We start from the raw sequence: 50985 nt of genomic DNA, 5'->3' as shown, positions 1-50985 counted from the left end.
AGAGATTAATTTTATTAGATTATATTTAGCAATTATTTTTAAAATAGTATTTAATATTTTAATTCAATTAAAACACTATTATTTTATGATCCGGAGAGTTGTAACCTTTGATTAAATATTATTACTGCAACAATTAACTGTTATTATCATTGTTAATATAGTTTTAATAAATATTAAACATAATAATACATGATGTTATGAAAATCAGAAAATAAGATTTTGTGTAAACTTGGTTAGGAAAGATCACCTCCCTTCCATTTTATCTCTTTTCATTTTATTTCTTTTCCTTTTATCTGTTAGTAACATATATCTGTTATCCTTCTATAATACCACTTGTTTCTATTACTCAGATCTATACGTAGACTACTCCATCCATGTTAGACGACCATTTAATTCTTCTCGGTGCACATGTTGACAGGGTTGCGAGGTAACTGGACTCACTTCTCTTACCTTCTGTCACGTCACCGGGCTAAGCGTTCTTTAGGTAGGCCCGTGTGTGTGTTTAATCCAGTCCACTTCACGTCACAGGTTTGGGTCGCGCGATGTTGGGCCGCCTTACTTGTGTGTGGTCTGATAGGTTTTGGACCCATATCCTTCTCTAAGACTCGGCTGTAATACCCGGCTAGATTCCAGCATCGGAATCCCTACCTTCCGGCGGAATCTCCGTTGGAATCTGAAATTCTGACGATGCCAGAGGCTTCTAGAGGGATAAAATGTGTTTTCAGAAATGTTTTCTCATGATGTTATGATTTTAAATGAAAAGAAATGGAGTTTTGAAAAGAGTAGGCCAAGGAGGCATTTGCCAGGTTCGGCCGCCGAAAATGAAGTTCGGCCGCCGAAAATGAAGTTCGGCCGCCGAACATGGAGCTATTTCGGGAGTGCCTTAGGCTTCCGAAAGTGTTGAGGGCAGAAACCAGGTTTGGCCGCCGAACCTCAAGTTCGGCCACCGAACATGCATGAGATTAGGAGGCACGTTAGGCTGCCGAAGGTGGTCGGGCAGACCGCCTATAAAAGGCCCTCAGACCGAAAATGGGCGAGTTTTCTCCCCATTCTCGAGCTCAGGTGTTTTCATGTCCTCCTTTGGTTCATTTTAAGTGATTTCTTCAAATCTTTCAAGGTTTAACAAGTTTTAGTTTGGGTTTTGAAGTTTTGAGCTTAAAGTTCAAGTTTTGGAGCTTGGAGGCTTTTGGAGCTCGGATTCTCCACACCTCCGAGTTAGAGATCATGCAACCCTCGATCTTCAAAAGGTAAGTGTAGATCTTGGCTTTCCTTTATGATTTAATGAGTTTTAAGTAAGTTTTATAAAGTTTTAATGTTGGAGAATGGGTAGATATGCATGTTAAGGTTTGTGTGGGTTTATGCCCAATGTTTGTTTATGTGATGTTGTGTTGGAAGGTTTAAGCTAGTTTCTTTGCTCTCTATGCCTGTGGGAGTGTGTATGCATGCTTGGGAGAGAGTATGTGAGGTTTGGGGTTTGTTTTGGGAGGTTGGGAGGCTGATGTGCACGAGAGGCTGAGTTCTGATGAACTCAGGTTCGGCCGCCGAAGGTAGTTTCGGCCCCCGAACCTACCTATGGATGCATGGTTTGGCCGCCTAACCTTGCCCCCGAAAGTTGTGTTCCGGGTCTGTAGCAGACTTTCGGCTGCCGAAGGTAATGTTCGGCCGCCGAAAGTGCCTAACTTTCGGATCTGGAGTAAGGGTTCGGCCGCCGAAAGTGCCCCCGAACCTACATGGCTTTCGGCTCTGGAAGGGACCTTCGGCCGCCGAATGTGCCGCCGAAAGTGTCCTGTCCAGCCCTTTCAGGGGTATGTTCTATGCATGTTTTGAGGATGTTTTAAGGGTTTTTTTGGGGAGATGTTTTATAGCTATGCTAAAGTTGTTTGGCACCTCATGTGAGTCCACCTGTGTAGGATCGGACCTGAGGCGAGGTGTTTAGCGCCAGTGTTAGTCGAGCAATTGCTTCAGGTGAGTAGAACTAACTATGCATGTTTTAAAGTTAATGTTTAAAGGAAATGACAGTATGAGCATGAGACATGCATCATGAATGCCATGTGATACTAGGTTGCATCGCATTAGAGATCACGAATATGTTGCATTGCATTACTTATTGTTGATGTGGATTGGACCAAGGCGACTTCAGTAGCCCGCGACCTGTTATGCCTAGATAAGACCTGTGTGAGCTCCATAGAAGGGGGCCGGGCACTAGAGCATGTAGTGACCTGTGAGAGCTCCTTTAGGGGCCGGGCACCGACAGAGGGAGTCCTAGGGTCATGTCTAATCTGAGATGTGAAATGTTTGTGCTGTGACTCATATCATTTAAGCATGAAATGAATGAATGAATTGTTTTGTTTTCATGGTTTCTACTCACTGGGCTCTAGTAGCTCACCCCATTCCCTTAACCCCAGTTTTGCAGGGCTAGAGTTCAGTCAGAGTGAGCTATGGGGAAAGCAGAGTTCAAGCATGGGTTGCCATGTTTGGTTGTAATAGCATAGCTTAGTTTTGTTATAGTGGTATGGTTATGTATAAGAGATGCTTGAATAGTATAGTAATGGACATGATGTATATAAAGGATATGAATGGAAAGAATAATGTTATTAAGAGATAGAGTAAAGTTAAGAAAATTAAAGTATGTGAGATAAGGTATAGAGTTATGCTTTGCCTAGTGTTGGTTAATCCCTTTTTGTTGTACATGATCATGAGTTTTTAAGATAAACGTTTTCATATTGTATGAAATGTTTTCAAGATGTTTTCATGTTGGCCAAGCTTAATGTTTCTCCATTGGAGCAGCCTTTATGGGCTCCAGAGTGGGGATAAGTTATGAGGAAGTGCATGCACGAGTTAAGCTTGGTAGAGAGAAAAGAAAAGTTTTCAGTTTCAGACCATACTCAGGGTAAACTTGGGATATGGAAATGTTAAGGTTTTCAAGAAAAGGTTGATCATGTATGGGGTTAGACCATGAGGGAGGATGTCTGTTTGGCTTACTACAGGTCCCGGCGGCCTTAAGCCGATCTGGATCCTAGTGCCGGTGGCGGTTCGGATTTCCGGGCTGTTACAGTTGGTATCAGAGCATAGGGCCTCGAGAGTACGGTGTGTTGAGCGAGGACGCTCAGGGATGGAGGTATCCCACATCGGAAAGAGGTTGTGGTAGACGTTTTAGTAGGGCAAGCACACTAAGAAAGATCAAGATCATGTCCACTAGGATAGGATGAGGAGTCCTATCTTGCTTGATGATGTGTAATGCCATGTGTGATGCATGTGCATTTATGTTTGTATTATGGATGTTGATAGTCCCTTAGCTGCAAGATGGCATGATATGTACTGATATGAGATGAGCTGAGCGACCAGGAATGGCCCTTGGCATAATTGGTCATGGCATGTTCTGCTATATTGTAGGCTGTAGGTGACAGGTTCATTCATGATATATCTTGCATGTGGGTTCACGTGTTTGTCACATGACCTATATGATAAGATGTTATGTGTGTTGTGGGTTCATGTATTTCTACATGGACCACCTGATGTGATGTGATGCTGATGTTTGCTTGTGTGCGCTTGTTGTGTTTTCAGAAGAGTGAAGATGCAAGGTGCTAGTCGATCTGTGGAATCAGATCCGTCTGAGTGGGAAGGTACGAATACCTTTCCCCCTGATCTGCCAGGGGTGCAGTCGGGTAGAGTTGGCAGTGGAGAATCCTAAAGGAACCCTGGAAGGTTTGTGGAGGTCGGCAGAGAAGGAATGGTGCAGAGGAGGGATGTAGGTCTGCAAGTGAGTATGGATGAAGAAAGTATGGAAAAGTCTAAGGATTCTAAGAGTTCAAGTTCAGGAGAAGTTGATCCCTCCATTCTGAGTACAACTACCAAGAGAGGTAGAAGGTGGAGAAGAACCCCTAGGCAATGGGGTAGGACTAGGAAGGGTAGGTTGTGGAAGAGGTTTAGGCTAGATGTTGAAGGTGGCTCGAGTTCTGGCCGAGGCACTACAAGATGTTTGAGGTGTGGGAGGCCACACAAAGGAGTCTGTCTGGCGGGGACTACGGCATGTTTCAGGTGCGGACAGGAAGGACACATAGCACGTGAGTGTCCTACTGCGCCCAGGATGGTATGGTCCCAGCGGTTAGCTCCACGTAATGTGGCTCAGGCCGGTGATCAAGGAAGGGGAGCAGACACATCGAACACAATGATGCCAAGTACGCTCACTTTTGCATGTCCTGATGTGTTGTTGTTGTGAACCTTGGTGTGTTTCTTCTTCTATTGTTGCTCTAAGAGCCTTTGAAAGGTTGAGTTGATAGCTTCTGGGTGTAGAGAGTTCTCTTGAATCTAAGTGTGATCCATCTATGGCGGAGTCAGTCTGCCGGTTCAGTCCAGTATCAGACGAGGGTAGATGCCTTCCACCAGATTTTGAGGTCCGAGACTTGTTTGTCTAGATGTCATTTGGGGGATGGATTGGTTTTTCTACTTGTGGTGCTGGTGCTACCTGAGTCTGCAGTGCAAGGTAGCCAGAATCGGAGTGCAGAATGGTCATAGTTAGTTTTTGGAGAGGACCGAGTAGGATGCCTAGAAGTTGGATATCAGCCCGTTAGGCTCGTAGGGTGTATAGGAGTGGTTGTCAGAGGGTTCTTGTTCAGGTTGAAAGATTAGCAGGCAGGTCTGGGAACCAGCCCTAGTGCCATAGATAGAGCGAGTGTTTAGAGGTTCCAGGCTAGTGTCAGGTTGGTCAACGGTCAGGGAGGTAGAGATTGGTTTAGAGGTGGTACTTGGTACCAGAACCATTTCTCTCTTTCCTTACGGGATGGCACCTGCAGAGTTGTGAGAGTTATAGGAGGAGTGTAGGAGTAGTGGAGTGCTTGGTAGACAAGGGTTTTATCTGACCCAGTACCTCACCCTGGGACGCTCCAGTATTGTGCGGGAAAGGAAGGATGGATCCTTGAGCCTTTGTAGCGACTGTAAGCAGTTGTGCAGGGTTACTACCAGGAGCAGGTAACCCCTACCTTGGATTGATGATCTATGGGAGCAGCTAGCAGAAGTCTGTTGTTTTCCTAAATCTGAAATTCGAGTTCAGGTTGTGAAGCTTAGAGAGGAAGAGTAGAGGGTAAAAGTATAGAAGAGAAGAGTAAGAGTAGAGAAGGAGGAAGAAGAGAAGAATCAGAGTAGCGCAGCAGAAGCTTGTGGCGTTCAGGCGCAAGTTTGAGGTTTTGTTTGTTTGTTTGTGTGTTTGTTTGAACATTCAGGGACGAATGTTCTGTAAGGGGGGAAGAATGTAATACCCGGCTAGATTCCGGCATCAGAATCCCTACCTTCCGGCGGAATCTCCGTTGGAATCTGGAATTCTGACGATGCCAGAGGCTTCTAGAGGGATAAAATGTGTTTTCAGAAATGTTTTCTCATGATGTTATGATTTTAAATGAAAAGAAATGGAGTTTTGAAAAGAGTAGGCCAAGGAGGCATTTGCCAGGTTCGGCCGCCGAAAATGAAGTTCGGCCACCGAACATGGAGCTGTTTCGGGAGTGCCTTAGGCTTCCGAAAGTGTTGAGGGCAGAAACCAGGTTCGGCCGCCGAACATGCATGAGTTTAGGAGGCATGTTAGGCTGCCGAAGGTGGTCGGGCAGGCCGCCTATAAAAGGCCCTCAGACCAAAAATGGGCGAGTTTTCTCCCCATTCTCGAGCTCAGGTGTGTTCATGTCCTCCTTTGGTTCATTTTAAGTGATTTCTTCAAATCTTTCAAGGTTTAACAAGTTTTAGTTTGGGTTTTGAAGTTTTGAGCTTAAAGTTCAAGTTTTGGAGCTTAGAGGCTTTTGGAGCTCGGATTCTCCACACCTCTGAGTTAGAGATCACGCAACCCTCGATCTTCAAGAGGTAAGTGTAGATCTTGGCTTTCCTTTATGATTTAATGAGTTTTAAGTAAGTTTTATAAAGTTTTAATGTTGGAGAATGGGTAGATATGCATGTTAAGGTTTGTGTGGGTTTATGCCCTTTATTTATGTGATGTTGTGTTGGAAGGTTTAAGCTAGTTTCTTTGCTCTCTATGCTTGTGAGAGTGTGTATGCATGCTTGGGAGAGAGTATGTGAGGTTTGGGGTTTGTTTTGGGAGGTTGGGAGGCTGATGTGCACGAGAGGCTGAGTTCTGATGAACTCAGGTTCGGCCGCTGAAGGTAGTTTCGGCCCCCGAACCTACCTATGGATGCATGGTTTGGCCGCCTAACCTTGCCCCCGAAAGTTGTGTTCCGGGTCTGTAGCAGACTTTCGGCCGCCGAAGGTAATGTTCGGCCGCCGAAAGTGCCTGACTTTCGGATCTGGAGTAAGGGTTCGGCAGCCGAAAGTGCCCCCGAACCTACATGGCTTTCGGCTCTGGAAGGGACCTTCGGCCGCCGAATGTGCCGCCGAAAGTGCCCTGTCCAGCCCTTTCAGGGGTATGTTCTATGCATGTTTTGAGGATGTTTTAGGAGTTTCTTTGCGGAGATGTTTTATAGCTATGCTAGAGTTGTTTGGCACCTCATGTGAGTCCACCTGTGTAGGATCGGACCTGAGGCGAGGTGTTTAGCGCCAATGTTAGTCGGCCCAGTGTTAGTCGAGCAGTTGCTTCAGGTGAGTAGAACTAACTATGCATGTTTTAAAGTTAATGTTTAAAGGAAATGACAGTATGAGCATGAGACACGCATCATGAATGCCATGTGATACTAAGTTGCATCGCATTAGAGATCACGAATATGTTGCATTGCATTACTTATTGTTGATGTGGATTGGACCAAGGCGACTTCAGTAGCCCGCGACCTGTTATGCCTAGATAAGACCTGTGTGAGCTTCATAGAAGGGGGCCGGGCACTAGAGCATGTAGTGACCTGTGAGAGCTCCTTTAGGGGCCGGGCACCGACAAAGGGAGTCCTGGGGTCATGTCTAATCCGAGATGTGAAATGTTTGTGCTGTGACTCATATCATGAAAGCATGAAATGAATGAATGAATTGTTTTGTTTTCATGGTTTCTACTCACTGGGCTCTAGTAGCTCACCCCATTCCCTTAACCCCAGTTTTGCAGGGCCAGAGTTCAGTCAAAGTGAGCTATGGGGAAAGCAGAGTTCAAGCATGGGTTGCCATGTTTGGTTGTAATAGCATAGCTTAGTTTTGTTATAGTGGTATGGTTATGTATAAGAGATGCTTGAATAGTATAGTAATGGACATGATGTATATAAAGGATATGAATGGAAAGAATAATGTTATTAAGAGATAGAGTAAAGTTAAGAAAAGTAAAGTATGTGAGATAAGGTATAGAGTTGTGCTTTGCCTAGTGTTGGTTAATCCCTTTTTGTTGTACATGATCATGAGTTTTTAAGATAAACGTTTTCATATTGTATGAAATGTTTTCAAGATATTTTCATGTTGGCCAAGCTTAATGTTTCTCCATTGGAGCAGCCTTTATGGGCTCCAGAATGGGGATAAGTTATGAGGAAGTGCATGCACGAGTTAAGCTTGGTAGAGAGAAAAGAAAAGTTTTTAGTTTCAGACCATATTCAGGGTAAGCCTGGGATATGGAAATGTTAAGGTTTTCAAGAAAAGGTTGATCATGTATGGGGTTAGACCATGAGGGAGGATGTCTGTTTGGCTTACTACGGGTCCCAGCGGCCTTAAGCAGATCTGGATCCTAGTGTCGGTAGCGGTTCGGATTTCCGGGCTGTTACATCGGCCTTGTCTCATGGTAAGAGAAACCCAGCGATTATCAATACGATACAATATATTTTTTTAATTAGATATTTGTAATTGAAGAAGTTTAATTTAATTTTTAAAAAGGTATTGGTGGAGGGAATAGTTGCGGAATTTATAAGTGGATTAATTTTTTTTGGTATATGGTAAAAGCCAAAGTGTACGTTTTATTTGGGAAACATTTTTTTTTGTAGGTAACTTATCTTATCTTAATCGGTTAAAATGTTGCTATGAAAATGAGTTGTTGAATTTTCATCTTACTAGATAAAACCCATTACTAAGATTAGGTAGCATAGTATTTATAAACTTTTTTTATTAAATAATTATTTTGATTTATATATTTTAATTTAATAAAAAATAAATTATTTGCATCAAAATTACAAAATTTAAACTAGTTTTTTTTATACGTTCACCACGCAAATTATATATATATATATATATATATATATAATTTTAATAAATAACTTTATATTACTTTTTATCTATTTTTTTTAAAATCATATTTAAAATTAAGAATAAATTCTTAATTGATTATAATTTTATTTCAAATTTTAATAAATAATATTTTTAATACTCAAAATTTAAAGATTTAAATAAACTTCATCAAAATATTTTTGATATTTTATAGAAAAAATTATTTAGTGTTTTTCAAATTTATATACATCCGAGTATTTTTGAGAGAAATTAAATATTATTTTTTATATTTTAAAATATATATTACATCATTTATTTTAATGGTTTTTTTTTTTTTCCAAAGGTTTTGGTATGTGTTGGATAGATCATAGATGGGTTATGGTGGTGAGAATATAATGGAGCAATTATCATGGAAAAGGAAATAGGCTTTTCAAACTTTTTTAAGAAAAAGAATGTCAATTCTATTTTATTGTCTTATGAAAAAAGCCATATGCCAATTGTTAATGTCAAAGTCATTTTAGAGGATTGTGAAAACCAGCTTCTCAATTATATATATATGGAAATTTACTACTTCAAAGAAGTTAGTATCTCTATTTTGAAAGTTTTTTTTTTAAAAAAAACAACTATTTTGAAAGTTTATAATGAATATTTTTAAAAATTTATTAATTAAATTTTCTATTAATTTAATAGTTAAGTATTATAAAAAAAATTAAAATATTTTTTTAAAAAAAAAGTAATTAATAAATTTTTTAGAAATTCAAAATGAGAGAAAGTCCCATTCAATTTAAATTTAAAAAATTGACTAAATTAAATTAATTCAGATTAATTTTTACTCATTTAGATTTGATTTTTAATTTTAAAAATTTTAATTATTTCAGTTGAATTTAATTTTAATAAAAAAATAAAAAAAACGAACCCAACTGAACTGAAATGATTAATAATAATAATGTATTATTTTTAATAATATAGAGATTATACCATAATTAAGGTTGAAATATTTTAATTAAATTTTAAAATATTTAAAAATAAAAAATATTAAAAAAGACAAACCGATCGATCAAATCAAATTGAATTAAATCAATATGATTCGATTTGATTTCTATCCAAAATAAATTCGATTTGATTTTCATAAATACTAAAATTTTATTTTTATTTTTTTTGATTTCAAACTGAACCGAATATAACCCCTATCAAAACAATTAATAATTTTTTAAAATTATAAAAATTAAATAACTAAATATTTAATTCTTAAAATTAAGAGATAAACTAATTAATAAATTTTTTAAAATATTAAAAATATTTTAATATATTTTTTAAATTTAAAAAATTAATTAATAAAATTTTTCATATCATAATTTTAAAAAAATAATTTTTTCAATACTTCACAGAATTTTATACTTAAGAGTGAGTGGATAATATTAGCTCTTTTTTAGATAATTTCTCTTTTCAAACAATTTTGACACTTCATTGAAAAAAATCATTAAATTAAAAATATATCTAGCATGAAACATTCTGTTGAGAATTTTTTTTTTTCCAAATTATTGCTTGCCAGGTGGCATGAAATGGAATCTATCTATTTATAATATTATATATTAATATAAAATAAGTCCATTATGTATTTTTTTTAGATAAAAAACATACCATTCTTTTCTAAATTGGAAAACATATTACATTTTAATAGCTTGACTTATTATTTTAAAAAAGAAAAAGCTTGACTTATTACTTTTATCTTTTATCTGCCATTAAGTGACTCGGTTGTCATGTTCAACGATGATGATTCGGTCAATTTTTGTTTAAAATTAAATTTAATAAAATAAATTAAAAATTAAAATTTTAATATTTATATAAATCGAATCGAATTAAATTTGAATAGAAATTGATTTGAATTAAACTAATCTGATTCGATTTGATTTAATTTAATATGGCTTTTTAATAAATTATTTCCTTATTTTTAAGGTTCTTAAAATTAATTAAAATATTTTAATTTTAATAATAGTCTAATCTGCCTATATTATAAAAAATAATACATTATTATTCACTATTTAATTTGATTTGATTTTTATCGATTTTTTATTAATTAAAATTTTAATAAAAATTGAATCTAATTAAAATTTTAAAAAATAAAAATAAACCGAACCAAAAAAATAAAAAAAAATTAAATTGAATTTCTAAATTAATTAAATTTAATCGGTCTTTCAATTTAAACCAAATACTACTCGGCCATAGTCTTGTCTTTCTGAATATTTTTAGAGAAGAGATTATTTTATTCATTATAAGTAAAATACAATAATAAAAAATAGATCGATATATTATATTTTGTATCAAATGACATTAGTTATACATATAAAAAAAATATTAATATAAATTTATAGTTTCATTCAAATTATATAACATATAATATGCAAAAAAAAAAATTTGTATTTACTAAACAAACACTTTTCCAAAATGATGTTTTAAATTTTTTTTATATATCTTTAAGGGTGGTAATTCGAAAAGATGAATTACGTATGACGTGAATATGTAATCAGATAATATAGTAGCTTGTTTAAAGAGTAATATAGTTGAGATTAATTCGGTTCCAAAATGATGTTATAAAATTTTTTTTATATATCTTTAAGGGTGGTAATTCGAAAAGATGAATTACGTATGATATAGATATGTAATCAGATAATATGGTAGCTCATTTAAAGAGTAATATAGTTGAGATTGATACGGAATATATCCACTGTGGCTTGGAGGAGAATGATGTCCATGTTTTTGCTCAGTGCTCATATGCATGCGATTTTTGGACTAAGTTAAGCCTTTTTGTTGGAGATGGTACTTTCTTGAATTGTGCTGATTTCTTCTACTCTTTGTGGCATAATGCTGTTTGTCGTCTGACGAAGCAAGTCTATGCAGTAGCTTGGAATGTATGGACAAGAAAGAATCGATTCCTTTAGCATCATAATCAATATAGGTTAGCAAAAATGGTTGCCTCGAGTCTTAAAGTTCTCAGCGGATAGAAGAATGTTCATCTTGTGCCTAGGAGGCTGCCTAATCAGAATAGAAATGAAAATACCAGTTGGATGCCACCAGGAGTAGGTGGGCTCAAATGCAATGTAGATCCAAGTATCCATTAATAAAGAAATATGACATCTTTTGCTACAGTGTTGTGATTAGTTCTTCTGAGTTGGGATTAATGGGTTTCTATGAAAAAGTTCTCTTATTCAACACATTAAAATATAAGAAATTAATAAAATTTTATATTCATCGAATTTTCGTCTCGAATTTTATGATAAACTTTTAATTCTTATCACACTTTGAAAAGTCGTACGTTTTAAAATTCTCTTCTCAAAAAGTTATTATGAATTTCCATCGAATAACGATAGTAAAAATTAAATTTAAATTCAAATCTATTATAAAATTTAAAATTAATTGCTCAAAGTCTCGATATACAATCTATTAATTACTACCATTATACTTTTGGTTCATTTGAATATAAATAAATAAAAGATAAAAGAGCATAAATCAATTAATAATTCAGTAAATGTTAGCAAATTAGGATATTTCCTGGGCCTCTTAACCATCCCCATGTACACCAATCATAATAGACAGTAAAATTAAACACAGTCCAATATATTGGTTTTCAACCCAAAATATCATAAGCAGTTTCCCAACAGTGATTCCAAATAATTATTACTTCAAAATTTCTCTTACATTATTTTTCAAATCAAAATTCAATTTTGATTAATATGTCATTTTTAAATTGGGGGAATTTACATACTTGAATATGTATAAGAATTACTCATTTTATAATAAAAAAAAATGTAAATTCAACCTATTTTTATCATAATACTAAAAAAAGGTTGTTTCCTATACATTCTCTCTCCCCGGATGAAATCAACCCCTTCATAAGAAGGCCAATATTTTTTTATTTATATAGATTATGTCAAAATAATTAATTGTGTTATAAAAAATAAATAAATAAATGTAAGTTGATTTAAATAGAAATAAATAAAATATCAACGTAAACTTATATTTAAAAAAATTAGAAAAGAAACCATAATATGAATTTATATTTTTTCTCAACTCACTCTTTCCTTTATAAGCAGATAAATTTTATATTTTGTATGAATTTTATCGAGTCTGAAATATGTAATTTTTATTTAATTTAATTTTAAATCGAATTGACTGAATTTTGTTACATTTTCCGAGCAATAATAAAGGGGAAGACCCAAAATTGGAGAACTACTGAAGACACTGAAAATTGAAGAAAAGCCTCCTCATATGTGAATCCTGTAGAAAGAGGAAAGAGGAGTTGGCCATGTTTTCAACAGAGTGCAGATATTAGATGCTTGAAATTGCTTGATGCTTAAGCTGTGAGTGATGGTTTCAAATTGCCTATCTTGCACTTCACTTCAGATTTTTCACCCTGGAGAAACCTCTGAACTAACATCTCAGAGCAGCGGTAAAGAGTATGCTTAGTCTGCAAAGTCATTGTTCATATTCAAGTGCCTATATATTCCTCATCATTACCCTAATGTTTACCAAATTTTAAACACCCTCTCTTAGGGTTTAGCTAAAGTTGGTAAGTTGGTCTAATCTTGTTGCTCAATTTTAATATTCACTCCAACCTAGTATTGGCCTAGCTGTGGCTTAAGCACATAGGACATTATCTTTATTGTATGATCCTACACGCTGGCCCTCACATTTTCCAGTATGGGATCCAAAGTATCATCATCCAAAAATTATGTAATAAACAGACTGCTGGAGGGTTCATACTGTATAAATTCCCTAAAACGACTGAACGTTTTGACTTCATTCCGCGCCCGGATATCCTAAAACCCTACTGAAGTCCACTGAAGTTCTGAACAACGCTAGTCAGAAATGTGTTACGTATCAGCAATGCCCAAATCCGCCTTTGAATATAGTATCCTCAGACTCCTTCCAATACGAGCTCCAATGTGATACTCCTAAAACAAGTAATCTTCCTTCTTTCTTTTAAAGGCCTCATTCATCTCCGCATGTTTTGAATTTAATTTTTCTTTTTCCTTAATCTGTGGTGGATGAGAACAATTGGAAAGAATGAGATCGAGAGCTGAATTTTTAAAATCCAAATTTTTTTAGATGGGTTTTCATTGAATTCTAAGTCTGCTTCTGGGTTTGCATTATTTAAGAATCACAATGTTGGTTGGAATCAGAAGCAAACTACAAATGCTGTATAGTGAAAAATTGCGTAGGAAGAGCTCTCTGGTAAAGGCTTAATAGGATTGTTAGACCATTTTATTTCAGTAGTATTAATGTTAACTGGGAGCCGTCCCTCTATTTTGCTTTGGGTTTGCTGGGTTATGTTGGTCATCTTCTGATGTTTCTGCTGGTCTCCAGGTCTTTTCATGTAACATACATTGTGCTAGGTTGTGTGTCTGGAGACGTTTGAATGCCGGGTTTAGGTGGACTCTATATGTTAAGTTTTTCTTGGATTTCTATTAATAAAATTTTTTATGCTTATAAAAAATGTCCCTCTATTTTGTTCCTGGGATTGTGATTATAAAAGCACTTAAATTGGATAAAAAAATTAATTGCTGTTGAAATCAAGATTCCTTGACTCGTGATGGAATTAAATGGCATTGCTGATTTGAGCTGAAATTTCCAATCTTGATATTATTTTCCAGCCTTTTTCTTTCCCAGCTATTATAGCTTGTTTGTTTGAGAGAATGCATTTTCAAATGTTTAAAAGGGCCAATTGGTTAAGTTGACTAATGATTCTGGCATAATGCATGTCACATTCAATGATTTGAACTTGCTACCAAGATCAATGACCAGCCGGGGAATTAATGAATTTTGTTAAAAAAGAAATTTGCAAGGAATGAGAAGATTAAGGTAGAAGCAACATTGTTTGATGGAAGAATTCCAAGTCCAATATCTAGTGATACAGTAATGTCAATATGCAGTTTCACATTACTTTCATTGTTAGTATCTCTAAGGGTAATGACGGTTCCTTAGAGATCATGTACTAAACTTGGTCAAATTCCATTGAAATTGCAAAGCTTTTGACAGGCACAAGCGAGAACGAGAAGATGTCCTGACTTCAAGTATGATAATTTACTGATTTATTTTAGATGTGCCATTTAATTTACTGGGAAAACTGAAATAAAAGGAGAAATGCTTGAGATGTTATTTGCATGAAAAAAATGGAAACTCTGCTAAATGAATCTAACCTTTTTTTTCCCTAGCCAGAGAGCAGCATTTCGGATTTTTAAGTTTTGGTTATATTTTATGAGCATCCAAATGGCTGCATATGGTTTTTTTTTTTGATAATATGTTGCTTTCTTCTGTCGTTTTGTTTTTGTGCCTGCTACCTTTCTGATTTTTAATTGTTTACAGTGTATTGAATGATGAACTGCAAGCTTCATTATAAGAAAATTCTATCAATTCTTGGATACAAGGGGTATAAACGATGAAAGGCCAGCTCTCTTGCATGAAAATACGAAGAACAAAGGAAGAACTAATTAGAAATAAGTGGATGGATACCATCAAATCTTACATTGATGAGAGTAGAGATTGTTTGCTTCTTGTGATTCATCAACTCCCGAGTATTGGTTACTGAAACTTTAAACGAAGATGTCAATTAGTCTACCTATAAAAAATTTGACTACATTTGGAGAGGAGATCCATATTCCATGCCGAGACTAATTGAAGGGCCTCTGAGTTGAAAAAGTTGTTTGGATCATCCAGATTCATGCCATTGTTTACTCATCTGGGTTCAAACAACGACTGAATTTTCTTGTATGCATTTGGTCATTCAATCTAAAATTTGGATATAATTAAAAATTATAGTTGATTTATAAAAAAAATAGTAGGATTTATAGCAAGAGAGAGATGATGATGGTCTTCTAGTAGCTCTTTGGTGTCCATTCCTTTTCCCTTCACTATCCTCCATAAAGAAAAGGAAAGAAAAACAACAATTATAATAATCCAAAAATAGTAGAACACAAATATTTCATATATGTTTGCTTTGGTATTATAAAATATTTCAAAGATCAATCTCTGGTCCCAGAAAGATAAAAATTCAATTTTTTTTGAAAAAGAAATCTTTACTATTAATTTTTCAAATAAAATAAAGATGATCAATCTCCTTTTAATTATCATAAGATCTTAGGAGTGAAGACCATTTCCTGCTTTAATGTCTCACCTACCCCCAAGTCCTCAATACTATGATAGCTACATATTTCTTGTGTATTATGGAAGATGGATTTGGATTTTACTTAATGAAAGATGGCACATAATTACTATAATATGATCAAATAATTACTCTAATATTATTTTTAATGTTTTGAAATTTAAGAGAAGTAGGGTTTTAGAAAAGTTTAGTGTGGAGGGTCACACTCTTCTTTTTTATTTATTTTTCCCTTATTCTCTAGTAATGCATAACTGCTTGTATTACAGTGCTACTGTCTTTGTCATGTAGAACCGTATGTACGAATGTATATACATGTACATCATCGTCAGACGGTCATTTAATTTGCTATCAGCGCTCGTGCTGATAGAGTTGCAATGTAGCTGGGCTTACTCTTATACTTTCCGTCACATCAATAAACCAATCTCACTTCTAATAGGTTCAGACCTTCGATTAATCTGACCTGCTTTAGTCGCGGGTTGAATGGTGTGTTGATAATCGGCCAATTTGATAGACTCTAATAGTTTTAGATCTGTCTCTTTGTCTCTTTCTTTGAGATTCGAACTCAATTTGGGTGTAAGTCTAGTGTTAATCAATCTTAAAAGAATTATAAAAATTATTATTTATAAATTTAAATATGCAAAAGTAATTATAATACCTAAGAGAATTAGGTATAAATTAAAATAAAAATAAATTTCATATTTAATCACATGAATCGGTGTGTGTCGAAGTGGAAAGACTAATTCTTGCTTAAATTTTTTTCACCTAAACTGAACACAGCATAATCATAACCATACATTTTTCATGCATCACTTTCTAACTTTTTCTTGAAAATGTTTCTTAAATGAGAGGCAAAATCATAGGGTTGCCAATTTTTAAAATGCCAAAAATATACAAGAGGGATAAAGCCAGTCTAACACAAGAAATTGACAGCCGAACTGAATTTCAACACGTGGCAAAACCCCACCAAATGTCCTATTCCAATTGTCAAAACTTGTGTGATACTCCTGTCACCCTATCACTTGCTTTGTTAATTGGAGGGTTTCTATATGGATTAACTGTCATAATAATCAAGGTTTTCCGTTAATGTCTTAATTCTAGGAAAGATTAAGTTTGTAATATGATGTTTAACATGATCTTAGCTGTATACATCAATTTGATTTGGACCCACTATGGACCTCATTTATGAGATCTCTTAGGTAAGATATCAAGATTTAACTACAGTATAATATTAAAATATATATATATATATATTAAATAGTTTGCTATTTTTTTAAAATGAGGTTGAATATTAATTATTATAAATAAAATAAATATTTATCTAAAATTTTAATTAATCCATAAATTTTATAAAAAATATAATTTAATATGAATCAGTGATTTCTGTAATTGTATGTAAAATCAATGATGTGGATTGCATAGCTGAGGCGTGAGGGGCCATGATGTGGACTAATTTTCACATGGCTAGATATACCAACCTCTTTCAATTCTTCTTCTTACCACACCTTCCAAATAGAGATGGTCTATTTTTTCAACTGCTAGTGGGTCAAAGATAAGAGCCATTAAGATGATCACAGCCGTCCATTTTGAATAACATTTAGTGGACCATCTCTAGTATCTATCCCAAACTTTTATACATGGAGTGGACCATTTTGTACGTAATATAAAACTACAAAGAAAAAATAGAATTGAAATGACACCCACTAGCATCCAAATTATCCTACACACAGAGAACCCCACCAATGAAAGATCCCCAAGGTTGATTTCTGGGTGCACTATGCACAAAAGCATCAGCATATCAAATAACCAAAAAAAAAAAAAAAAATCATCCATAGCTCTTTCTCTATAATATTTAAAATATCTATTTTGATTTTATGATCCAAATTTGAATTCTGAAATGATTTTCCATGAATGTGAAGCCAACTTTTACTTGCTAAATCCATAGAGTCATGGTGTTCTGTAGCCAAAAGAACAAGATTTACAGCAGATCCAGCTACAAAATATATATGAAAAATTCTATAGTAGCCAAGAACAAAACAAAGTCAAAGAAGAAGAAGAGAAGATAGAGATTGAACTGTAAAATAGAAAGAAGAGGAGGTACTTATATTAGAGCTTGAGTGAAAGGTCAAGCTTTTGCAAATCATCTTGCTTAGTCTTCAAATGGTTAACACCAGAATCACACCAGTATCCACCCATTCTTTCCCCAGCTGGGGAAAATTTTCCTGCACTTTCAAATCTTGCAACCCCATTAGATGATCCGATTCTTGTTCCCATATGAAAGCTTTCCGATGGCAGCCTCCCAACTGCCGGTTGCTGACCAATAGGTTGCCTAGACCATCCATTTTTCCCATGAACATTTGAAGAACTAAGAGTGGAAGATGGTACAAAACTCGGCTTGTGGATCATGGAGTGCACCTGAATTCCAAGTGATCTATTTAATAAGCCATGCAGAGGGAGAGAGGCCATGCTAGTGTATCGATTTATTTGCGAGTTATGGTGATGACCAAGAGAAAAAGAGCCTCCTCCATTGATTCTTTGTCCTCGTTTAGCTAGTGTTCTTTCTCGTTTATGTGCGTTTTGGTGACCCCCAAGTGCCTGTGAGCTATAGAATTTTCTTTGACAATAGTTGCATGAGAATACTCGAGGCTCGATTTCATTACCTTGAGGAGTATCCAAGGATGACTTCTGCGATGATTCCATGTCAAAAGAATCGATGAGATTGATCAGTTCTGGCTTGGAATCTTTGCCGGAAAGGAGGCTTAGATCCAATACAAGATCACGATCACTGGTGTCTTCGTTCTTGTTTTCTCTTTCCTCTTCTTCTTCTTCTTCTTCTTCTTGTAATTGTTTTCTCCCTTTTGGGTTGTCCATTGAGACATTCAGAGAGAATTTTGAAGGAGCATTTGAAACTGAGACGATGCTTGAAGAAGTTTCAGAGAGGCATACCTCTGAGCTTAGAGGCTCCATGCGGGGAATTATATGAAGTGAGAATTTCCTCTTTATGAAGAAAGGAGGAGGTTGGGTTTTTAATAGGAAGAGGAAGGTGAAATGTTAATTGATGTGGTAATAAATGCTGTGCTCCATCTGTGCAGGATTATATACTACTATTTTACGAAAAATTATCTGAAACACCCGAATTTATTATTAGTGGTATATTCAACCAATTAAAAATTAAAATAACATGTTAATACGTACGTGGGTGTATTGGATAAGATTTCTTAATATATAAATAATAGGACATGGGACTGGGACTTTTCAGACACAAAGAGAGAGAGAGAGTTTTACTGTGTGACGAGGCTTTTGATTATAACTCATGAGGACCTTCTGTTTCCTTACATGTATACCCATTTGATGTTTTTCTATTCTGGTTTTTCTTTGTCGTCACATTGTTGTCTCTTTATATTTCTTGGTTGTGTTCTCTTTTTTTCAGATGGATATATTAGTCTTTGTTTTCCTGAATTATATACGTAATGGTAGAAATGGAGACATCCTGGAATGGCCATGTAAAGTTTACAAAGTTACCATCTCATATTGCTTGTCCGTATTGCCTCTAGATTTTCCAGACCAGAAATGTGAATTAATTTCCATCCTTGTCCATTTCTTTAATTGCAGGCATTTAGCTCATTTTTCATTCATTCTGAGCTCGATTTTGTTTTCATTTACATACAAGATTACATTATGGGTAGAGTGTACTTTGTTTTGAGTAAACTATAATTTGATACGTGCAATCTAGTAAAACATATATTTTAGTCTCTAACATTTTGAGATCCAGAAAATATGGTTTACAATGGTGGTGTTGTAATACCCGGTTAGAATCCGGCATCGGAATTCCTGTCGTCCGGTGGAATCCGGGGTGTCGGAATTCTATAGGAGGGTAGGAGTTATGTTTTCCTACGTGTTGTGATGTGTGTGTTATGTTAAAGGCAAATGGAATTAAGTTTTGAGCTGAAAGGACCCAAGGCAGCTGAGCCAAGTTCGGCCGCCGAAGGTAAGTTCGGCCGCCGAAAGTGCTCAAGGTTCGGCTACCGAAGTGCAAGTTCGGCCCCCGAATGTTGCATGGTTTTGCATGCGATTCGGCAGCCGAAGCTGAGTTGCTCAGCCAGCTCTTGTGCGATCCTTAGTCAGCATTGTGGACAGGTGTTATCACCAGATCATGTCCAGAAGTTGGTCACGTCTCCCATGCTTTATTTGCTCAGTTTGAGCAGCTCATGCACGAGTTAGCTTGTGTTCAACAAAGTTTGAAAGTTTGAAGCAAAAAGCTAAGTTTATGAGAGTTTGAGAGTTTGAGGAGAGTTGGTCCGTTTTCCTTAGTTCAGAGTGTTCATCTTCTTGTTACAGAAGGTAAGTAATACTCTTGAACCTGTTTATGTGTTTTCTGAAGGTTTTATGGTAGTTAAGGGAGAGCGATGCATGTGTAAGTGAGAAGTAGTGGTTTCGTTGATTTATGCATGTATATATGTTTATGTGTTATGTTTGCTTTGTTGTTTGGGGGTATTAGATAGTTTTGGACCCCTGTGAACATATACTTATGTATATGTGTGTGGAATCGTTGACGTATGCATGTTTGGAGATGTTGAAGGGAAGGAGGAGCTTGGTTTGCCGTCGGGCTGAGTTCTGGATGAACTCAGGTTCGGCAGCCGAAGGTTCATTCGGCCGCCGAACCTCTTGCATGGTGGCTTAGGCTGCCACAGCTTGCCCCCGCGAGTTTTGCCTGATCGGCTCTGTTTGGAGACTTCGGCCGCCGAAGGTGCTTGAGTTTCGTCTCTGGAGAAGACATTCGGCTGCCGAACCTGCCGCCGAAAGTGTCCTGTCCAGCTTTTCTTTTGCATGTTTTGCTTGCGTTGTAGAGTGAGTTTAAAGAGATTCTTGGGGAGTTTATAGAGTTATGCTTATGATAGTTTGGTCCCTCATATTGAGTCTTTATGTGCTTATACAGACCAGAGGAACCAGAGAGAGCAGCAGTGAGTACTGCTCCAGAGTGTACAGAACCTGTAGAGTCAGTCCAAAGCCAGAGGTGAGTGGAACTAAACAAATACTTGTTTTAATTGAGACATTAACTGCTTTTAGCATATGTCATGCATCATATTTATGCCATAGGGTGATTGCATTAGAATGCACAAAGATGTTGCATTGCATAGCTTCATTGTTGGTGTGGGTAAATGCTGAATGATCCAGTAGTTCCAGACAGGAAGACCAGGACCCCATTCTACGGCCTGGCAGGTAAAGGAAGACCAGGACCCCATTCTACGGCCTGGCGGGTATAGGCATATGGCCTATACTGGCAAAGGGTAAGTACAGGTGTTATATACACATATACATATATGGTACAGGAAGTTCAGGACCCCAGTCTACGGCCTGGCACGGTTTACTGGGACTATGTGGTGACAGGTTTACTCTTGATATGGACTGTCTGTGTTATGATGCATTCCATCAGATCATATTTTATTGATATGTTTTCGTATTCTACTCACTGGGCTATAGAGCTCATCCCACTCCCTTAACCCCAGTTTTGCAGGTTCAGTGGGCAGTGTACAGGGACAGTTCAGCAGAGTACAGAAAGAGTAAAAGAGCTTGTAATAGTATAGCGTGGACATGTAACTTTTAAAGAGATGTTATAGTTGTGTATAACGTTAGAGTTGTGCTTGCCTTAGTTGTGTTGTGTTGTAAAGCTTTTGTTACATACATGATCTGTATATGTATATATATTTTATCACCAGGCTTAACAGGTATGAATTAACCCATCTAGAGCAAGCTCTAGTCAGGGGTACAGAGTACAGAGTACAGAGTACAGAGTACAGAGTACAGAGTACAGAGTACAGAGATAGTGCATGCACAGGTTAAGCCTTGGTTCAGCAAAGAGTTTTATTTTCACAGAAAATGTATCATGTATGAGTTTTACAGGTGCACAGAGAGTATTGCAGGCTTGCTACGGGTTCTGGCGGCCTTAAGCCGACCTGAATCCTAGCGCCGGTGACGGTCCATTTTGGGGTCGTTACAGATTGGTATCAGAGCCTTAGGTTCACATGATCGGACCTATAGAGACAGTGTCGGGCTCATAGAGGTTAAAAGTGGTCAAGCACAATAGGAAATCATGTCCACTAGGATAGGGTGTAGTGTCCTATCTGTGATATGCCATGAGTTATGCATGTGCCTTATTGTTATGGGTTGTTTATGTGCTAAAGTGCTATGTTATGTGTTGTTTTCCAGAGAGTAAAGATGCGAGGAACTCGTCGATCAGCTCGATTGACTGGAGTCCCATCAGATAGTGAGGGATTAGCTGCTCGTCCTCCTGCATTGCCGAGGGCAAGGTCTCAGAGATCTAGCAGGGAAGGCATGTCAATAGACCCTAGAAGGTCTGTAGACGAGAGCAGAAGAGGGATAGTTAGAGGAGGTAGATCAGAGGAAGAGAGGGAGGCCATGGAGACTGATCCGTCTATGGATGAAGGTATGGGAGAATCTCTGGGAGGTGTTCAGGCCTCAGGTTTTGCTTATCCAGCTGTTTCCCAGGATCCAGAGTATCCGATGGAAGGTATGTCGGAGTACTCTCGATTTGACCCATATCCTATATCTATGCCATATATGCCTTATCCTCCGTACTATCCACCATATCCTATGTATCCATCTTCCCCTACCCATCCAAGTGCAGCACACACAGAGTCAAATGAACCAGTACCACCACCAGAACCAGTAGCCCCTGTTGGTGACAGACATCAACCTAGCTCATCTGGAGGTAAAGTGCAAATGACGGAGTACTTGAAATTGGATGCTCCTAAATATAACACGGGAGATGATCCATTTGATTACCTCAGAGCAGTTAGGATGATAACTAGTGAATTGGGAGCAGACGATAGGAGAGCCATTGAGATGGCAGGTTTCACATTAAAATGCAAGAAAGCCAGAGAATGGTTTAAGAACTATGTGGAACCCAGAATGGACAGCATGTCATGGGGAGAGTTCGCCAATGCGTTTGCAGGGTGGGCTTTTCCTGACAGTTCCAGAGAGATGAAAGTCATAGAGTTCGAACAGTTGAGACAGACAGACGAAATGAGTGTTGATGAATTTACAGATAAGTTCCTGGATTTGCTTCAGTATGTGGGTCAAGCCTATGATACTGATCAGAAGAAGGCAAGGAGATATACTATGAGATTGCATCCCAGGTATGCTTCCTTGATTCTTCCAGCAGAAAAGGAGAGTTTCCACACCATAGTGGACGCAGCCAGGAAAATGGAAGCTAGTGCCAATATTCAGAAACAGTCAAAGGCACAGGCTTCGGGTTCTAAGGCCCCCAGTTCAGGCACCTCAGGTAGCAAAAGATGGGATAAGGCAAAAGGAACAAAAAATAGGTTCTGGAGTAAAGTCAAGTCTGGTTTGGGAATGGGTAGTGGCTCAAGCTCTGGCGCAACTATTCCAGCATGTAGGAGATGTGGAAGACCACACAAAGGAGCTTGTCAGTTGGGATCTTCAGCCTGTTTTAGATGTGGACAGGTGGGGCATTTTGCTCGAGAGTGTCCTCAGGTGACTTTTGTGGCACCCTCCCAGCAGATGAGTTCAGGCAGTGTAGCACAGCCAGTAGGGCAACCAGTGGCTCCAGCCATGCCTCAGAGTAGTGGCAGAGGTAGAGGGAGAGGGGCAGCCTCTACTTCAGCAGCAGGTTCCCGAGGTGGAAATCCTGTAGCCCCAGCACGGATTTTCACTATGACTCAGGAGGAGGCTAATACATCGAACACAGTGGTGTCAGGTAATCTCATCATTGGGTGTTCAGATGTGTATGCTTTGATGGACCCCGGTGCTTCTCATTCCTTTATTGCTTCGAGAGCCATAGAGAGATTGGGTTTGATCAGTTCTGAGTTAGAGTATCCTCTCTGGGTCAGTGGACCCAAGTGTGACCCATCAGTGGCAGTGTCAGTCTGTCGTTTCAGTCCAGTGTTTATAGAGGGTAGATACCTTCCAGCTGACCTTGTGGTTCTAGACTTGACAGATTTTGACGTCATTCTAGGGATGGATTGGTTATCTACATATGGTGCTACGTTGGACTGTAGAGACAAGGTAGTTAGTCTCAGAGACCAGGATGGGTCAGAGTGTGTCTTCAGAGGAGATAGGAGAGGTACACCCAGAGGTCTGATTTCAGCCCTTCAGGCTCGTCGTTTGCTTAGGAGGGGTTGTCAGGGGTTTCTAGCTCATGTGAGAGAGCTAGACAGTCAGGTTAGGGAACCAGCTTCGCTACCAGTAGTTCGAGAGTTTCCCGATGTGTTCCCAGACGACTTGGCAGGACTACCGCCTGGTAGGGACATAGAGTTTGAAATTGAATTGTTGTCTGGTATCAGACCTATCTCTATTCCTCCCTACAGGATGGCGCCAGCGGAGTTAAAAGAGTTGAAAGAACAGTTGCAGGACTTGGTAGTGAAGGGTTTCATCCGCCCTAGTACCTCACCTTGGGGTGCTCCAGTGCTCTTTGTCAGAAAGAAGGATGGATCCCTCAGACTTTGTATCGACTACAGACAGTTGAACAAGGTCACTATCAAGAATAGATATCCGCTACCTCGGATTGATGATCTCTTTGACCAGCTAGCTGGAGCAGGTTGCTTTTCGAAAATAGATCTGAGATCCGGATACCATCAGTTGAGAGTCAGAGAGGCAGATGTGCCTAAAACAGCTTTCAGAACCAGATATGGGCATTATGAGTTCTTAGTAATGCCGTTCGGGTTAACTAACGCCCCTGCAGCATTCATGGATCTCATGAACAGAGTTTTCAGCGAGTATCTGGATCACTTTGTGATTGTCTTTATTGATGACATCTTAGTGTATTCCAGAGATGCAGAGGAGCATGCCCAGCATCTGAGGATAGTTCTGCAGACACTGAGAGAGCATGGGTTGTATGCCAAGTTCTCAAAGTGTGAGTTTTGGTTGAGGAGCATTTCCTTCTTGGGACATGTCGTATCAGCAGATGGGATTGAGGTAGACCCCAAGAAGATAGAGGCTGTAGCTAACTGGCCCAGACCCACTACAGTGACTGAAATTAAAAGTTTTCTGGGACTGGCAGGTTACTACAGGAGGTTCGTACAGAACTTCTCAAAGATAGCAGCTCCTATGACCAAATTGACTCAGAAGAACCAGAAGTTTGTCTGGTCAGACCAATGTGAAGAGAGCTTTGAAGAGCTCAAAAAGAGATTGACAACAGCACCAGTATTAGCTCTGCCTGTCAGTAATGAGGATTTCACAGTATTCTGTGATGCATCTCGAGTGGGATTGGGTTGTGTATTGATGCAGAGCGAGAGGGTGATAGCTTATGCTTCTAGACAGTTGAAGAAGCACGAGTTGAATTACCCCACCCATGACCTAGAGATGGCAGCAGTTATCTTTGCACTTAAGATGTGGCGGCATTACCTCTACGGGGTGAAATGCGAGATCTTCACTGATCACAAGAGTTTACAGTACATCTTGAGTCAGCGAGAGCTGAATTTGAGGCAGAGGAGATGGGTAGAATTGCTCAGTGATTATGATTGTAAGATCCAGTATCATCCGGGTAAGGCGAATGTTGTGGCAGACGCCCTAAGCCGGAAGTCACTAGGCAGTTTATCCCATATAGCAGCAGAGCGGAGACCAGTTGTGATGGAGCTTTATAAGCTCTTAGACGACGGATTACAGTTAGAGTTGTCTGGTACAGGTGCGTTGATAGCACAAATGAGAGTGACACCTGTGTTTCTGGAGCAGATAGCTCAGAGACAGCATGAGGACCCTGAGTTGATGAAAATTGCCAGGACTGTTCAGTCAGGCAACAGTGCAGAGTTCAGATTTGACAGCAAAGGGATCCTTCGTTATGGGAGGCGACTTTGTGTGCCAGATAGGGGCAGTGTGAAGGAAGACATTATGAGGGAAGCTCATAATGCGAGGTATAGTGTTCACCCAGGAGCCACCAAGATGTATCAAGATCTGAAAAGGATCTATTGGTGGCCAGCCATGAAGAAAGAGGTAGCGCAATTTGTGACAGCCTGTGAGGTTTGCCAGAGGGTGAAACTAGAGCATCAGAAACCAGCAGGAATGCTTAACCCATTGCCGATTCCAGAATGGAAATGGGAGAACATAGCCATGGATTTTGTAGTGGGTTTACCAACAGCGTCCAACAGAATAGACTCTATATGGGTGATTGTGGACAGACTCACGAAATCTGCTCATTTTCTTCCAGTTCGGAGTAACGATTCTGTGGATAAGTTGGCACAGGTCTATCTGAATGAAATAGTAAGATTACATGGTGTTCCAGTGTCGATAGTGTCAGATAGAGGACCTCAGTTTACCTCTAGATTTTGGCGAAGTCTGCAGAGTGCGATGGGCACGAGATTAGAGTTTAGCACTGCTTTCCACCCACAGACTGATGGACAGTCAGAGAGGACCATCCAGACCATAGAGGATATGCTTCGACTGTGTGTGTTAGACTTTGGCGGTTCTTGGAGGCAGCATCTACCTTTGGTGGAGTTTGCCTACAATAACAGCCATCATGCTAGCATTGGGATGGCTCCTTATGAAGCTTTGTATGGGAGGAAGTGCAGATCCCCTGTTTGTTGGGAAGAGATAGGAGAGAAGGCTCTTGCAGGGCCAGAGTTAGTAGAGATTACTAGTCGAGTAGTGCCCGTGATCAGAGATAGAATCAGGACAGCGCAGAGTAGACAGAAAAGTTATGCAGACGTTCGCAGAAAGCAGTTAGAGTTTCAGGAGGGTAATATGGTATTGCTGAAAGTGTCTCCAATGAAAGGAGTGGTTCGTTTTGGGAAGAAGGGTAAATTAGCTCCACGGTACATTGGACCCTTTGAGATTTTGCAGAGGATCGGAAATGTGTCATATAAGCTAGATTTGCCTGCTTCTATGGAGAGGATTCACCCGGTATTTCATGTTTCTATGCTACGGCAGTTTGTGTCAGATCCGAATCAGGTTCTGAGTGAGCCTGAGGTGGAGATTCATACAGATCTCACCTATATAGAGCAGCCAGTGCGGATTCTGGACACACAGATCAGACAGCTAAGAAACAAGGGGATTCCGATGGTGAAAGTTCTATGGAACCACCATAACCTAGAAGAGTGCACCTGGGAGACGCGAGAGTCGATGCTTCAGCAGTATCCATATTTGTTTTGAGGTTAGTTTCCTCCGTTTCATGTGTTATTTGTTTTCGATTCATTCGAGGACGAATGGTTTTAAGGGGGGGAGAATGTAATACCCGGCTAGAATCCGGCATCGAAATTCCTGTCGTCCGGTGGAATCCGGGGTGTCGGAATTCTATAGGAGGGTAGGAGTTATGTTTTCCTACGTGTTGTGATGTGTGTGTTATGTTAAAGGCAAATGGAATTAAGTTTTGAGCTGAAAGGACCCAAGGCAGCTGAGCCAAGTTCGGCCGCCGAAGGTAAGTTCGGCCGCCGAAAGTGCTCAAGGTTCGGCTACCGAAGTGCAAGTTCGGCCCCCGAATGTTGCATGGTTTTGCATGCGATTCGGCAGCCGAAGCTGAGTTGCTCAGCCAGCTCTTGTGCGATCCTTAGTCAGCATTGTGGACAGGTGTTATCACCAGATCATGTCCAGAAGTTGGTCACGTCTCCCATGCTTTATTTGCTCAGTTTGAGCAGCTCATGCACGAGTTAGCTTGTGTTCAACAAAGTTTGAAAGTTTGAAGCAAAAAGCTAAGTTTATGAGAGTTTGAGAGTTTGAGGAGAGTTGGTCCGTTTTCCTTAGTTCAAAGTGTTCATCTTCTTGTTACAGAAGGTAAGTAATACTCTTGAACCTGTTTATGTGTTTTCTGAAGGTTTTATGGTAGTTAAGGGAGAGCGATGCATGTGTAAGTGAGAAGTAGTGGTTTCGTTGATTTATGCATGTATATATGTTTATGTGTTATGTTTGCTTTGTTGTTTGGGGGTATTAGATAGTTTTGGACCCCTGTGAACATATACTTGTGTATATGTGTGTGGAATCGTTGACGTATGCATGTTTGGAGATGTTGAAGGGAAGGAGGAGCTTGGTTTGCCGTCGGGCTGAGTTCTGGATGAACTCAGGTTCGGCAGCCGAAGGTTCATTCGGCCGCCGAACCTCTTGCATGGTGGCTTAGGCTGCCACAGCTTGCCCCCGCGAGTTTTGCCTGATCGGCTCTGTTTGGAGACTTCGGCCGCCGAAGGTGCTTGAGTTTCGTCTCTGGAGAAGACATTCGGCCGCCGAACCTGCCGCCGAAAGTGTCCTGTCCAGCTTTTCTTTTGCATGTTTTGCTTGCGTTGTAGAGTGAGTTTAAAGAGATTCTTGGGGAGTTTATAGAGTTATGCTTATGATAGTTTGGTCCCTCATATTGAGTCTTTATGTGCTTATACAGACCAGAGGAACCAGAGAGAGCAGCAGTGAGTACTGCTCCAGAGTGTACAGAACCTGTAGAGTCAGTCCAAAGCCAGAGGTGAGTGGAACTAAACAAATACTTGTTTTAATTGAGACATTAACTGCTTTTAGCATATGTCATGCATCATATTTATGCCATAGGGTGATTGCATTAGAATGCACAAAGATGTTGCATTGCATAGCTTCATTGTTGGTGTGGGTAAATGCTGAATGATCCAGTAGTTCCAGACAGGAAGACCAGGACCCCATTCTACGGCCTGGCAGGTAAAGGAAGACCAGGACCCCATTCTACGGCCTGGCGGGTATAGGCATATGGCCTATACTGGCAAAGGGTAAGTACAGGTGTTATATACACATATACATATATGGTACAGGAAGTCCAGGACCCCAGTCTACGGCCTGGCACGGTTTACTGGGACTATGTGGTGACAGGTTTACTCTTGATATGGACTGTCTGTGTTATGATGCATTCCATCAGATCATATTTTATTGACATGTTTTCGTATTCTACTCACTGGGCTATAGAGCTCATCCCACTCCCTTAACCCCAGTTTTGCAGGTTCAGTGGGCAGTGTACAGGGACAGTTCAGCAGAGTACAGAAAGAGTAAAAGAGCTTGTAATAGTATAGCGTGGACATGTAACTTTTAAAGAGATGTTATAGTTGTGTATAACGTTAGAGTTGTGCTTGCCTTAGTTGTGTTGTGTTGTAAAGCTTTTGTTACATACATGATCTGTATATGTATATATATTTTATCACCAGGCTTAACAGGTATGAATTATCCCATCTAGAGCAAGCTCTAGTCAGGGGTACAGAGTACAGAGTACAGAGTACAGAGTACAGAGTACAGAGATAGTGCATGCACAGGTTAAGCCTTGGTTCAGCAAAGAGTTTTATTTTCACAGAAAATGTATCATGTATGAGTTTTACAGGTGCACAGAGAGTATTGCAGGCTTGCTACGGGTTCTGGCGGCCTTAAGCCGACCTGAATCCTAGCGCCGGTGACGGTCCATTTTGGGGTCGTTACAGGTGTAAGTTTGGAGGTTGAAGAAAACGTTTATCTCATTTATCCATTTTTCTTTTGTTTGCTAGTGACGTCTAACCGCTCCTCTGCTACAGTACCACTTGTTTTTGTCACTCAAATATGTACTTACAGGTGTGTCAAAATTCTTCTCCACGTCAGGCGGCCATTTAATTCCACGATGCACATGCGAACAGAGCTGCGAGGTGACTTGATCTGCTCTCTTTCCTCATGTCATGTTATTGGATTAGGCATCCTTCGGGTGGGCCTGCGTGTGAGGTATCTCGACCTGACTCTCCTGACTGGACTAAGACGCTCATCATGGGCTGAGGAAGATCTGATGAGTTTTGGATCTATATTCTTCATTCAGCCTCGACCTCATCTCCAGGTAAAGAAAACCCGGTAATCATCAGTTTTTATATTTTTAAAAATTAACTATTTAGTCCTTGTAATTTTAAAAGTTTATAAAGTTGTCCTTCCTGTGAAAAATATTGTTAAATCACCACCATTGTATTATTTTTTAGGCACTAATTAGAGACTAAATTATTGGAATATATAAAGTGTGAGGACTAGATTGTAAAATAAAACAAGATGTTTGTATATATATATATACACATAGATTAAGAATTGTAATTAAAGGAAAATCCAGAAAGAAAATTAATGGTAAGAGGATGTTGATAGAAATGTTATGATGATGATTAAGAGAATGGAGATATCAAGGGAGATTGTTGACAATCTTTATTTAGGTATAATAATGAATTAGGTTGACTAGTGGATTTACAAATCAAAGAATAGTTATTTAGTCAAATAGTTATTTACATTCATGCATGCAATGTCATCCCCATTTCTTCTTTCTTAATTAATTTTCAAGGACCTATTAATATATTTTTTAAAATTGAAGGATCAATTTATAAATTTTTTATATCATAAAAATAAAATAATAATTTTTCTATTTTTAATATTCACATCAAATGCAACTTGTAATATTTTGATGCATATTTTTTAAAGATAATTTTAAAAACTAATAGAGATAATTTTATAAATGTATGATATCTATTAAGATATAATTTGATTTTATTAAAATATTATTATATAAAATTAAATATATTATCTTAGAAACATTCTGTTAACAACTTAAAAGGACGAAATTATAATGATATAAAATATTAATTAAAAAAATAACAATATACTTTTTCTTAAATTAAAATTCTAATTAATAGAGTATAAAGTTTTTTTTTTGTGGGGACTAGACAAGACATGCTTAATTATTGTCGGGAATTTCATCTATTATATATTTTTCCAAATCCCATCAAATATTTATTGATATACTAACTAATATTTTCTTTTCTTTAAAAACAATTTGAAAATTTTCCAGAAAAGGAAGTATTCATAACCATTTAAGTTGCATAAAACACCAACTCTGTTATTTCTATTTAAATCACCAAATTGTCCTAAACTGAAATTGACATGTTAACTCTTACCAGGTTTATGTATATATATATATTCATACATATATTGTGTATTAATCTCATTAAACATGTCAATTAAGAAATAAAGTATTTTCTTTTAAATTTTAAAAATATTTTATATTCAGAATTTAAATATAAAATTTTTAAGAAAACTCGTGTAAAATATATATTAGTTAGTCATTTTTTTAAATAATTAAATATGTGATCAAAGTTTAATAATGTGTTTATAATAGAAAACACATTATTAATTTTAAGTTTTACAATATAAAATATTTGAATTTGTTTTGACTCGCTTATTGATAAATTACCTTTTTTTTTTCTTTTGAAATAGGGATGGGAGTAAAATTTAAGATCTATCAAATTTACTCAAATAAACTTATTATTTTATACAATTAATTTGACTTCAAACTAAGAGTTTACCGTTTTGAAAGTGAGTTCCATATCATTAAGTTAAAATTTTATTAATAATTAATCTATTATTTTAATGCAAAAAAGAATAAAATCAAATAATAAGAGAATTAAATTCTTTACCATCCATATTACAATGAATGCTAAACAATCAAAATTATGATCAAAGTGAAGTTTGGTAAGATTTCCATCATATACTACAAACATCACAATAGTCTCCCAAGATGGGACTAATAGCAATATTAAATGGTTAGAATATAGTTGATTTAGGTGACATATAGTTAAATACAAGTCATTGTAAATGTTAGGTAAGCTTCCACACTTCATCAAAAAAATTAGAAAAAAGATCGTGAAATATTTACGAGAGATCCAATACAAAACTCTAATACTACATTAAATTTAAATTAAATCTAATTCGTTCTAAAAGTTAGTTAAAAAAAAAGAGTGTCTATAATTTTTATAAAATGTGTATTATCTCTATTTCAAATCGACAATAAATTCAACACAATGAATGAATTTTTTTTCTAATGGAATTCACTATGGCAAACTTAATTTAATTAGCTTAGGAATCTGTTAAAAGAGACTATAAGTCTACATTTTTAATCATCTAAAAAACTAGCTGAAATGATAGTTTTCCATAGCTTTTAGCTATAGGGATGTTTGCATCTCCACCCTTTTCTTTCTTTTTTTTTTTTAAAAAAAAAAAAAAATCAGATTTCCTTAGGAAACAATTCTTTGATATTTGATGTCTACGTGAGAACTATCTTAAAGGAGATTAATGTACCTATATATATATATATTTCGCCGTGCTGCTTTTTCCTTTATTTATCACAAAGTTACTTAATTGGTTAGTCAAGTCTAACCTATGTCGGCAAATATTTATATATTTTTTCCTAATATTTATTGAAAATTTTTTATATATTTTTTTATCAGGCTGAAAGTTTCAATTTAGCCTAAAAATTAAGAAATTAAGATTCTTGATTTAGAGCTTTTTCATTTTTTACTAAATTAAGAATAAAAAATTAACCCAAAAATAAAGAAATTGCACTTCTTTTTTTTTATTTAAATTTTAAGTTTTATGCTAAATACAACTTAAATTGAAACTTTTGAATTTGTTTCAACAAAATTTTGAAAATGGACTAAATTGAAAACCCTAATAAATATAGAGGTGAATATTGTTATTCTGTAATAAAGATTTGATAAGAATGAAAAAATAAATTGCACTAATTTTATAGTTTTTGGGTCTAAAATCAGCAGCAAATTTGGGAAGAATGGGGTTTGAAGTGATTACCGTTGTGAGAAAAAAATTTAAATGGTAAGTATGGATTTTAAAGAGATTACTAACATTAGTAAAGAGATGATGAGTTGAGTGATGAATCTTTAAAGAGATGGTTTCATTTTAACCGAAGACAGAAAATAATATCTCCCCTTAATCTTATATTGCCTGTTGAACAATAAAAAATTTAATCAATGGTTGAATCTGAAGCAGATTGAATTTATTATTTTTTTTTTCTACTCCATAAAGACAAGAAATTAATAGAAATAACTTTTTATTTTTTTTATAATATTTCACTTGATTAAATTAAATCCGTACATGAAGATTGCCCTACTAATTAATTAACTATGTTTTTTAAGATGTACCTTGTGATGCCATTATTTTATTTTGATTAAAATAAATTAACACTGTTTTCAGATATTAAATTAATTAATTTTAATTAGAAGAATACAAGGAAACATAGAAAATCTCTTAATCCAAACAAAACCTAAAGATTATGAAGATCTGTTAACTAGCTATCTAACTAATAGGGTTTATCTTCAATTGATGTTGCCTACTTGCTTTAATATTGCAATTAGCTTTACATTTATTATAAATTAATGCTAATAATAATATGCTGAGATGTTTATTTAGAGAAATTTACTAGTTATTCCATTAATTTTAAAAAATGTATTAAATTATTTTTAAAATTTTAAAAAGTCTACGTATAAATTTTTTATTAATTTTAACTGTTAAATATTGTAAAAAAAACTAAAATATCGGGAATTAATTAATAAATATTTTAAAAATTTAAGATAGCAACTGATAAAATTTTTAAAATTATAGGGAATAAATAGTAAAATATTTAATGAAAAAAATTAACGAAATGATTAATTAGTAAAATTTTTAAAACATCGAAAATATTTTTGTAGTGAATTTTTAAAAATTGAGAAATTAATTAGTGAGTTTTTTTGTATTATAAGGATTAAGTAGTAATTTTTTTTAATTATTAAAAAAATTAAAGGACCATTGTGTGGATTTTATTGTGATGAAAGGCATAATGAAAATTCCCAACATGAATTATTATGATTGTGATAATGGCCACTTCACTTACAAATATTTCATATCATCCTTAGGGGAGAAACACTCAATCTCTCCTTTAAACCAATCACTTATTCTTGGATCAAAAGTTTTGTCATAATTTTAAATATTCAACGGCTGAGATGGAATAATATGTATTTTTTTTAATTGGTAATTTTGAATCTAGAAGCTTTTTACATTAGAGAATTTTTGCAATTAACTTTTTACAAAATGTTTAATAAACATATAATTTAAAATAAAAGCATACAATATAATAAATATGCTAACAGATTAAATATATGATGAAAATGAAAAAATTCTAAACCTTAAAAATACTATAATGTTATAATCAATACTAAAATTATTTTAATTGGTCATTTTCATTACCATATGAATGAATGAATGTAGTAGCTACCAATTTTACCCAAATGGGATGATGACTTGGATCCTTGTAATCGTCAAAAAAAGTATTTGGTCAAAGACAAATATGGTATTAAGTTTAAAAAAAAATTATTATTTAATTTTTATAATATAGAAAAATTTACTAATTAATCTTTTAATTTTAAAAAATATATTAAAATATTTCTGGTATTTTAAAAAATATACTTTTCAGTTCTTCCATTAATTTTGTAATTAAATATTTTATAATTTAATCTTTATATTTTTTTAAAAAAATTATTAATTAATTCTTTAAATTTTTAAAAAATTTATTAATTAATTATTCTCTATTATTAGAGACATTTTAGACTTTTTTATAATATTTAACGGTTAAAACTAATGGAGAGACTAATTATAAACTTTTTAAAATGTCAAGAACGTTTTTATACCTTTTCAAAACTAAATAATTAATTAGTGAGTATTTTCGTAACATAGAAACTAAGTAGTAACTTTTTTTTCTTAATTTTATTGTATTTGTTGTCAATATTATCACTGTATTGCAATTTCATGAGGCAAGATGAGATTGTACTGAGTCATTTTTTTAATTAATAATTTTAAGTTTTGAATTTAAATTAATTATATCAATAATTTTTAAATATTAAATAATTTAGAAAAAAAATTAACATGTAAAATATTTTTTAAATTTTATGTATAAAAGACTGAATTGAAATGTGATAGTGATGAGTTGAAGATAACATATAATAATTATGAATATTTGCTCAATCTTGAAATATTTTTTATTTGAATATTAAGCAACATTAATTTGGTTGGCTTGGCTAATTATAATATAGACAGTCATTATAACATATGAAGCAACTTTCCCTACTTTCTTTTTTTTTTTTTTTTTTAAAAAGTCTCTTTATAGAATTTTATGTAAATCAAAAGTGCATAATCATGACCTCTTCTCTTCCAATCCATCACTTCCTTTTTGTTTTGAGCCTACAATTTTTGAATGGAATTTAATTAATTACCAATATTGAACTTTGATGTCTATGGCTTTAAGTTTCAAAGTAGATAATAGGGAAAAACAAAGTATATATTAAATATTGAATTAATAATCAATGTAAGAAATTAAAATTAAAAATCTCTTTTTTTTTTTGGGCATGATTTCATTTGTTGGACTGAAAAACATTTAACAAACGAACATGGAAAACAATGGAACACTCACCAACCATTGTCTAGTTTTGAGCCCACAAATTAACCCATCACACGCACAACATAGAAATAAACAAAAACCTTTTCCTTTTATTTACTATGATTAAAAAGAAAAAAAAAATTAATGCAATTTTTCAAAATTTTAAGCCAACATTGGTTGGGACATTCTGAAGAGGAAAATAAGTCCAAACAGAAACTCCCATGTGCACGAAATTAGACCTAAACAATAAAAACCCAAATGGGACATTCCCACGTGTGACAAGAGATGTAGTTTTGTCGTTTTGATGCATGGGGACTATGAGCATGTGGCAAGTGGCCGACAAGTTTTGATGTAAAAGGATTCCTATTAAGGTTCTAACATGATCCATCCTCTTATATCTTTTATATATATCATTTCACACAGATTTATTCAGAAATAAAACGATTTAAAAGTCAAACTCATAAAGGTATAATAAAGAAGAGGGAAGCAAATGGGTATGAGTGGATCTTGTTGCTTTTGAATTTGATTTAACATAGAAAAAACAAGAATGATTACATTACGTTGTTGGGTTTGGTTGCTTTGTGTAATCAAATTGGACCCATAAATCTGTATCTAGATTTCTGTCTCTCTAATTTGTAGTTGTTAATGCTGCTTTGGAAGCAGTTTTGAAGAGAAAGTCATCAACTTTTTGCAATTAAAATCTGACCCACTTTCAAATATGAATTGCTACTTGAAGATCACAAACTTCTCTCCACTTCTATATGTCAATTTCATTGTCTCCCTTTTTCTGTGTTTGGTGGTAGAATAATCATAACTCTCAATAAATAAATAAATTTTGTTGACATCTGGAGTTGCTCAAAGGCCAATAATCTGGCTTTTTTTTTTTTATTTAGGTTTTTTATGGGAATTTTGATAATTCTTTTTCAAATTTAACTAAACCTTTAAAATTCTAAAAGCAAGTTTCATGAGATATCAAATGAAATTGAGAAAATATATATTGGATGATGCTTCCAGACAAAGGATGATCTTAAACCAATCTCACGTCCCTGCTAAGCAGGCTTATAATTCTTCCATATGCATTGATAACAATAGGCATCATCTGATCATTATAGTCATTTTGCAATCATCCGGTGAATCTATTATTTGATGAAAGGATCATTATTTGATCCTTCTCCGCACAACATCAAGAATGAACTCCAAGATTATGGGGTATTTACGCTTTAAAAATAAGGGAAGCTATTTGAGAAAGTTCAGACAAACTATGAATAATAGCAGATTGATGCACCCACAACTTCAAATGCAAACAACTGAATTGTGTTGCATGATAACCAGCTAATTGTTCATCTTTTCATAAATCACATCCCTTGATCTATCAAATCTGATTCCCTATTCTTGTCCAAAATCCAAATGTTCTATACAAATTTGAACCATATGCACCTTTCATGAAAGATGCCAGAAATTACAGCAGTAATCCCCTCAATATCTCAGTTTCAGCCTCCTATTAACCATCTTGTCCAAACGAATTTGGAATCAACCTTTACAAGGCATATCATTACAGTTACGAAGATGAAAATACAATGTATTATCCGCCAATGATATCATCATATAGACATGACAAAACTCATAACCCTCTTTAATCAAGAAATAATATCAAAAAGTCGAGGATGGGGTTGTTTCAGAAAAAGATCTATGAACACGTGGGATTCTTACTTGGTCAACCAATAAATAAAGATGAGAAAAGTGCACATTGATGCAACCAGGGAAAGTATTGTGGCATCCATTGACTTCTTCCTCTTTATTGCATTGACAATGTGATTTACCTGCAGCGTCGTATCAAAGTAGCACATCAAAACTTGCATAAACAACATCTCATTACCATCTGATTCTTAAAGTTCCTATTTTCTTAAAGTCATTCATTATAATATATGGTGGTGGCACCCTAAGTAGCACGAGAACAGAAATGATAATACGCAGAAATGCAGAAATCGACATGGGGAATGGCATTTCTGAAAAATATAGGAAACAGAAACCTGAAAAAAGTCTAAATATCAAAAATATACAAGGATACATCTATAAATATTTTTTATGACAGAATATTAAAAAACGTAGTCAAGTATATTTTATCACCAGTTTTGCAGATATCATTAAATCAATTAATCAGAATTCTTCAATTGAAACTGATTATAAAAAACTAACAGCAATAATCCTTAAAAAAGAGGGGAATATGAACAAGAACCTGGTCAAAAGTAGAAAGAAGGAATAGGGAAATAAAAAGAAAAGAACAAAAATTGGTTAAAAAGCAACAACAAAAACTCATTGCAGCCAAAAGGGATGAGGTTTGGGATAGGTCAAAGGATGTCGACAAGGACAAGTTAAATCACTGACATTTCTGATGACAGGTGAGAGACTAAGGGCCTGAGGAGAATTGCAACTAGTGAAAAAGGAACGAATTTTTTCTCATGTGACAGCATGTTGGGATTGCACAGGTAAGAGAAGGGCCCAGGAAGCGCAGCGGTAGCAAAAAGCCAGAAAGGAATGAATTTTTTTCTTCCAGCATGACAGAAAGAAGTGTTCTTTTTTTCTCTTCACCAACAGAGACCTGCAGGTCTCCAATTTTTCACAAATTGCAAAAATGGTCCGCGATGCAGAGCTTCCATTACAGAACATTGAGATGCTGCATCAGATGTGTTTCTGTGCTTCACAGGTGTCGCCAATAATTAATCAACTGAGGTTCAAACATTTAAATTCAGTTTAAATGGTTCACGTGCAACAGATAATAGAAAGGAACAATTCCTTCTTGGTGGACACATAAATCAGATCTAAGACAACAACCAGTAATAGAGAAATATTTATAACATTGTTAACTATAAAGGCAAAGTTTCTATACCGTTGGAAGCCGGCTGCTAACATTGCTGAGCTTTGAATTGATTCCCCCAAAAGTTGAACGTTGAAGAACAAGTGCACCAAGAGTTTCTTGAGCTTGTGAAACCACATTATCCATCTTCAGCCCAGAAGACAAGCAAAGGACATCAATATAAAGTGCAATTTACAACTCACAGCAATTCTTAAATTGTATGCTTCTTATCAACTAAATTTATCTGATATACCATGTGTAATAGACATAAGTCACATAACACACCTTGTGAATCATTATAGCTCAGACTAGAAAGAATGGTCAATAAGTATCACAGGTGATTGCCAAAAGAAAAATGAAAGTCAATAACCACTTGCAGGATGCACATGATACATGCATTGCAGAGACATAAAAACTGTATGCTGTAAAAGGAGAATAATGAAATTCCATCATCACACTTGTCCACATCAAAATGAGCTACACTATCACATCGTAATGTGGTGCAGAGATGGCACTATGGCTGTATACAGAATGCTGTAATAGTATTAACACTAAGGAATCTACCCAGGAACTCTTTGCCCCAGAGCACTAACATGTGAAACTCTTCTTGTCCAACATGTCAACATGCATTAGAATGAAAAACTTTGACCCTCCTAAATCATAGAGGTACTCTCAAAGGGACTACTTTTTCAGTTTTCTTATATGACCAAGGTGCCTGAAAGTCTATATGAGTCAAGTAACACACACCTATGCAAACTTGTATTTCGCCTGGATCCATACACATCGAAGAAATTCCTTTGCATGCCCTCCTCAGAGCCTCTTCACCCTCTCTATTCATAGTACATGCATATGCACATTCACATAGAGGACATAAATGAGAAACGACGAAATTACCAAACTAAAATCATTGGGCTGCAATTAAGTTTTAAGCAAACATTTGTAATCACCAAAAATTCATGATATGCAAGTAATAATTTTACATTTCTCAGTTGGGATTTATTATAGCATTTGATGGAGTTGGAGGGAGGGGATGGACAGCGAGAGAGTAAAGATATCAAAGTGCCTGACATGCGCACACATGCTCTAAACACAGACATAATACACCAGCAACCGGAGACATTTTTGGTACATCATACCTGTCCTGTACTTCGGCTAATGGATGCCTGCTCTCTAAGAAAAGCTTGCTCTGCAGAACCTACACCATCTTCCAACTCTAGTCTAGCTCGATCAAACTCCCTAAAATCCTCAAGGAGTGAAGCATGTTGTTGCTTAGCTCTGAGGCTGGAACGAAGACGATGAAACTCCTGCACTTCAATTGTGTGGAATGCCAAAATTAGTGATCTTTAGGGTAATATGATCTATTGAATTCCTATAGAACTCTTTACTTTGTTGATAACTGGAAACCAAGCCCACCAAATTCACAACAAAAATAAAGACAATCTTCTCTATTTTGTTTGCACAAGAGAGGCTCAGGCCTTAGAGGGTAAAGACAATATCATAAGAAAAATCCAGAGACATGTCATACACGTGTAAGGCATAATAAAGCAGATAATCTTTATATGCTTCTGTGAACTAATGCATGAGTGAGATGAATGAGAAAAGGGGAGAGAAGCGAACTGAAGAGAATAGAAAATTCAGCATAACAGACTAAATTCACATATCCCCTATGCTCGATTTAACATCAACTCAGGATACAGCAAGCATACTTGAAGCATCTCTGTTAACAAATAGAGATTTTTTTTTAAAAAAATCACTTTGCAAAGTTTAGGATAGGAGCAGGTAATTTTGTTTCCAGAGGAGAAGATAAGTACAAACCTTTATTCTTTTCACTAACTCAAATAAAAAGAGGGGAAAATCCAATTAACTGAAAAAATAAAGAAAATATATTGCACTAATGAAATTTGTTGGTATGACGTCTTCTCAGTAGGCAAGATTTTAAAGAATACAAGCCAAAAAAAGAAAAAAGAAAGACGACCGGTTTACTCTTCAGTAGATGCATAATTCATGCATCAAGAGGACCACATATAAATGCTTTACACCCAAGGTCACATATACAATAAAGTGTAAAGGAAACTTCCAAAAGATTAACCAATAGCAGTACCTGAGTAAGATCTTGAAGAATTTCTTGATGCCTGGTCAAGGTATGAGAAACCATTTCTGATCCTCCAGATGACACCCAAGCTTGCATCTGTGAATTCACTTGTTGGAGCTGCTTTAGCAGTTGGTCTAACCCAGATTCAAGATCATTTACTGCAGTAGCTACTTTAGTAGAAGCCTTTGCAGAAACTAGTTTACGGTATGAATTCATCTGCTCATCCAACTGAGCTTCGAGTTTCCTTGCCTGCAAGAATATGTTAGCAATCAATTAGTAGATATGTAACTAGGCAAGTACTAGTATTTAGCAAAAAGAGGGCAGAAAAGGCAGAAGTCTAAGAGCAAAAGTTCTAATTATCTTAAAAAACTGATCTTCCAATCTGGAAACAATTTGAAACCACACCAACACAATGTTTCAAGACATGAAAGAAATTAATCAGTTCAAAGGTTGGTAAAGAAATGTGATTTTGCAACATGTGGAAATAAGCATATGCACTTCTGCTACTTAGAAATGAACAGAGCATAATTAGGAAATGAAAAACCAGTTGGAACAATCTGGGACAAATAATTCAAAAGACGAGCTTAAGAAAGTAGTTTCCCATCAGCAAAACATTCTTTCCCTTTTTAGCAAAATTGAAACCTCAGAACCAGTACCACCCAATTGGGTTGATAATCCTCATTCAACCATCTTGCACATATTTAAAATTTCAAGAGCCAAAGCTATTTCTGAAGCTGGATCTTCAAGGTTCCATGAAACTTAAGACAACAAACCCCAGCCACCATCTCATAGACATCCCTAGCCTCTAGAAGCCCTTGGTAGATACATTATCTCTATTGTAGATCAATCATCAAAGTTATCATAGTGCTTCAACCAATCAAGAAGATAGTGTGGATTAAGCTATCTTGAAACAAGTTTAGTCCAAGTAAAACCATCCAAGTACTTCTCAGGATGGATCTTTTAATGCTAGTTTACATTCATCACACTAATTGTTATTCACACTACATGCCACGTTCAAAAGAACTTCACCCTTAGATATTTTCAACCTTGCTCCAAATCACTACTCAACTACTCTACCCAATTCAATCTTGATGGCAAATGCAATAAATCCATCATGCTTGCACACATGCTTCAGCAAAATAAAACTCAGTGGATAACAAAAACGTTCGCGCCTATAATTTACCTTCCAGTTGAATTTACCAACTCACAATTTAATAACAGCTCATCATCCAAAAAAATATAAAATATTCTCAAATAATTAGAAGCCGATAAATATATCAACTTTATAGGTAACCACCAAAAACTTTTGATATATGAATTCCCATAAAATCCCAACAAGCAAACAGAAATCGAAGGAAAATTCAATTCAATGAAGGACATAAAAAATCATTCCAACCTGTTTGCGTAAAGCGTCCCATGAGCTAGGCAAATCCATTTGCTCTGAAATTGTCCTCTTACACTTGAAGAATGAAAAAATAAAGATGTTAAATGAGAATTCCTTTAAAAATATGAAAAAGTAAGTATCTTTTTTCTGGGTAGAAGGGAGGGTTTGCTATCTGAGATCTGATGGACGAAGAAAAGAGGAAGAGAGGGGTGGTTGGTTTGTTTGACGACGGAGACAGATGGTCCGCTCTCCTCAACGGCAATCGTGGGGCGGAGGAAGTTTGCGTAATTCCAAATTCATTTCCCGACTAATTTTGTCGCGCGACCGTGCTTATTTATTTGAGAGAATTAGTATGAGAGGCCTAAATTTCTCGCTAATTCGTCTCAATTTTAGAATGATTCAGTTTCATAAAGTCAAACATTTTAGCATTTTTATAAAAAAAAATTGATTGACAATTACTTGAATTTAAATTTAGAATTAAAATAAAAAAATCCTATTATACAAAATAAGAGTTGTAAATTTTTTTGTTTAGTTATAATTATGAATTAATTATTAAATTGTGTACTAAGATTTTTTAAAGATATATTGTTATCTATATACAAAAAATTAACAAGATTTAGTAAAATATAAAATTTAATTAACTTTAAAATAAATAATTAAATATTTGATAAAATTAAAATTAATGAAAATTACCATTACTAAAGGTTAATTTTATAAATAATATTAGATTTTTTTTAAATTAAAAATATTAAACCTTTTAAAAATAATTATTTAACGTGCTTACAAATTTAATTTAGCGGTAAGTGTATTTAAATTAAAATTTTAAATTTTACTTTCTTAATTTTTATTTTAAAAAAAATTATTTATAAGAGATTTAATGTAAATAATAAATTTTTATTTAATATTAATTTAAAATTATTATTAAAAAATAAAATTTTATTATTTAATAATAATTAAATTGTTAATGATTTTATTAAGTCAAGATTTTATTTAAAATAAAATAATTAATTTATTAATAATTATTTTTTTTCAGTTTTTTAAACATAAAAAAGAGAAATTTGAAAACTGATATTCAAAACAATTATGGAAACTTGCCATTGTTATTGTTGGTTAAAATCTGAAATAAATTTAAAATTTAAATGATTTTGTTGAAATTTAATGGTAGAATTGCGATCAGGGATAAAAATTGCCCCGACGCAGCCCCTTTTTCAGTCTCCGCAGCAGACAGCTTCTCCTCCACTTCGCAGCCGACAGCCACCATCGTTCCTTCTCCTCCAGCCTTTCCCATCGGTGTCACCGTCTTCTGCTTCAGCATTTAGCGGGCCACAAGAAGCCACCATTTTAATCGAAGGAAATTGCACCCACCAGCAGCCAAGGGTTAATTAAGTTGACGGCGAAGGAAATCGCAGGCACCAGCGGCCACCATTCAGCGGCGCCACCAGTAGCAGGTCGACGGAGAAGGAAAACGCAGCAGGTCTGTCCGCCATTCTGAATCTGGTCTTCCATTTTAATTTTGATATGCTTTAGATATTTTTGAATCTGCTTACCCGAGGGAGCAAAACCTGGCTAGGTTCTCCCTTTTCTCTGCTCTTCACATGCTTTGTCTTCAGATTTATTTCTTACACTACCACAGTGCTGTTATACCTGAAGATCTTTGTAACCTCTCCGAGCTTTCCTTTATCATCTCCAGATATTACTTTAACTGTGTCTGCTACCTTAACATGCTTTTGTGTAAAATTGGAAGGCTGTTCGGCTTACATTCTTTCTCTCCCATTGCTTAAGCTGTGAGAGGGGAAAAAAAATAGAAAACAGTCTCAGCAAAACCTGGTTAACCAATCCCCTCAGAAGTTTCAATTACGATAATTATATCCTAAAGCAATTTAGTGATTTGGGTATTTTGAGTTGATGAATTAGTTGGCTTTTTGATTGTTTAGTCATCTTATATGTTCATTTTTGAGTTGCTTAATTTGTCCAAAAAAAATTTTGTTAACATATATTATTGTTCTTCATATTTGAGTTGATGAATTTGTTAACATCAATGTTATTGTTCTTTATACTTTTGGGCTCCGTATTTGGGTACGGATAGTGGAACTCTAACTCTTTTGGCTGTTGAATCGAAATAGAAAAATCTGGGTTCGGTCGGGTTTGAGTAGTATGCGGGTATTATCAAATGGGTTTGGGGCGGATACAGATATTGAAATTAGAATACTAAATAGGTTTGTCTATTATATTTATAAACGGGTTCGGATACCCTCAAATTCGCGGGTACCCTACCCGTTTATATCCCTAGCAGCACTTGTATCCCCACTGCACAAGTCTTCCCTGGCTGGTTTATGCCATTTTCTTTTAATCTGTAGCTGATATTTGAAACGTGCTTCCGTGGATTTTGTGCTTTTGAGGGTTTGGGTTTATGTGGTTCTGAGATTTGAACTGCTGCTTCTGCAGGTTTATTTTTTTTTTTTTGCCTTTTTCTTTTGGAGCATCTCTTTTATGTGCTTATATGAGCATCTCTTTCAATTTCTTAGGAGGATTTCTTATGTGAGTTTGGGTTTGAGTGTTTATGTATTCATTTTTTTTTATATGTGCAATTTCTTGTATGGGTTTGTGTTTATGTGCTTCTATGGATTTGAATGCTGCTTATCTTTGGGTTTGTGTTTATTTCATTTTCTTTTATGCCTTTTTCTTTTTGGTATTCATCATTCTTTTTTGTAAGCAGCATTAAAATGAATATGTGATTGTGGCTGAGATTTGAATGGGATTCAGTTAGCTTTGAGTATGCTGATACCTGATATTTGAAGTCTGGTTGTGGCTTTAATTGCTCTGAATATGCTCTTTTAATAATGTTAAATCTGCATGTTTGGGTTTAGGTTCAGGTTCGGGTACTTGACCCACAAAGCCATCATGTGCTTTTACAAAATTATTTTAGAAAAATTCGATTGGGGTAGTATGTGTGTAATAAATGGTTTTGAGACAGATACGGGTAGTGAATGTAATTTCTAAAAAGTTTGGGTATCCTGAATTTTGCAGGTGCCTTACCCAATACTGTTCTAATAGAGTTGTCGTCCAACAACAGGTCTACTTAGTACTCACTAAAACCTGAGAATGGGCTTGCAGTTTGATTCAGTATCCTGATTTCCTTTCCTTGGTCTTTTTCTCCCATTCAACCTTCTACTATCACTAACTATCCAAAGATATAGTTGGCAATCTGAAAGCTGAAGCTTGAAACTTCCATAAGTGTAAGCTCACTTAAGCTTTGTCTCATCGTTATTATTCTTTATTTCACAGTTATGATCCCAGCATTGTCACTGTTCACAAATGAACTGGCTACTTTTGTTTAGCTCACTTCCTAGAATCAAGCAATGGAGGTGGAGGATTGGGAATCTTCTTCAGCTGAATTGAGCGATACTGAGGCCAATTTGAAAGATACAAATGATGAAGACTTGTACTTTACTCCTGGTTCTTTACCCAAGTTGCAATTTAGGTAATTAAACATCCATCCAAGGAAATATCTCTCCTTAATTCCTCAATTTGAAGATTACCTTTATGTGTGGTTTGAGTGAAATTTCTTTTATTTTTAGGAGCGATATTTCAAAGGCTAGATGGGATGATGAGATAGGTATGGCTGAGGTGGTGGAAAAGAAGGGAAAATTTTGGACAACAACAGGAATTGCTCACAGTGGCAAGATCCACTGCTCAATTGAGGAGATATTGTATTGAAAAACCAACTCCTTTTTACTCTCTTTGGGATTTATGATATTTTAAATGATTTTCAATGTAATAGAATTTATTTTGCTATAGGTTTTTGGCTGAATTGGGGGCATTGGTGCTCATGGATGATAAAGATACATGTATTTCTCTAAAAGATATATATGGGAAAATGGGAGATGAAAAGAATGGGTGTTGCTGGGAGCTGTTTGAAGTCTATAGGCACCTCAAATCTCTTGGTTACATTGTTCAGCGTCATGGTGTTCCTTGGTCTATGAAGGGTGTTAGGAGCAACCATACATTTGATTTTTTTCAAGGCACCTTAGAAAATAATGGGGTAACAATAGACCCTGAGTTGGAAGACTCTGCTTTAATTGTAGAAAATGTAAGTAATTTGCAGGTTGATGAACTGAGACCCAATTTTGACATTTATCTTCCAAATAGCAAGTTCAGAAAATCTTCTCCTGGTGATCCAGCTTTTCTGCTCTGCTTCATCAGGTAATATATTGATTAATCCTAATAAGTTGAATGCCTCTTTTAATTGGTGATTAGATGATGTTTTTCTTTCTCTGGCCTTACATTTTCTTTCTCCTTCTCTGGGCACTACAGCATTTCCAGGAAAATTTAGTATAACATCTTGTTACTATTTGTTTGATTTAGTTTTTTTTTTTTTTTTTTTTTTTTTTCCGTTGGCCTTTTGATTATCATCATCAGTGATTGTTTATGGAGGGCATTTTTCAGGGTGATCTCTCTCTCTCCTTTTTTTTTAAAGGAAATTTAAGGCTACTTCAACTATGTGTTTACATCAAATATGCTTTTTCCACCTGGGTCTTTTTAGGAACAAACCCCCAATGCCATAACCTTTAAACATTTTTCTCAAATTTCCTATTAAACACCATGGAATTTCAAAAGGGTAAAAAAGAAAAATAAAGATTTTCAAAACCATAGAATTTCAATAGAGTTAAAAAAAAAAGATGTTTCAAACTTTTTTTGGTTGCTTTTCAGAACTTTGATTTTTCACATTTCAACCATTAAGCAACTCTCTTTCCATTGAATATTAAGCCAAACTATCTTAAATTCCTTTATCAAAGACATCTAGGCAGGGTTTGCTCTGATGGGTATCCTCAATTGGCCAGGCCGTCTATTATTTAGTTCAAACAATTATGTTAGCATGCATTAGTTTCTATTCTCGATTGCAGGGCTGTGAATTTTTTGAGCCTTTGATCTACAGAATTTACTAAGCCTGTCTTCTTCTTAAAAGCTGTGTATTACTGGTGCAGAACCTCTGAATATATATTGACCACTGGAAATATTTTGAGCAATATGTAGTATCACCATAATCAAGCATTCATTGTGGGAGTGGATTGGTTTGGGGAATAATTTTCCCTCCGAAGTGCAGGACTGTTGCAAATGAAGTCTACTTAGCTTATTTGTCATCTCCATTTTAATTCCAATCCTTTTCCATGTTTTACACCTTGCCATATCTTGTAGGGGCAGTCCTCCATCCAAAGCAAAAATTGAAGCCCTTGAGAGACGGTTTGGTCAGGCACCATTGAAATTTTGCCATGTAGATCAAGGCCGTGTCAGCTTTTTTTCCTTTAAGAAGGTAGAGCTCCCTGTGCTTCCGTGACTTTTGGAGTGAATGCAGGAACAAAGGCTTCAGCTGCAGCATCTTTCCCTCCAAATCTATCAACCATTCTTCTCTTTATCTCTAATTGACAGTCCATGGTCAACTACTTAGATCCCGTTTCCAACTACTGCTCCTTTCTTCCTCCACCTAGATCTCTTGTATGTAACAGTTGTAATATTCAAACATTTATATCTTTCTATGTAGCAATTTGAGTAAAGATCTTAATGAAAGGTTTACAATTATCTGTGAGTTATAATGCTTGTCATCAACTTGGGGTTGGGGGCAAAAGTCCTATTGGGAAAAAGATATTGATTCTGAAAATGAGCACATGCCAGAGTATTAGTATTTAGCTTTATATATATATATTAATTTATTTAATTTTACATTTATTAAGACAGAAATGGGAAAGTGAGTCTCAGTAACATAGACTTGAGAGGCATATATATTGTGGTGTGCGTCTCACTAAAACTAGTAGTTATCTGCTTGGGGCATCAGCTCATATGCGGTGAATCATGACTGCTGTCGGTGGGTTAGATTGCAACCTGTTGCAAATGGGACTAGTAGAATCTAGAATTTTGAAAGACAAGAAAAGAGGAAGAAGCCAATGACAAGTGTTCTGGAACGCTGAAATTGCTTTTCTTATACCACCTTATTACAGAATTCCAATATATACTGGATGCAAAGGTGAAGCACTCTTCATATGGGATACAGGCTCAATCTATTCATGTCCTGTCTCCTGCATGTGTATATCTACTAGAATTAAAAAAGCAGTAGTTTGAGACTTCTGAGTTTGTTCTCCTGAATTAGAATCATCTGCTTTTGTTTATCTGACACAGTTTCTGGATTAATGTATACAGATTTGTTGATAATCACCTCCTGAAGCTCCTTGATTCTGAAGGCTTTTCGTGAGCATCACCATCTTCCTCGGGCAATTTGACAGCAGAGTAAGTTCCCGCACCACACAGTGCCCCAAGGATGGGGGCAGTGAGGTAGATCCATATGCCCTTGTAGTTATTTGCAGCTATAGCTGGCCCTAATGTTCTCACTGGGTTCATGGATGCACCTGTAGATTGACTGCACCACAGAGTGTCAGTGCTATATCCTCAAGAGGCATCTTTTAATTAGTATTAATCATCTAGAATGGCAAATTCTAAGATGCACAGCCTACTCATATGAATTTAACTTTTCCTTGAATTATGGATGATGGCATACCCAGCGATGAGTATGTTGAGCATGACTGTAGCCCCGACCGCGATTCCTGCCAATTCTCCCACCTGCATGTGCTCATAATTTTATTGTATTGCATCAGCCTTTTTGTATTAATCACCCTTACTTGAAGACCTTAATGACATAATTATCTTTTTTAAAAAAAATGAGGGGACTAGGTTGCTTTTTATTCATTGAAAAAGTAATAATGAAAGGAAAAGGAAAGTGAAAGAAGTTCCAAAAGTCTAGCCAAGATGACTTAGATACTTGACAAAACAAGAGGGCACATATAGGCATGTGCCTCCCAAGAATCTTCAACTAAAAAATGAAATGCAAAATGTTCTTGATGGTGAATGTGTGGCATGGAGAAAAGAACTTGTAATGGAAGACAATAAGGGGGTACAAATTTCAAAGAACAAGAGACAGAGGGGGCTCCTATTCCTCTTTTGACTTCTAATTATTGAATGAGGTGTGTATAATAATTCATCATTGTTTGAAGTTTTCCTCCTTTCAATGAGAGAGAGTTGAGCCAAAAAGAAAGCCCTATTAATTAATTCTTCCCTCTCTCTAATATTTTAAAAAAAATTAAATACATAAGGTACCCATCAATTTATTTTAGGTAAAAAAATATATTTATCTTTAAAACAGATTAAAAATATTAAATTTCATTTTTGTTATGAATTTGACTATCATTAAAAACTTAAATAAAAACTAATAAATTAAAAAATATATAATTCACATTTTTTGAATTCTGGTAATAGATCAAAGTGCAGCTTACTTGGCTTAAATTTAACAAAATATGATTGTTAACTTTTTTAATAATAATTTAAAAATAAATTTAAATTAAAAAATAAAATTTAATATTTTAAATTTGGACCCTGTAATTTGGGGCAAATTTATAACAATTTATTTTCTCCTATATATATATATATATAACATATCTTAATACTAGAAAAATGAATCATGAAGTCCATTGATTGATATATATTATAGGTGTTGCAGGTTACCCAACCTTTTCATTAACTCTTGTCTCTTGGGATCTGCAAATTATATATTTTTTAAAAACACTTGTCTCTTAGAAAAGTCCTCCAGAAAGTTTGTTTGCTTCTGGCAAGTGGTAAAGAAAATGAAAAGGGAAGAGAAAATAAAAGGATAAAATATAAGAAGAAACTCTACTTAATTTAGTATTATTAATATATAAATCCATCCAGAACAAATTATAAACTTAATTCACTTTTCTTTTTCAAGACATCAATCTCAAGATTATTGATCCTACATATGTTATAAAAAAATCACTTTTTGACTAAGTAACCTAAGGTTAATAACTTTAAACAACTGGATTTAACCAGAGAAGATGACAACTAAGATAGAGTTTTCTTTTCGACTCATACTTAAAGAAAGAACATATAATAATCAGGGAAAAGGAAAGAAAAGAAAAGAAAAGAAAAAGAAAGCAGCAAAGTATTGTAATGAAGAAAATAAGAAGGAGCTTACAGCTCTAGTGTCGGTGGCAACAGCAGTGACAACAAACATGAGATTAAAGCTAATAATAAATTCCAAAGCAAAAGCTTCACCATATCCTCCTGAAGGAACTGTGACTCCTCCACCCATTATTGGATGAAATATCCCTTTCAAAGCAAATGCTGCACTCATTGAAGCCATCACCTGTGCTCCAATGTACACTGGCACCTGCACACATCCAATCAAATTCATCATCATTGAAATCAAATTAAGATTCTGCATCAAACATGTTCGTTTACTTACATGTTTCCATGGAAAATGCTTGAGAGCAGCAAAAGCAATGGTGACAGATGGATTCAGATGTGCACCAGAGATGTGACCTGTTGATAATATCACTATCATCACTGCTAATCCAGTGGAAGCAGCCAAGCCTATCAGTGTTTCAGTGCCTTGTGTTTTTTGGTTCACAATGGCTGTAGCTGTTCCGGCAAATATCAGTATCAGTGTGCCTATGAACTCAGCTCCCACCTGGGTATTAATTAATTAATTAGAATAATTCAGAGATACATTAAATTATTGAGAAATTTGCATGATGTAGTTAATAACCTTTCTTGCAAGCGAGGCAGGAGGAGGAGGCAATGAGCAAGAGACAGGAGGTAATCTTCCTTCCTCCAGAGTCCATTCTTCAACACTGAAGCATTTGCAGCTCTTGAGAAGTGATTTTCTGATGGCACCACCTGATCTTTCTCCTCTTAACCCACCAAAGAGTGGAGCTCCTGGAGTCCCTGGAGTTGCTGGTGTTGAAGGAGCTGATGGGATCTCTTCATTGTTATTGTCCATGATATCTCTCCGGAAGAAAGAGAGAGAGAGAGAGATGAGGTTGCTGTGTTTTGTCAGTATGTGTGTTGTGAAGTGAGGGATGTGATATTTATAGTAGAAGAAGAAGTTGACTTAGAGAATCCCAAGAAATAAAAGATGGAGAATTGAAGTTAGTGGTTGAAATCATGGAAATTAGAAGGAAGGTTGGTGTAGCCATGGAAATGGAGAAGTGGGATGTGGGACACATTACATCAAGTGAGTGATCTTGTATTCTGAACTTTGAATATGACTAATTAAGATTAAGAGGAATCCTCCATTTTCCTTGTCTAGCTAGCTTGCCCAACTTGGTTTTCTCCATTTTTTTTTCTTTTCTTTTTTTTTATAATAAATGTTGATGCCAGTAATTTCTATACTCTTTGTTTGCCAAGTTGCTGTGAGTTCACTAAATTATGCAATAGAGTAATACCACTCAATGTCAGCTTCTGATTAGAGTGTGAAAGAGTGGTAGGTTGTGTTGTGGCTTTTTTGCTTGGGGTCACTTTGTGTGATGAAAAAAAAAACCATCTTTGAAACAAAGCATGTATGTCTTGCATGGAAAATCTATCTTTGCTTTTCTACCATTTCATGTATACTCATTCCACAAATGTGAGCCTAATTCTACCTTTTTAAGGAGTAATTATATAATATTACTGTGATTTTATACAAGTAATTTTATATGAAATGGCGAACAAATAAAATTTTAATAAATAGAAAAAATATAAAAAATGAAGTGAACCCAAAATAAAAAATCACAAAAGTAGTCTTCTTAAAAAATAATTATATTTTATTACATATTGCATTATTATAAACTTGCTATTTGCTGATATAAAATTGCCGTTTTATAGTGTAATTTTTCTTTTTAAGCTTCACTTATTCAATACAATTATTGTATGAGAAAATTATATAATAAATTTAGAGTTTTTATGTGTTATGATGAGTTGTCAAACGGATAATATATAAAATATGAGTTCTTAGGACACATGTACTGTAATTATTAAACATAAATTAATGGACATGTTAATCTCAATGAAACTTATAATGTGCATGACTTGCACTGATCAGCAACTTTTCTCAAGCCGTTATTGAGTTTTTATTTGCTGATATAATGAATATGTTGGATATCGTATGGTCTAATCCGGTTAAATATTTAATGATGGATGTCGTATAGTTTAATCCGATTAAATATTTAATGAATCAATTATCTATTATTAATAAAAAAATAAAAGGCTAAAAGTATACAATATATAAACATGAATATATATATATTTTTACCACTCTCAAGAAAAAGGATATATGAATGAACCTCCGTTACTATAAAAACCCTTAATTTTTCCAAAAATATTATCCAACTTCGTTATCATTCTTATTTACTACTCCAAG

The 50985-nt window shown here is 35.5% G+C and overlaps 4 protein-coding genes across 8 annotated transcripts; 1 reads left to right on the top strand and 3 right to left on the bottom strand.

The window, feature by feature from the left end:
• Window positions 1–17167: 17167 nt before the first annotated feature.
• LOC110613296 (zinc finger protein 1) lies at window positions 17168–18308 on the bottom strand. Its single transcript, XM_021754348.2, has one exon. The coding sequence runs from the start codon at window positions 18218–18220 to the stop codon at window positions 17360–17362; it is 861 nt and encodes a 286-aa protein (XP_021610040.1). The 5' UTR covers window positions 18221–18308; the 3' UTR covers window positions 17168–17359.
• Window positions 18309–35668: 17360 nt separating this feature from the next.
• On the bottom strand, window positions 35669–41139 carry LOC110612783 (Golgi SNAP receptor complex member 1-1). 2 transcript variants are annotated; one of them, XM_021753581.2, is made up of 5 exons: window positions 40758–41136; window positions 39371–39610; window positions 38406–38573; window positions 37303–37416; window positions 35669–36235 (listed from the first exon to the last, which is right to left on the bottom strand). In XM_021753581.2, exons 1-5 carry the CDS (start codon window positions 40794–40796, stop codon window positions 36122–36124), a joined length of 675 nt encoding a protein of 224 aa, XP_021609273.1. In that variant the 5' UTR covers window positions 40797–41136; the 3' UTR covers window positions 35669–36121. The 2 variants fall into 2 exon arrangements, with proteins under 2 accessions (XP_021609273.1, XP_021609275.1); XM_021753583.2 differs by lacking the exon at window positions 35669–36235 and adding an exon at window positions 36242–37140 and having other exon boundaries at window positions 40758–41139.
• Window positions 41140–41857: 718 nt separating this feature from the next.
• Window positions 41858–46322, top strand: LOC110613674. 4 transcript variants are annotated; one of them, XM_021754907.2, is made up of 7 exons: window positions 41859–42219; window positions 43773–43818; window positions 43937–43981; window positions 44084–44226; window positions 44324–44455; window positions 44544–44948; window positions 45942–46322. In XM_021754907.2, exons 4-7 carry the CDS (start codon window positions 44105–44107, stop codon window positions 46078–46080), a joined length of 798 nt encoding a protein of 265 aa, XP_021610599.1. In that variant the 5' UTR covers window positions 41859–42219; window positions 43773–43818; window positions 43937–43981; window positions 44084–44104; the 3' UTR covers window positions 46081–46322. The 4 variants fall into 4 exon arrangements, with proteins under 4 accessions (XP_043811956.1, XP_021610599.1, XP_021610598.1 ...); XM_043956021.1 differs by having other exon boundaries at window positions 41858–42219; window positions 43773–43981; window positions 44096–44226; XM_021754906.2 differs by lacking the exon at window positions 43773–43818 and having other exon boundaries at window positions 41860–42219; window positions 43819–43981.
• Window positions 46323–46697: 375 nt separating this feature from the next.
• On the bottom strand, window positions 46698–49791 carry LOC110613673 (aquaporin NIP6-1). The gene is made up of 5 exons (XM_021754904.2): window positions 49354–49791; window positions 49051–49275; window positions 48781–48975; window positions 47293–47354; window positions 46698–47154 (listed from the first exon to the last, which is right to left on the bottom strand). The coding sequence occupies exons 1-5, from the start codon at window positions 49585–49587 to the stop codon at window positions 46950–46952; spliced, it is 921 nt and encodes a 306-aa protein (XP_021610596.1). The 5' UTR covers window positions 49588–49791; the 3' UTR covers window positions 46698–46949.
• Between the last annotated feature and the right edge of the window lie 1194 nt (window positions 49792–50985).

The sequence above is a fragment of the Manihot esculenta genome, chromosome 4, assembly GCF_001659605.2.
Source record: "Manihot esculenta cultivar AM560-2 chromosome 4, M.esculenta_v8, whole genome shotgun sequence".
Taxonomy (NCBI): Eukaryota; Viridiplantae; Streptophyta; class Magnoliopsida; order Malpighiales; family Euphorbiaceae; genus Manihot; species Manihot esculenta.
Note: the sequence above shows the minus strand (reverse complement) of the source record. Positions and strands in the feature narration are given on the sequence as shown.

Excerpts from the sequence above, each read along its gene's own strand:
- LOC110613296 (XM_021754348.2), bottom strand. The coding sequence starts at position 18,220 with ATGGAGCCTCTAAGCTCAGAGGTATGCCTCTCTGAAACTTCTTCAAGC.
- LOC110612783 (XM_021753581.2), bottom strand. The coding sequence starts at position 40,796 with ATGGATTTGCCTAGCTCATGGGACGCTTTACGCAAACAG. Across the intron at positions 39,611-40,757 it reads GGGACGCTTTACGCAAACAG|GCAAGGAAACTCGAAGCTCA; the intron begins GTTGGAATGATT and ends ATATTCTTGCAG. Across the intron at positions 37,417-38,405 it reads TTAGCCGAAGTACAGGACAG|ATGGATAATGTGGTTTCACA; the intron begins GTATGATGTACC and ends TCTGGGCTGAAG.
- LOC110613674 (XM_043956021.1), top strand. The coding sequence starts at position 44,105 with ATGGAGGTGGAGGATTGGGAATCTTCTTCAGCTGAATTGAGCGATACT. Across the intron at positions 44,456-44,543 it reads TGCTCAATTGAGGAGATATT|GTTTTTGGCTGAATTGGGGG; the intron begins GTATTGAAAAAC and ends ATTTTGCTATAG. Across the intron at positions 44,949-45,941 it reads TTTCTGCTCTGCTTCATCAG|GGGCAGTCCTCCATCCAAAG; the intron begins GTAATATATTGA and ends CATATCTTGTAG.
- LOC110613673 (XM_021754904.2), bottom strand. The coding sequence starts at position 49,587 with ATGGACAATAACAATGAAGAGATCCCATCAGCTCCTTCAACACCAGCA. Across the intron at positions 49,276-49,353 it reads CTGCCTCGCTTGCAAGAAAG|GTGGGAGCTGAGTTCATAGG; the intron begins GTTATTAACTAC and ends ATTAATACCCAG. Across the intron at positions 47,355-48,780 it reads TTGCCACCGACACTAGAGCT|GTGGGAGAATTGGCAGGAAT; the intron begins GTAAGCTCCTTC and ends GAGCACATGCAG.